Source organism: Chiloscyllium plagiosum, unplaced genomic scaffold (assembly GCF_037043375.1).
Source record: "Chiloscyllium plagiosum isolate Xiang-an unplaced genomic scaffold, Cpla_swu_hap1 HiC_scaffold_32, whole genome shotgun sequence".
NCBI classification, from domain to species: domain Eukaryota; kingdom Metazoa; phylum Chordata; class Chondrichthyes; order Orectolobiformes; family Hemiscylliidae; genus Chiloscyllium; species Chiloscyllium plagiosum.
The window spans coordinates 11,303,799-11,375,887 of record NW_028270170.1 but is presented as its reverse complement, the minus strand read 5'-3'; the positions used below and the strand labels follow the sequence as shown (position 1 = coordinate 11,375,887).

At 43.1% G+C, this 72,089-nt stretch overlaps 1 protein-coding gene across 2 annotated transcripts; it reads right to left on the bottom strand.

The window, feature by feature from the left end:
• Positions 1–20,062: 20,062 nt before the first annotated feature.
• Positions 20,063–48,942, bottom strand: LOC122539802 (gasdermin-A2-like). Of its 2 annotated transcripts, none has more exons than XM_087977783.1 (10): positions 48,922–48,942; positions 43,647–43,871; positions 36,582–36,768; positions 35,828–35,978; positions 29,585–29,693; positions 28,544–28,582; positions 27,614–27,750; positions 26,441–26,639; positions 24,733–24,806; positions 20,063–20,717 (listed from the first exon to the last, which is right to left on the bottom strand). In XM_087977783.1, exons 2-10 carry the CDS (start codon positions 43,858–43,860, stop codon positions 20,448–20,450), a joined length of 1,380 nt encoding a protein of 459 aa, XP_087833909.1. In that variant the 5' UTR covers positions 43,861–43,871; positions 48,922–48,942; the 3' UTR covers positions 20,063–20,447. The 2 variants fall into 2 exon arrangements, with proteins under 2 accessions (XP_087833909.1, XP_087833910.1); XM_087977784.1 differs by having other exon boundaries at positions 27,614–27,747.
• Between the last annotated feature and the right edge of the window lie 23,147 nt (positions 48,943–72,089).

The following is a 72,089-nucleotide window of genomic DNA, read 5'->3' as shown; positions in this document are numbered from 1 at the left end:
GCCCAGTTTGGGTTCTGCCGTGGCCACTCAGCTCCTGACTGCATTACAGCCTTAGTTCAAACAGGGACAAAAGAGCTGAATTCCAGAGGAGAGGTTAGAGTGACAGACCTTGACATCAAGGCTGCATTCAACCAAGTGTGATTAGATTAGATTAGATTAGATTACTTACAGTGTGGAAACAGGCCCTTCAGCCCAACAAGTCCACACCGACCCGCCGAAGCGCAACCCACCCATACCCCTACATTTACCCCTTATTACCTAACACTAAGGGCAATTTAGCATGGCCAATTCACCTAACCTGCACATCTTTGGACTGTGGGAAGAAACCGGAGCACCCGGAGGAAACCCACGCAGACACGGGGAGAACGTGCAAACTCCACACAGTCAGTCGCCTGAGTCGGGAATTGAACCCGGGTCTCTGGCGCTGTGAGGCAGCAGTGCTAACCACTGTGCCACCGTGCCGCCCACAAGGCCACCCACGGTGTGGCATCAAGGAATCCTAGCAAAACCGGAATCAATGGTATCGGGGGCAAATTCTCTGCTGGTTGGATTTATATCGAGCAAATAGAAAGACGGTTGTGATTTTTGAAGGTCAGTCATGTCAGCTCCAGGACATCTTGGCAGGAGTTCCTCAGGGTTGTGTCCTAGACCCAACCATCTTCAGCTGCTTCATCAATAACCTTCCCACCATCATAATGTCAGACGTGGGAATGTTCATTGAAGAGTGCGCGATGTTCAGCACAATTCATGATTTCTCAGATAGTAGAGCAATCCATGTTCAAACGTAATAAAATCTGGGCAATATTTAGGTTTGGGCTGACAAGTGGAGAGCAGCATTCATGCCACAAATTTCAGGCAATTAAAACTCCATAGGAGACAATCTGGACCACTACTCTTTGACATTCATTGGTATCTATCACTGAATCCTCCACATCAACATCCTGAGGGTTAGCATTGACCAGAAACTGAACTGGACCTGCCACATAAATACAATGGCTGCAAGAGCATCTCAGAGGCTAGGAATACTGTGGCACGTAACTCACTTCCTGATTCCCCAAAACCTGTTCACCATCTATAAAGCACTACCTTCAACAGCACTCAAGTAACTTGACACTATCCAGGGCAAAGCAGCCTGCTTGATTAGCACCACAAAATACATCCACTCCCTCCACCTGAACGCTCAGTAGCAGCAGTGTCTACTATTTATAAGATGCACTGCAGAAATTCACCAAAAATCCTCAGGCGGCACCATCCAAATGCAAAACTGCTTCCACTTAGAAGGACAAGAGCAGCAGATACATGGGAACACCACCACCCGCAAGTTCACCTCCAAGCCACACACCATGTTGACTTGGAAATATATTTGCTGTTCCTTCACTGCCACTGTGTCAAAATTCTGGAATTTCTATCCTAATGGCATTATGGTCTACCCGCAGCACACGGACAGCAACGGTTCAAGAAGGCAGCTCACAATCATCTTCTGAAGTGTAACCAAGAATGGGAAATAAATGCTGGCCCAGCCAGCAACATCTACATCCTACAAATGAATAAAATAAATAGGTCCCTCAACTCTACAGCCTTGTGTAAGAACTCCTAAAGACTGTGTGAAATGTCTGATTCAGAAAATAATTGATAGCATTTAAATAAATCCTGTCCCAGTTCATAAAGGTTGGCATCCCATCACTAAGTCACCTTTAGTTACACAAGCACAGCACAAGGCATGGACCCAGCTGACGCAGAGCCGGCTCCTAGGGTGAACAGAACCCCTGACTGTCCTGACCATATCTGTCAGCCAGGGCTCCCTGATTTGCCCAGTTTAACAGCCCCAGTCAGGCAGCTCATATTCTATGAGGCCCACTTCATTTTAATCACTGTGTCAGTGTTTGGAGCAAATGTTGTTCTCAGTTATTTATGAATAATATTATTGATAATTGTGAACGTTGTGGTATTAATGCTTGGCTCTATTATAGAGACCAATGTTGATGCTTTGGGCACTGGGTTCAAATCCTGCCATGGCAACTGATGGAATTTGAATTCAATGAAAATCTGGATTTAGGAGTCTAATGAGGATCATAAAATGTTGTCAGTCATTGGGAAAAACCAATCTGATTCACTAATTTCCTATCTGGTCTAGCCTCTGCATGACTCCAGATCTACACACACACACGCACACACTCTCATAGGCACTCCTATACACACATACACACGGACACACATACACACAGACGTGCACACAGACACCCACACACACCCTTACAGACACACACACTTCCACACTCACACATGCACCCCCTCACAGACTTAAGACACTCTGCACTCACTACACACACCCTTACAGACACTTTCTCACACTCACAACCCCCAACCCAGACAAACACACACACACAGACAAAGACCCACATGCACACATATATTTTGTGGGGTGAATTTATAGGGCTGCTAAGAAAAAAATGGAAATTAGTGGGCGGCACGGTGGCACAGTGGTTAGCACTGCTGCCTCACAGCGCCAGAGATCCGGGTTCAATTCCCGCCTCAGGCGACTGACTGTGTGGAGTTTGCACATTCTCCCCGTGTCTGCGTGGGTTTCCTCCGGGTGCTCCGGTTTCCTCCCACAGTGACAAAGATGTGCAGGGCCAGGTGAATTGGCCATACTAAATTGCCCGTAGTGTTAGGTAAGGGGTAAATGTAGGGGTATGGGTGGGTTTCGCTTCGGCGGGTCGGTGTGGACTTGTTGGGCCGAAGGGCCTGTTTCCACACTGCAATCTAATCTAATAGTTGATTGCCCCCTGACCAATGAGGGATTGGCAATAAATACTGGAATAGCCAGTGACATTAATCAGTTTTTAAAAATTGTAATAATTTAACTTACATTGTAAGGAAATGTTAGAAAACTTGCATTATACTATGCGTTTGGATGCTCAGATGTAAATGGCGATTGTGTATATAACATCATCATGAAGGGAAGTCAAGTTTGAGGGCGAGTCTACATGATCCAGATTGTAAATTGTCTGCACATTCACTACATGTTATTCCCTTGTGTAATCTCGCCCTTGGAGCTGATGGTTCCTGGTCACTATTTATCCCTCAACTGAGTTCTGAAACCTGGCATGGTCTGGGCACTTGGTGTTGGCTGGAATTAGTAAAAAGGACTGAAATTTGATTAATGTTTTAAAAAGCTTTTTATTCTTATATTGGACTTTGAGAAATTTAAGTACTTTTAAAAACTTCTGTATTCCTTTTCTAGACTTTCTTTTACCCTTTCAATTCTGTAACAAGCCTTTAAGTATCTGTACCTACTGGCAGGTATCCTGTACCTAAGATGGCACCAAAGTGGAAACATAGCAAACCCTTCACAGCACTCATTTGTGTGTAAGTGACAATAAAGCCAATTCTAAATTCTAATTGCTTCAGTCAAGCTTCAGACATATTTGTTTAATGGGATTGATCCATGTGCAAGAAGTTGTGATACATGATGATGTCACAGCGGCATCAGCTGAAGTCCAAAAAGAGACAAGGATCAGTCTGTACAAGAGAAAGATGTGCCAGCCTCGGGTATAGCATTTGGGACTTTGTTAGCTTAGTTGGCAAGGTGACACCAAAAGAATGGACTCAATTCCCCTTCTTCTTCTCAACCTCTCCCCTTCCATGAGGCATGGTGACCCTTAGGTTAAAACACCACCAGTCATCTGGGTGCCAGAGGAATGGAGGTTCGCTTGGTGCCAGAAGACTAGAGGTTGGCTAATGTGGTACCATTATTTAAGAAAGGTGGTAGGGACAAGCCAGGGAACTATAGGCTGGTGAGCCTGATGTCGGTAGTGGGCAAGTTGTTGGAGTGAATCCTAAGGGACAAGATTTACACATATTTCGAAAGGCAAGGACTGATTAGGGATAACTATGTGTATGGGATATCATGTCTCACAAACTTGATTGAGTTTTTGAAAAAGTAACAAAGAGGATTGACGAGGGCAGAGTGGTGAACATGATCTATATGGACTTCAGTAAGGCGGTCAACAAGGTTCCCCATGGAAGACTGATTGGCAAGGTTAGATCTCATGGAATACAGGGAGAAGTAGCCATTTGGATGCAGAACTGGTTCAAAGGTAGAAGACAGAGGTTGGTGGTGGAGGGTTGATTTCAGACTGGAGGCCTGTGACCTGTGGAGTGCCACAAGGATTAATGCTGGGTCCACTACTTTTCTTCATTTATATAAATGATTTGGATGTGAACATAGGAGGTATAGTTAGTAAGTTTACAGATGATACCAAAATTGGAGGTGTAGTGGACAGCGAAGCAGATTACCTCAGATTACAACAGGATCTTGATCAAATGGGCCAATGGGCTAAGGAGTGGCAGATGGAGCTTAATTTAGGTAAATGTGAGGTGCTGCATTTTGGGAAAGCAAATCTTAGCAGGACTTATACATTTAATGGTAAGGTCCTGGGGAGTCTTGCTGAAGAAAGAGACCTTGGAGTGCATGTTCATCGCTCCTTGAAAGTAGAATCGTAGGTAGATAGGATAGTGAAGAAGGCGTTTGGTATGCTTTCCTTTTTTGATCAGAGCATTGAGTATAGGAGTTGGGAGGTCATGTTGCGGCTGTACAGGACATTGGTTTGGCCAGTGTTGGAATATTACGTGCAATTCTGGTCTCCTTCCTATCGGAAAGATGTTATGAAACTTGAAGCGGTTCAGAAAAGATTTTCAAGGATGTTGCCGGGATTGGAGGATTTGAGCACGGGTGAATCTGAACAGGCTGGGGCTGTATTCCCTGGAGTGTCAAAGACTGACAGGTGACTCATAGAGGTTTATAAAAGTATGAGGGACATGGATAGGATAAATAGATAAAGGTGGCGGAGTCCAGAACTAGAGGGCATAGGTTTAGGGTGAGAGGGGAAGATATAAAGGAGACCTAAGGGGCAACTTTTTCACACAGAGCGTGATGCGTGTATGGAATGAGCTACCAGCAGAAGTGGTGGAGGCTGGTACAATTGCAATATTTAAAAGGCATCTGGATGGGTATATGAATGGGAAGGGTTTCGAAGGATATGGGCCAGGTGCTGGCAGGTGGGACTAGATTCGGTTGGAATATCTAGTCGGCATGGACGAGTTGGACCAAAGGGTCTGTTTCCGTGCTGTACATCTCTATGACTCTATGACTCTATCTCTCTCACTTCTGGTGAGACTATAGTGACTTTACCTTTATGGTTTTGATTTGATTTATTACTATCATACCTAGGTACAGTGAAAAGTTTTGTTTTGTGTGCAGTACAGGCAGATCATGTCATACCAGGGCATAACTGTAATAGAACAGAGTGAGGAACACAATGTTATGGCTGCAATGAAGGCGCACAAACAGCAAAATCAATATTGAACTTAAGATTTGAGAGATCATTCAGAAGTTTAATAACAACGGGGAAGAAGCACTTCAAAATCTGTTGGTACGTGTGTTTAAGGTTTCATAGTGTAAATGGAAGGACATTTGCGTGAACCCTCAAAAGTTACACTTAGATAGAGACAGGTCACAAGTTAGCCAGAGACAGTAAAATAGGATCTAAAATAGAAACAAAGCACAAAAGAAAAGTATTAAAGGGATAGGGAAGAAGGAAGGTGGTGATTTTACAGTGTTAGTTAGAAATAGCATGATGATATTAGGAAAAAGAGAGATACCTAACATTAATCTAGAAAGAGAATCTATGGATTAAGCTAAAGGACAAGAAGAGATCCCTAATGTTCATATGTTTATTTACCAGACCACTTACTAATGTCAGGGAACTGCAGTAAAAACATGCGTTCAAATCCATTAACTTAATAAAAGATACAGAACAATAATCATGAGAGATTTTAACTTGCCAAAATTAAGCATCAAGCAGAGGTAGTGAAATGGCACAATATTGTCCTTGTTGTGAATACAGAATTCATTTCTTAACCTGAAATCTATACATATAAACAATTTGAAATAGTAATGAAAATTGTGCTGGAATTGTATAAGAGAGTTGATTTGCCAACTAGAGTATTGGGAGCAGTTCAGGAATTTACATTACCAGAGGGATGATTGCATAGTACAGGGTACAAGGGAGACATACCCCAAAGTTCCCCAAACGAGAGAGTTTTAGCTATAAAAAGAGGTTGGACAGAATGGGGGGTTGCTTTCCTTGGAGCAGAGGAAACTGAGGGGGTCATGATTGAGGTGTATAACATTATGAGGGGCATAGACTGGGTAGGGAGTAATTTTTCCCTTCAGTGGAGGGATCAACGACCAGGGAGCACTTTGTTTTAATCATTTGTGGGATGAGAGTGCCACTGGCTAGGCTAGCATTTATTGACCATCCCAGATACTGTTAAGAGTCAATGCCATTGTAGTGGTCTGGACTCGCATGTAGGCCAGACCAGATAAGGAAGGGAGTTTCTTTCCCTGAAGGACATCAGTGAACCAGATGGGTTTTTTCCAAATAATCGACAATGGTTATCATTAGACTTTTAATTACAGATTTTTTTTTAACTGAATTTAAGTTCCACCATCTGCTATGGCATGGTTTGAGCCAGGTGTTCAGAATGTTAACTGTGTCCCTGAATTAACAGTCTAGCGATAATGTCACTAGACCATTGCCTCCCCGTTAGATTTAAGGGAAGGAGCTAGAGGCTTAGTGGGGATGTGAAGACAATTTTACACCCAGAGGGTGGTATGATTATGGAAGTTACTGCCTGTAAGAGTGGTAGAGGCAGAAACTCATAATATTTAGTAAATATTTCAATGTGCATTTGCAATACAAAGCTATAAGCAAAATGTTGGGAAATGCAATAGTTAGGTGGCTGTTTCTGACTGGTACAGACTTGATGAATTAAATCGTCTTTTTCTATACTGTAGACCTCTATGATTCCATAAATATCACTGACAGGTCTATAAATTCTCCAGGGCAGGTAACTAAAGTAGGCACCAGTATAGAGGTGATAAGATAACAAAGTTTCAAATAAAGATTGCAAAGGACGTAGATGAGACAAAGTAATGGGATTGGAAGGAAATAAACTGTCAGCGGCTGAACATCAAACAAAGAAAGGTAGATAGATTAGAAGAAGGATTTTGATTAAAAGATTGGACAGCAGTGGGAGTTATTTAAAAAGGTGCAGTACAGCAGAAATATATTCTGCTTTAAACAAAAGCCAACTGTCTCCCAATGAAACACCTCAGATAAGATAAAGCAATGAGAAATAAGAAATCAAATAAAAATGACACAAACTAATCAAAAAGTTAATGACAAACAGAGTGACAAAGTATCCATGAAAAGATTAAATGTAACAATTAGAAAAACAAAGAGAAAGTCCAACATTAAATAATCAAAAATTGTAAACAGTATTAGCTAAATACTTTGCAAATACTTAAGACAGAAATTCAAATTCAGGATAAGATCAGGCCTCTAAGGAATGCACTTACAGTCATAGTGCTGTGCAGCATGGAAACACACCAATTGGCCTAACTCATCCACGCCCACCAGTTAGGGTAGCATGGTGGCTCAGGGTGGCACGGTGGCTCAGTGGTTAGCACTGCTGCCTCACAGCGCCAGGGACCTGGGTTTGATTCCATCCTTGGGCACTGTCTGTGTGGAGTTTGTACATTCTCCCCATGTCTGCATAGATTTCTTCTGGATGCTCTGGTTTTCTCCCACAATCCAAAGATATGCAGGTTAGGTGAATTGGCCTTGCTAAATTTCCCATAGTGTTCAGGGATGTGTAGGCTAGGTGCATTGGATAGGGGAGTGAGTCTGGGTAGGTTACACTTTGGAGGGTCGGTGTGGACTTGTTGGGCCAATCGGCCTGTTTCCACACATTAGGGATTCTATTCTATTCTTATCCTACATAAATCTAGTCTCATTTGCCAGCATTTGGCCCTCTAAACCCTTCCTATTCATATACCCATCCAGACGCCTTTTAAATATTGTAATTGTACCAGACTCCACCACTTTCTCTGGCAGCTCATTCCATACATGCCCCACCCTCTGTATGAAAAATTTTCCCATTAGGTCCCTTTTAAATCTTTCCCCTCTCACCCTAAACCTATGCCCTCTAGTTTTGGACTCCCCCACCCCAGAGAAAAGATCTTGTCCATTCACTCTATGCATATCACTCATGATTTTATAAATCTCTATGAGGTCACCCCTCAGCCTTCAATGTTCCAGTGAAAACAACCCAAACCCATTCAGCCTCTCCCTATAGCTCAAAACCTCCAACCCTGGCAATATCCTTATAACTCTTTTCTGAACCCTTTCAAGTTTTAGACATCCTTCCTACAACAGGACAGAAGAATTGCATGCAGAATTTTCAAAATGGCACAACCAGTGTCCTGTACAACCGCAACATGACCTCCCAACTCAATGCATTGACCAATAAAGGCAAGCATACCAAACCCCTTCTTTACTATTCTGTCCACTTGCAACTCCACTTTCTAGGAACAATGAACCTGTACTCCAAGGTCTCTTTGTTCAGCAACACTCCCCAGGGGCATCACCTTTAAGTATATAAGTCCTGCCCTGGTTTACCTTTGCAAAATGCAGCACCTCACATTTATCTAAATTAAACTCCATCTGCCACTCCTCAGCCCATTGGCCCATCTGATCAAGATTCTGTTGTACTCTGAGGCAACCTTCCTTGCTGTCCACTACACCTCCAATCTGAAAACTTACTCACTATACCCTTTATGCTCACATCCAAATCACTTATATAAATATTGAAAAGCAGTGGACCCAGTACCAAACCTTGTGGCACTCCACTGGTCACAGGCCTCCAGCCTGAAAAGCAACCCTCCATCACTACCTTCTGTCTTCTATCTTTCGAGCCAGTTCAGGATCCAAATAGCTAGTACTCCCTGTATTCCATGTGACCTAATCTTGCTAACCAGTCTCCCATGAAGAACCTTGTCAAATGCCTTACTGAAATTGTATAGATCACTTGCACTGGTCTGTCCTCATCAATCCTCTTCATTACTTCTTCAAAAAACTCAATTAACTTAGTGAGATATGATTTCCCAGATGCAAAGCCATCTTCACTGTCCCTAATCAGTCCTGTCCCTCGGGATGCTCACCAATAACCTGCCCACTACTGATGTCAGGCTCACTGGTCTGTCATTCCCTGACTTTTTCTCACCATCTTGCTGAAATAGTGGCACCACATTACACCAACCTCCAGTCTTCCGGCATCTCACCCATGATTATCAATGATACAAATATCTCAGCATGGGGCTCAGCAATTACTTCCTAGCTTCCCACAGAGTTCTTGGTACACCTGTTCTGGTCCCAGAGATGTATCCACCCTTATGCATTTATGACGTACAGCACCTCCTCCTCTGTAATACGGACATTTTTCAAGATGTCACTATTTATTACTCCATGTTTTCTACCTTCCATATCCTTCCCCACATTAAACACTGATGCAACATACTCGTTTAGTACCTCCCCATCTCCTGTGGTTCCACACACTGGTGGCCTTGCTAATTTTTAAGAAGCCTTATTCTCTTCTGAGTTACTCTTTTATCCTTAACGTATTTATAGAAACCCTTTGAATTTTCCTTTACCATATTTGTCAAAGTTATCTCATGATTCCTCTTTTCCCTCCTGATTTCCCTCTTAAGTATACACCTACTGCCCTTATACTCTTCTAGGGATTCACTCGATCCCTGCTATCTATATCTGATATATTCTTCCTTCTTTTTCTTGACCAAAACTTCAGTTTCTCTCATCATCCAGCATTCCCTACATCTACAAGCCTTAGCCTTCACCCTATCAGGAGCATGCTGTCTCCAGATACTCAAAGCAAACAAGGTGATCAAGACATTAGCAAAGGAGAAAGTGAGGACTGCAGGTGCTGGAGATCAGAGCTTAAAAATGTGTTGCTGGAAAAGCGCAGCAGGTCAAGCAGCATCAAAGGAGCAGGAGAATCGACGTTTCAGGCATATGCCCTCCAGACACTAGCAAAGGCCATTTAAGAGTTCTTGATCTTTTGTTCAAATCATTGTATGGTATCTTTCTTCACTATCTGTGTTAGTCTGTCAGTCCTTCAAATCTTTCAGAACTTTGTACTCCTCCTTGGCCTCTTGTTCTTCCTTTGCATTCTTTCAACCCACTGCGTGTGTATAGTTTTCTGGGTCACAGTCTCTGGCAGTCAGTTCCCTAATTGGCCTTGTCTCCTTCTCCCAATTTAAGGCCCTCTTTTAACCTACAATTTGAGCTATATTAACATTTCTGTTCTTGGACGGATGTTTGCTGAATTATAGTTCTGTGAAATGCCTTGGTATGTTTTGTTATATATGGTGCCACATCAAGTTAAATCATTGTTGTCATATACCCATTCCCATTAAACCATGAAGCAAATATTAGCCAAAATTTATTCCTCAATGAGAAGACACACCGTCTGGTCATCATGTACACTTTGTGTGAGTTGGCTGTCTTAGAATCCATGCCCCTACATTACAGCAGTGATGACAATGCACAAGTATTTAATTAGTTGCACAGATCTTTGAAATGTCCCAATGATATCAAAGGCACAATGTGAATGTAAATTATTTCTTTTCCACCAGACTTTATTATAACAGGTTTCAGGTGGTACGACAAGATACAGTAACATATCCAGCTTCGCTTGCAGAGCGCTGACTGAAATATGTACCCTGCAGTTCTTCACTGATATAAGCAAGCACAAAACATGAAAAGCTCATTTTGCAAATAACAATGATGCTTCAAACTCCCAAAGAGAGAGAAAAGAGAATGTTCTGAAGAAAGGTCACACTGGAATGTTAACTCTATTTCTCTCTCAACAGATGACATGCTGGGTTTTGATTTCAGCATGTGCAGTATTTTGTCTTTATTCAAGAATAGAAACAGAACGCAGCTGTGAATTAGCCGGGAGCTAACTGGAAAGAGAAGGGGTAAATCTTCAAGGAATATGGCTGACTGATGTAAATCATTACATCTTTGGTCATCTAAAGCTTTGAGAACACTCAGAGCAGCAAAGATGGAACAGAACATATCTTCATTTTTGTGATTCATTTCACATGAGATTGAAGCGTTTTCTGTCTTTAGGTGAAATCCACATTCTTTCAGGGTTCTCTGAGTTATTTCAAACTCGCTCTCTGTGAACTGAAGGGCCAGGGTCTCAAGAGTCTCCTCAGCTGGGTTGATTTTACTTTCAAACACGGAACGTTTGAAAACTCTTTCCTCAATCTTTTTCAACTGAAAAACAAATTAGCACAAAATCTTGTGGTTAGTCATCTGTCTTCTTTTATTCTGTCTTCAACCTGTTTCTTTGAAAGAGGCTATCATGCTATTTTGTACTGATTAGATCAACCATAAAGTGCGTAAACTGCAGAACAATTAGAACTACAGTGTGGAAACAGGCCCTTCAGCCCAACAAGTCCACACTGACCATCTGAAGAGCAACCCACCCAGACCCATTCGCCTACATTATTTTCCTATATTTACTCCTGACTAATGCACCTAACCTACACATCTCTGAACACTATGGGCAACTTAAGCACAGCCAATTCACCTAGCCTGCACATCTTTGTATTGTGGGAGGAAACCGGAGCAAACCCACGCAGACACAGGGAGAATCTACATACACCACACTGACAGTCACCTGAGGGTGGAATTGAACTCAGGTCCTTGGTGCTGTGAGGCGGCAGTGCTTACCGCTGAACTACTGTGTCACCTCATTTTTAGTCAATTAATTATCTGTAAGAATAATAGGATGGTAATGGTAAGGGATTTTAACTTTCTGAGCATAGACTGGGACTGCCATAGTGTTAAGGGATGGGATGGAGAAGAATTTGTTAAGCGTGTACAGAAAATGTTTTTGTTCAGAACGTGGCTATACCTACTAGCAAAGGAGCAAAACTTCACCTATTCCTGGGAAATAAGGCAGGACAAGTGACTGAGGTATCAGTCGGGGAGTACATTTGGACCGATGATCATAAGTCTATTAGTTTTAAATAGTTTTAAAATTAGTTTTAAAATTGTTTTTGTGATGGGAAAGAAAATGGGGGATGTGGAGGCAGCAATTTGTAGAAGCTGTCAAATAATGAGATTGTGATCTATGATGGTGTAACAGTGACATCAGTTAAAGTCCAAAAAGAGACAAGATCAGTCTGTACAAGAGAGAGATATGCCAGCCTTATGGCATAGCATTAGAGACTTTGTTAGTTCAATTGGCAGAGTGACACCAAAAGCATGGACTCAATTCCCACATTTCACTAGAGAGGATGCAAGCCTGAATTAGAGAGTTTTAGCTATGAAAAGAGATTGGCTAGACTGTGGGGTTGTTTTCCTTAGAACATAGGAAACTGAGAGGGTCATGATTGAGGTGTATAACATTATGAGGGGCATAGACTGGGTAGGGAGTAACTTTTCCCCTCAGTGGAGGGATCAACGACCAGTGAGCACTTTGTTTTAATCATTTGTGGGATGAGAGGGCCACTGGCTAGGCCAGCATTTATTGCCCATCCCAGGTAGTGTTAAGAGTTCACGTTGTAGTGGTGTGGACTCACATGTAGGCCAGACCAGGTAAAGATGGGAGTTTCTTTCCCTGAAGGACTTTAGTGAACCAGATGGGTTTTTCCAAATAATCGACAATGGTTATCATTAGACTTTTAATTACAGATTTTTTTTTAACTGAATTCAAGTTCCACCATCTGCTATGGCATGGTTTGAGCCGGGTCCCCAGAATGTTAACTGTGTCCCTGTATAAACAGTCTAGCGATAATATCACTAGACCATTGCCTCTCCGTTAGATTCAAGGGAAGGAGCTCGAGGCTTAGTGGGGATGTGAAGACATTTTTTCATCCAGAGGGTGGTATGATTATGGAAGTCACTGCCTGTAAGAGTGATAGAGGCATAAACTCTCATAATATTTAGTAAATATTTCAATGTGCATTTGCAATACAATGCTGTAAGCGGAATGTTGGGAAATGCAATAGTTAGGTGGCTGTTTCTGACTGGTACAGACTTGATGGACTAAATCGTCTTTTTCTATACTGTAGACCTCTATGATTCTATAAATATCACTGACAGGTCTATAAATTCTCCAGGGCAGGTAACTAAAGTAGGCACCAGGATGGCCATTTCCTTCCCTAAAGGACATTAGTGAACCAGATGGGCTTTTCCAAACAATCGACAATGGATTTGTGGTTATCATTAGACTCTTAATTACAGACCTCTTTTTGCTGAATTCAAGTTCCACCATCCACCATGGCATGATTTGAACCCGGGTCACCAGAATATTACGTGTATCCCTGGGTAACAGTCTAGCAATAATATCACTAGATCTAATGTAAGCGGCTGGAGGCTTAATGAGAGATGCGAAGAAATATGATCACTCAGAGGGTGGTACGAATCTGGAAGTCATTGCCTGTAAGAGTGGTTGAGGCAGAAACGTCCTATTAATATTGAGGAAGTATTTAAATGTGCATTAGTGATACAAGGCTGTGGGCCAAGTGCTGGGTAGTATAATGGTTAGGTGGCCATTTCTGACTGGTGCAAACTTGATAGGCTTAATGGTCTTTTTCTGTATTGTAGACCTCTATGATACAATAAATATCACTGCTGTGTCTATAAATTCTCCAGGGTGGATAACTAAAGTAAGCACTGGGACATATAGGCGATAAGATAACAAAGTTTCATGTAATGATTGCAAAGGGCGTAAGTGAGACAAAGTCAAATCATAATAGGGCATGTAAACAAATTAAATGTAAACAAAGAAAGGTAGATAGATTAGAAAAAAGAAATTGACAAAATGATTGGACAGCAGTGAGTCATTTAAAAGGCACAGTTCTGCAGAAATATATTCTGCTTTAATAAAGAGCAAACTATCTTGCAATGAAACACCTCAGATAGGGAAAGCAATGAGAAATAATAAAGCAAATAAAAAAGCCACGAACTAATCAAAATGTCAATGTCAAAGAGGGTGATAAAACCGAGTAACAAAGTATCCATGAAAAGATTCAATTTAATAGTTGGAAAAATAAAGAGAAAGTTCAAAATTAAATCATCAGAAATCATAAGCAGAATTAAAGAAGAATTTTACAAATACTGAAGTAAGAAATTCAAATTGAGGATAGAATCGGGCCTCTATGGAATGCACTTAGAGTCATAGTGCTATACAGCCCCGACACAGTATTGTTGATCCAACTTGTCCGTGCTAACCAGATATCCTAAATTTATCTAGTCCCATTTGCCAGCATTTGGCCCATATTGCTCTAAAGCTTCCTATTTCTACACCCATTCTGAATCCTTTTAAATATCGTAATTGTACCAACCTCCATCACTTCCTCTGGCAGTTATTTCCACATATGCACCACCCTCTACATGACAAAGTTACCCCTTAGGTCCCTTTTAAATCTTTCCCATCTCACTTTAAACCAATGCCCTCTAGTTTTGGACTCCTCCACCCCAAGAAAAAGACCTTGTGTATTCACCCTATGCGTATCACTCTTGATTTTATAAACCTTTATAAGATCACCCCTCAGCCTCTGATGCTCCAGGGAAAACAACCCCAGCCTATTCAGCCTCTCCCAATAGCACAAACCCTCCCACCCTGGCAACCTGCTTGCAAATCTTTTATGAAGCCTTTCAAGTTTCATAACATCCTTCCTCTAGCAGAAGGACCAGAATTGCAGCAGTATTCCAAACATGGCCTAACCAATGTCCACAGCCACAACATGACCTCCTAACTCTGATACTCAATGCATTGACCAATAAAGGCAAGCATACCAGACTTGTTCTTCACTATCCTAGCCACCTCCGACTCCACTTTCAAGGAGCTATGAACCTGCACTCCAAGGTCTCTTTGTTCAGCAACACTCCCCAGGACCTCACCATTCCATGTATATCTCCTGCCCTGGTTTGCCTTCCAAAATGCAGCACCTCACATTTATCTGCCATTCCTTGGCTCATTGGCCCATCTGATCAAGATCCTACTGTACTCTGAGGTAACCTTCTTCACTGACAACTACACCAATTTTGGTGTCATCTGCAAACTTACTAACCATACTTCTTATGCTCACATCCAAATCATTTATATAAATGATGAAAAGTAGTGGACTCAGCACCGATCCTTGTGGCATTCTACTAGTCTGAAGTCCACATATATAACATCCACAGCCCTTCCCTCATCAATCAACTTTGTCACTTGCTCAAACAATTCTATTAAATTGGCATGACATGACCTTCCCTGCATGAAACCATGTTGTCTATCACTGATAAGCTCATTTTCTTCCAGATGTAAATAGATCCTATCCCTCAGTATATTCTCCAACAGCTTCCCTACCACTGATGTCAGGCTTACCGCTCTATAGAGTCATGGAGATGTACAGCATGGAAACAGACCCTTTGATCCAACTCATCCATGCCGACCAAATATCACAACCTAATCTAATCCAATTTGGCAGCACTTGGCCCATATCCCTCTAAACCCTTTCTATTCACATACCGATCCAGATGCCTTTTAAATGTTGCAATTGTACCAGCCTCCACCACTTGCTCTGGCAGCTCATTCCATACACACACTACCCTCTGCATGAAAAAGTTGCCCCTTAGGTCTCTTTTATATCTTTCCACTCTCACCCTAAACCTATGCCCTCAAGTTCTGGACTCCCCCACCCCAGGGAAAAGACTTTGTCTATTTATCCTATCCATTCCCCTCATGATTTTATAAACTTCTATAAGGTCACCCCTCAGCCTCCGACACTCCAGGGAAAACAGCCCCAGCCTATTCAGCCTCTCCCTGTAGCTCAAATCCTCCAACCCTGGAAACATCGTTATAAATCTTTTCTGAACCCTTTCAAGTTTCACAACATCCTTCCAATAGGAAGACCAGATTGCATGCAAAATTCCAAAAGTGGCCTAACCAATGTCCTTCACAGCCGCAACATGACCTCCCAACTCCCATATTCAATGCTCTGACCAATAAAGGAATGCATACCAAACGCCTTCTTCATGATCCTATCTATCTGCAACTCTACTCTATAATTACCTGGCTTATCCCTGCTACCCTTCTTAAACAAGGGGACAACATCAGCAATTCTCCTGTCCTCTGGGACCTCACCCGTGTTCAAGGATGCTGCAAAGATATCTGTTAAACCCCCAGCTATTTCCTCTCTCACTCCTCTCAGTAACTTGGGATAGATCCCATCCGGATTGGGGAATGTCCACCTTAATTCCTTTTAAAATACCCAACACTTCCTCCCTCTTTATGCTGACTTGACCTAGAGTAATCAAACTTCTATCCCTAACCTCCATAGCTATCAATGATACAAATATCTCAGCAAGGGGCCCAGCAATCACTTCCCTAGCTTCCCACAGAGTTCTCAATTACACCTGATCAGGTCCTGGGGATTTATCCACCTTTATACATTTTAAGATATGCAGCACCTCCTCCTCTGTAACATGGACCTTTTTCAAGATGTCATTATTTAGTCCCCCATATTCTCTACCTTCCATATCCTTCTCCATAGTAAACACTGAGGCAAAATATTTGTTTATTATCTCCCCCCTTCCTGAGCTTTTACAAAAGCAGCCTTGCTGATCTTTAAGGTGCCTTATTGTCTCTCTAGTTACTCTTTTGTCCTTAATATATTTGTAGAAACTCTTTGGATTCTCCTTAACTGTATTTGTCAAAGCTATCTCATGTCCTCCTGATTTCCCTCTAATGAATACTCCTACTGCCTTATACTCTTCTAGGGATCCACTCGATCCCTGCTGCCTGTACTTGACAAATGCTTCCTTCTTTCTTTTTTGACCAAGACCTCAATTTCTCTACTCATCCAGGATTCCCTACACTGACCAACTTTGCCCTTTACCCTAACAGAAATGTACTGTCTCTGGACTCTTGAATCCATCAAGGTAGTCAGTACATTAGTGAAGGCCATTTAAGAGTTCTTGATCCTTTGTTCAAATCACTGTATGGTCTCTTTCTTCACTATCTCTGTGAGTCTGCCAGCCCTTCAGATGCCTCAGAACTTTGTACTCCTCCAGCTCAGGGATCTTATTCCTCCTTAGCTTCCTTCAACCTGCAGTTATTGTCAACACCTTCAGTTTCCTGGACCTCAGCCTCTAGTGTTGCACTCCCTCATCAGCCTTGTCTCCTTCTCCCTATTTAAAGTCCTATTTAAACTTACCTGTCTTAACATTTCTGCCCTTGGACCAATGTTTGCTGAATTATAGTTCTGGTATGCCTTGGTATTAGTGATTTTTGAGAAGATTTGTAGCTCAGATTGATGATAAATCTGTAAGTTAGCTCGCTGAGCTGGAAGGTTTGCTTTCAGATGTTTCATCACCATGACTACGTAACATCATCAGTGAGAGTCTCCAGTGCAGCGTTGATGGTACGCCAAGATAAGTTAGATAAACTCACACAAAAATTCATTTTATACAACATTGATGCTTGGATAAAAAAAATCTTTCAGACTGTCCACTTACCAATATAGAAAAAACAGTCCTAGTCAGAAGGTTAAACTACAATTACAAAGATGCGAGACAAAAAGGATTATCTCACAGCATTTGAAGCCACATTAAAAAATAACAGTCTGTCAGAGGAAACATAACAGACCATAAGACAAGGTATTGCACCTACATTAGGCCAAAAAAAGGAAGAAACACACTTAATGCTCAAGAAAATAAAGCCTTAGAAAGACTTAAAAAAGACAAAAACATTGTAATAATTCCTGCAGACAAGGGACACATGACCATTATTTTAAACAAATCAGACTATCTTAAAAAGGCAAATGCTCCACTGTCAGATACTGACACATACCAGCAGGTGGCGATAGACCCGACCCTGCAACTACTAAACAGAATCTCACCCTATCTAACAGCACTTAAAAAATCAGGAGAATTAAACAGGACAGACTTCCAAAATATGAAACCAGATGGATCCAACACACCACGCTTCTATGGATTAACAAAAATACAGAAACCTGGGGCACCTTTCAGACCCATAGTCTCACAACCTGGTACACCAACATACAGATTAGCCAAGGAACTCTACCAAAAACTAAAACACCTAACTGAAGATTCACTCCACCCAAGAATTCCTGAACACCATCAAAGACACCAAGATAGAAGAGGATGAAATAATGGTCTCCTTTGACGCTACAGCCCGTTTCACATCAATTAACATTGACCTGACCAAAGAAACACTGGCATCACTACTAGGAAAACCAGTATCACAAACACCAGACAACACCAACTTTATCAGCAAAGGCAACATCCTCAAGCTAGTGGATCTGTGCCTCACCACTCACTTCACATTCAATAACAAAACCTACACACAAGTCAATGTAACACCCATGGGATCACTAACATCAGGGCCCATAGCGGAAGCAGTAATGCAGACACTTGAACAAGTTGCCCTCCCATTTATCCAATCCAAACTTCGGGTCACAAATGTAACAAATTAGAGGAAACATACAACATCATCAACAATATCCTGACAGGCATAAAATTCACAAAAGAGGAGAATGACAGCAGACTCCCATTCCTAGACGTGACAGTTGAACGTACAGTTAACGGAGAGCTTCAAACCAGCGTCCACAGAAAAACAACAAACATAGACCAAATAATTAACTTCAGAAGCAATTATCCCAACCCCCCCAAATGGAAGCGCATCAAGACATTATTTCAACGAGCTACATCACACTGCAGCACCCAAGAACTAAAAGCAGAAGAAAAATATCAATACAACGTTTTCAAGAAAAATGGGTACCGAATAAACATAATTTGCCAATTCCTCAGAAACAAACCCAAACAAGCAGACACAACACAACCAAAAACTATAGCCACATTACTTTACATCAAAGACATATCAGAAATTTGACTTCCAGACTACTCAGACCCCTTGGCATCATGGTAGCCCACAAACCTACCAACACACTTAAACAGCGACTAATGAACCTAAAGGATCCATTACGTACTACCAGCAAAATTAATGTATTTTACAAGATATCATGCAAGAACCCCAAAAAAACACTACATCGGACAAACAAGCAGGAAACTTGCCACCAGTATACATGAACACCAACTAGCCACCAAAAGACAAGCCCCACTATCACTAGTTTCCATACATACAGACAAAGGACACCATTTTGACTGGGTCAACAAGCACATCCTAGAACAGTGAAACAAGACATGCACAAGAATTCTCAGAGGCATAGCATTCTAACTGGAACTCCATCAATAAGCACATTGATTTAGACCCCATCTACCTTCCCTTGAACAAAAGAACTGGAAATGATATCACCCACCTTAAGAAACCAAGACCTATAAATAGAGAGGCGGGACATACCACCAGCGTTTCACTGGAGATTCTCACTGATGATGTTATGTAGTGATGGTGACGAAATGTCTGAAAACAAACCTTCCAGCTCAGTGAGCTAACTTACATAGTTATGCCTTGGTATGTTTTGTTACATTTGGTGCCACATAAAGGCAGATTGTTGTTGCCATGCTCACCTTCCCATTAACCATGAAAGAAACATTAGCCAATATTTATTTCCTTAATGGTCTGGTGGTTATCATATACCATTTGTGTGAATTCAATCATAGAATACCTATAGTGTGGAAACAGACCATTTGGCCCATCATGTACACACCAACTCCCTGACGAGCATCCCGTCCAGATTCAGCCCCCTATTATCCCTGTAACCCTGCATTTCCCACATCTAATCCATACATCCCTGGACCCTATGGACAATTTAGCATGCCAATCCACTTAACCTGCACATTTTAGCATTCAGAGGAAATCAACATAGACAGAGGAGATCAACATAGACAGAGGAGAATGTGCAAACCCCACACAGACAGTCACTCAAGGCTGGATTTGAACCCGGGTCCTTAATGCTGTGAGGTAGCAGTGCTGACCACTAAGCCACCATACTGCTGTCTTAGAGTTGGCTGTCTTAGAGTTGGCTGTCTGAGAAGCCATGTCCCTACATTAGATAGTGGTAACGATGCACAAGTATTTAATAAGTTTCATAGCTCTTTGAAATGTTCTAATATTGTCAAAGACACTCTGTGAATATAAAGTATTTTGTTTCCAACAAGCTTTATTAAAACAGGTTTCAGGTGGTACAGCAAAGTGCAGTAACATTCCCAACTTCCATCGCAGAGTGCTGTTTGAAATATGTACTTTACAGTTCTTCACAGACATAAGCAAGCGCAAAACATGAAAAGTTTCTTTTGCCATCAACAAATTCTTAAAGAGAGAGAAAAGAGAATGTTCTGAAGAAAGGTCGCACTGGACGTGAAACGTTAACTCTGTCTCTTGCAACAGACGATGTGTTGGATTCTGATTTCAGCTTGCGCAATATTTGTCCTTTATTCAAGGATAGAAACAGGACGCAGCCTTGGGTTAACAGGGAGATAACTGGAAGGAGAAGGGGTAAATCATCAAGGAATATGGCTGACCGATGTAAAGCATTACATCTTTACTCGGTCATCTAAAGCTTTGAGAACGCTCAGAGCAGCAAAGATGGAACAGAACATTTCTTCATTTCTGTCCTTCATTTCACATGAGATTGAAGCGTTTTCTCTCTTTAGGTGAAATCCAAATTCTTCCAGGATCCTCTGAGTTATTTCAAACTCGCTCTCTGTGAACTGAAGGGCCAGGGTCTCGAGAGTCTCCTCAGCTGGTTCGATTTGCATTTCAAGTATGGAACATTTGAAATCTCTCTCCTCAATCTTTTCCATCTGAAAAACAAATTAGAACAAAATCTTTCAGTTTATCTTCTTTTATTCTGTCTTCAACCTGTTCCATTAAAAAAGACTGTCATAGTATTTTGATCATATCAATCATACAGTATATAAACTGCACAGCAATTAACTAAAGACAAGGATTGGGTAACACGGCATATAACTTTCCTTCTCCTTAGAAGCTTAAAGGATTAAGAGTGGGATCTTGCAATGATCTATGCAAGTAATCAAATCTTTGTTAACTGCCATTCCTGCTGTGATAGTTTGCTCCTTCCCTGTTGTGCACTGTTGCAAGATAATTCTATAGGTGCCAATAGCTCTTGAGTGTCTCCCTTAAAAGCAGATTCTTCATAATTTGGATGTTATTGAGCTGGAAAGGGTGCAAAGAAGATATATAAGGATGTCACCAAGGCTGGAAGGTTTGAGTTATAAAGGAAAAATTGGATTGACCGAGACTTTATTTCCTGGAGCTTGCAGGCTGACATTATAGAGATTTATAAAATCTTGAGGGGCACAGATAAGGGGACTAGCCAAGGACTTTTCCACATGGCAGGGGAGTCCAAAATTAGAGGGCATCGGTTTAAGGTGAGAGGGGAAAGATTTAAAAGGGACTTGAGGGGCAACTTCTTCCCACAGAGGGTGTTGTGAAAATGGAACGAGCTGCCAAAAGAAGTCGTAGAGGCAGGTACAATTTCAACATTTAAAAGACATTTGGACAGGTACATAGATAAGAAAGTTAAAAATCACACAACACCAGGTTAGAGTCCAACAGGTTTAATTGGAAGCACACTAGCTTTCGGAGCGACACTCCTTCATCAGGTGGTAGTGGAGGGCTCAATCCTAACACATAGAATTTATAGCAAAAATTTACAGTGTGATGTAACTGAAATTATACATTGAAAAATTGATTGTCTGTTAAGCCTTACATCTGTTAGAATACCATGACAGTTTCACTTCTTTCATGTGTAAATGTGCTTCCAATTAAACCTGTTGGACTATAACCTGGTGTTGTGTGATTTTTAACTTTGTACACCCCAGTCCAACACCGGCATCTCCAAATCATAGATAAGAAAGGTCTATAAGGATATGGGCCAATCACAGTCAAATGGGACTAGTTCAGGAATCCTGGTCGGTATGAACGAGTTGGGCCGAAGGGTCAGTTTCCGTACTGTGTGACTCAATGACTCTAATTATCTGTGGAAGTCCTGACTGAATCTATATCACAAAATGTTCAAATGCATGCACACATGTGCACGCACCTGCATTTACCATCCAAGAGGTTTCAGCAATTCAGAACAAGAATTCTGATTGATTGAATTTCATTCTCTCTTGCTTGGGACACACACAAACCAAGTCTGAATGCTGTATCACAGTTTGTGAGATGTGGACAGTTGCAGCCTTTGCACAGGACCTGATACTGGAGTAGAGTGGTGCTGGAAAAGCACAGCAGTTCAGGCAGCATCTGAGGAGGAGGAAAATCCAGAACCTTACACTCAGAGTTGGGTGTTTCAGTTTCATGAAGAATGGAGAATAACATGGTAAAGCAACAAGCATTGCTCAGACAAAACAAAAAGTGGGTCTGGAAACCAGAAACAAAAACAGGAATTCCTGGGAAAACTCAGCATGTTAGGGAGCATCTGTGGAGAGAAAGTAAAATTGACATTTTGGATACAGTTCCCCTTCTTTAGAACTGATTGTAGCTAGGAAAAGGTTCGTATATCATGAAAATGGGGTGGGATGGGTTGTGGGGTAGCGGAAGGTGTACATGATATTTGGAAATGGAGTCCAGAGAGAGAGAAAAATACTTGGGCAGAGAAAGGCATGTCTAAAGGTCAGCCTGGGAGAATGAGTAGCTGCTAATGAGGACCATGAGGGCTGATGATGGGTTGTTGGTGGGAGCAGCTCGTGTGATGACAGGGCCCGGACTGTGGGGTTTGGGGTGAGGGCATGCGAGAAGGTGACAATCTCTAAAACTGGTGAACACGATACTGATTCGAGAAGGCTACAGGGTCCCCAAACAGAAAATGCCCAGATTGTACTGAGTTTCACTGGAGCAGTGCAGCAACCCTGAGCCAGAGATGTTGGCCAGGGAACACAGGGATGTGTTGAATTGGCAGAACTACTCCATCACAGAACACCTACATTCTGACTGCAGAAACTATCCTGAGCTTCGGGTTCCTTGCTACTTGCTAAGAGAAAAATATCCTCTTCATCTTTGTACTAAAGGAGAACTCCTCACTCTAAGCTAATGCATTCTGGTCCGATATCCATCTATGAGGGGAAACAAACTCTCTGCATCTACCTTGTCAAGCTGCCTAATAATTTTATATGTTTTAATAAGATGTCCTCTGATACTTCTAAATTCCAATGAGTACAGGCCCAACCTACTCAGCATCTCCTCATTAAAAAAGTACTTTGTTACCCAGAATGAATCAAGTGAACCTTTTCTGGCCTTTTCCAATACCAGCATCTCCTTCCTTAGATAAGGGAATCAAAGATATTCACAGTACTCCTGGTGTGGTCTGATTAGTACCTTGTGTAGCTTTTGCAAAACCTTACTTCTATGCACTAGTCACTTTGAAATAAAGGCTAATGGTCCATTTCCTTCCCTGTTAACTGCTGAACTTTATGCTAGCTTTTTGTAATTCATTCAAAAAGATACAGAACTCTCTCTTCATGCAGTCTTTCCCCATTTATATAATATTCATCACTCTTCCTGTCAAAGTGCATGACCTCATTTTTTCACATTTTATTCCATATAAGTCTTTGCCTGCTCACAATCTGTCTCTATCCTTCTGTAGACTCCTCTGTCATCCTCACAACTTGCCTTACGACCTATTATTGAGTCATCTTCAATCTTGGCTATAGTACTTTCGCTTTCCTTTTCCAAGTCATTAATATGTATTGTCAATAACTATAGTCCACCACTGGTTCTAGCGACACTCCACTCGTTACAGCCTTCCTGAAAATCCTTCCTTTACTCCGACTCTCTGCCTTCTATTAGTTAGCAAATTCTCTATCCATGCTAATATACTACCACTAACACCATGGGCTCTTGTCTTATTAAGCAGCTTTATGACTGGTATCTTATTGAACACCTTATGGAATTTCAGATATATTATACCTACTGGTTTCCTTTTATCTACCCTGCTTGTTATCTCATCATATGATCTTCAGGCATAACTTTCGCTTCATGAATCCATGCTGACTTTTATTACATCCTTTGTAATAGACTCTAACATTTCCCAATGACAGATGTTAAACTCCCTCATTTATAGTTACCTGCCTTTTGTCTCCCTTCTTTTTTTTTAATAAGAGTGTTACATTGCCAGTTTTCCAATTATCTGGGACTTTTCCTGAGCCAAAGGATTCTTGAAAGCTTACAACCAGTGCATCTGCTATCTATGCGGTATTTTCTTTAAAATCCTAGACTGAATCCAATCAAGCTGAGGAGACATGTTGGTCTTTATTCCCAATAGGTTCCCTAGTTATTCTTATTTTCATCCACCTTGGCCTTTGATGAATTATTATTCTTGGAATGCTGCATTGACTCTGAAGTCTGATTTAGTGTATTTAACAACTCTTCTATTGTTTCTGAGCTCTTCATTATTATTTCCTCAACTTCATTCTCTCAGGTGATATGTTCACTCTGACCCCATTTTTCCTTTTTATATATTTCCAGAAGGTCTTGCTGTCTCATTCTATGTTACTTGATAGTTTGCCTCATACTTTCCCCCTTTTGATTTTTGGTTGATCTTACCATTCCTCAAATATCAAAAGTATATCTTTGTTATCAGTTGTGAACTATTTTCTAAACATCTGCCATTGTTCCTCAACTGTCTTTTTTGCTTAACTCCTTTTTAGACCTTGTAATTAACTTCATCCCTGATGTTTGGGTCCCCAGAACATTTCTGGCCCTGGTGAACTTGCAGAAATCAAATTCATTTGTGTCTCTCAGTTCTTTCCTTGCACATTCACCTGAGATGAAATAACACAAAAGTGTATTTCTTACCAGCTTTAGTTGTCTTGATGTAATCTTCATCTCAACACAAGTAGCCAGTAGGGGTAAAGTGTCAGGATTCAGTTCTGAAAGGAAACAGAATAATTCAGAGCACCTTACCATGATGGATCCATTGCATTGCACATTGAAGATCTTTAATAAAGTAAATTGATCAAAAGCACTTCAGAGAATTGATGGATGAACAGCAAATTAGCACATGCCATAGAAAAGGCAGAAGAGTTTTACTTGAGGTTAAGTTGCAGTTAGTTTATGCTGTTTTAATCCTATTTGTTTTCATAGAGCTGAGGGGGAGTTTGTGTATCATTCAAGATCAGTTTGATAGTGGTCGCTGCATTTTGTGTGTGCTAGCTAGCTGATATCCTTGCTCGGCTCCTGTATAATTGGCTAAATATCCTATTTCAGGAAGAATTTCACATAAATGTGGATATATGTATGTGTCTCTCTTTCTGTTTCTATGATTAAGCATTTAAAAGTTTAGGGATCAAGTTGGGGTAAGATTACTGCTCTCTGCTTATTTAAAATGGGGTCAGATAATTAGAAAAAGTTTAAAGAAGCGCTCAGCATATTCTAAACCATTTTCTATTCCTGATCTGGAGGGGAATCAAGGGTTATGGGGAAAGAGTAAGAAAGAGTTTAGCCATGATCCTAATGAATGGTGGGACAGGGTGGAGGGGCCGAACAGCCTACTTCAATTCCTGTTTATTAGGATTCTTAAGGTTAAACCAGATTTGATACTGTCCTGGATTTTGGCTCCATGACATATCAAACTGATCATTGTTAGTCATTGTCCTGCATCACATCTTGTCTCAGTTCACTCCAGAGACAGTTCAAACTGGACAGTCTGAGACTGTCAGTACAAACTAGCAATGCTTTCATGCCAAAGCAAAGTATTAATGCACAATGAGAGTCCATAGATATTTAATGCTGTAACCAGGTTATAATGGCATCGTTCATTCAATAATAACAACTAGGCCAGTGAGAATAGATTCTTAAACAGAAATCAACATACTGATGTTCACACCAGGATTCTGCAGTCTGTCCTGTATGCTTCTACTTCCCCTGAATTACCAACATGGTCAATGGTTGATGTTGAATTCAAACACTATCCCTCTCAGCTTTCAACAAGAGAACTTAATTACAAGTCTCCATTTAAATACTCATGATATATGCTGGTTAGCTTGAAATGTTAGGTTATGGCACAGATTGCAGTATTATCCAGCAGCATTAACAATCCCTCAACTGGATCTAATAATTTTTCTTTTAGTCATTCATGAAACCTGGCTGTTTCTGGCTGAGCCAGAATTTATTGTCCATCCTTATCAGCCCTTCAAAAGGTGGTGGGGAGCTGCCTTCTTGACTTGCTGCAGTCCATATGCTATAGGTTGACCCACAATGCCCTTATGGAGGGAACTCCATGATTTTGACCCAACGACAGTGAAGGAATGAGTAATATGTTTCCAATCACAATGATGAATGACCCAGAGATGAAATGGTTACTATCAGCTATTTAGGAGTAATGAATACAATGTGCATTTATGAAATGCATATTAGAAGAAGGAGAGATCATCTAAAGTTGGTCAAAGAGGTAGTTCCTAGCAAAGTCTAACAGAAAGAGAGGGAGGAGGAGAGGTTTAGAGAGGGAATGCCAGACGACCTAGACAGCTGAATAGATAAGGCAGTACGTGTCAAAGCAATATACCATTGAGTGACTGGATGAAAATGTTTACAGTCTTTATGACTTCATTCTGATGGGGTGTCAAGGTGAGGGGCTGTCCCGGTGGATCAACCTTCCGAATTCCCAACAGATCCAACAGTTTCTCCACACAGGCTCTATTCTCGTCTTCCATCAGCTCCAGGACTTGGAGGTCGGGCTGGAAACCTTCACATATCTGGTCAAGCTGAAAATGTTGAGACATGGACGAGGTAACATCAGAAATAGTACACAGTGACAAGGGACAGTATGTCAGGAATTGGCATGCTTTCCAAATTCAGACTTGAAATGCTGGCATCCTGCATTCTCTAATGAGATACTGTATTGACTGATGCAGAATCAAACTTCCCCAGTTTTGCTAACTATTGTGATTTCGTCCTACTGCGGTCATCCCTAATGAACAATGACCTCCTTTGTCAGAATATTAAAGGTATGTGTGTAAAATTAATTTGACAGTGGAACTGACAAAAATCCCACATGCTGGAATTGATCAGAATTTGTCATTAATCTCAGGCAATGAGCCCTGAGAATGTTCCGAGAGATAGATGAGAATGGAAAATCTTGTAGGGACAATAGGAGAATCTTCCAAAACTGTGGTTGAAACACAAAACTAAGGACAGAGTGGAGGAAGCATTACTCTATTAGGTATTAAATTTACACAGTAGTGAACCTGTAACTAGCAGTTACACAGCTCATCAACACTGGCACAGACAGAAACTGAGATCCTTCGGTATTGCATCTGATCTCACAAGAAGAAAAGCCCAGAAATAAATTACTGTCATCTGCTTTGTTTCAAAATCACACTGTAAGGAATTAAATGGGTCAAATGGGAGACAGGGATGATTACGAAAGCCAATTACTATTTCGGTGAAGGAACCTACTGGCTTTTTAAACACAATCCAGAGCTTTCTCAGCTTAGTGACCACGAGTAGTTTAGGATGTTGACAGGAATGGGAGTAGAATTCAGGTCTTGGCCAGAATTGGGTATGAGGAGTGAATGGTGTAGGTTTTGAATAAATGGAGTGTAATTGTCTAAACTGGGTGATCACAATTTACCGCAACGAATCTCTTGTCATGATCAACCTAAAGAAGGGAAGTGATAACCCACAGAAATGTGGTTTGCCAGCACCATTAGTAAATTTAGAATTGAGAAGTACGAACCATTGTCTCAAGAACAGGAAGGTTATCGTTGTTACCAAGAAGTTGAAGGAATGTGTTGAGGAATAGTTGGCTCACGTCCTTCGACAGTTTGGTCAGTTCTGTGAGGGGAATCTCAAGTTTCCGGTAACACGAGGCTGCTAAAAGGGAAAAGAAATTACGATTGATATTTCAAAAGACAAATTGTTCATAAAATCCAAATAATACTCCAGTGACATCCTTTCCTATTCACCCAAAGGAAAAAAGTAATTTTTGGTTTTGCAGGTATCACAAGTTATGAATTGAGGCTTTGAATAATAATAATAACATGATTGAAAGAGCAAAGATTAGATGTAATGAGTAATGCTCTGCTCCTGGATGGGCATTTACTCACTTTCCTTAATTCTGATTCATCCCAAAATATAGAATGGCTGCACACATCATTCATCTGAGTGAAAGTGTTCACATTGCATGGGAGCATATCGATTTCAGAGCAACTTTCTGAGAATTGTTTGGAGAATTGTTTGGAAATGTGACCTTTAAAATGTGATAGGCAAACAAGAATCTACTTGGTGGGAGAGGGGGAATTCCAGTGTGACTCTCGGGGAAATTGGAGTCCCATAGAAGCAATGGAAACTCCACCCAATGTGCATTGGACACAGCATTTTTATTGTATTATAGAGTTAATTATTTATGGTAAAACATTTATACGGTGAAGCAAAATTATATAATAACACTGCTAAAAGTTTTGGTTAAAAATGCCACTTTCTGAAAAAGCGAACATGAAGATTGCATTACAAGGTAAAGGAAATCAGTAAATGCTACATTACCTTCACTGGCCACCATCTTTCTCATTTGTTATTGAACAATTCCTTGACATCAAGATATTGTTTTGATATGTGACATATTTACAATCACAAAACTGAAGCATTAAGAAATAGAAAACAAGTTTACCTAACAAGCATCTCAAAGGCGCATACGTGGGAACTAAACCTGAAAGAACAAAGAAAAACAAGTTTCGGATTTTTAAAACTTGTTAATTGGGTAACTGGTGATTTACAGAAGGATTGGCAGAAAATAGGCACATGGCCAATTTAGTTCTCCACTTTTCTTGTTATCCTACACTGGATAGCCAGAAAAGAAGATAAAAGTGACAATTATCTTTACATACTCACAATACTAACTTATACATTTTTTTGAGAAGTACTTGTCAGGCTGTATTGGTAAGCCTAGCATTTATTGCCCATCCCATGACACCCAAAGAAATTGGTGGTGAGCTTTCTTGTTGAACTATTTCATTTTGTTGTCTGGAAGGTGCTCTCACAATGAAGGTGGATAAGGAGTTGCAGGACAGCTGGAATATATCCAAATCAAGACCGTATGTGACTTGGAGGTGATGTTCCTTCCTGCTGTCCTTGTCCTTGGCAGAGGATGTAGTGTTTAGAGTTACTGCTGAAGAAACCAGGATGAGTTGCAGATAGTGTATGCAGGAGCTAGGGTCCACAATTGGTGGAAGAAGTGCATGTATGAGGTGATGGACAAGATGCCAATCCCTCCTGGAGGGTGTTGAAGCTCATGTGGAACATTGGAGGTGCACCAAGTTAGACAGGCGGAGGGTATTCCATATCACCTTTTACTTGTCTTGTCAATAGTTGATAAACTTTAGTAGAATGAAGAGGTGCACAGAATAACCCAGTTGTTTGGCTTGTCTGAATTGATCTAACATTCATCTCAATGTTGTCTTACTGGAGGTTTTAGAAGACTTATTTTAAAAGAGTGACAAATACAAAATGTAGTGATGGAGGGAGAATCAATTTCAGAAAATCTTCTAAATGTGGCTAGATATAATCCCCAAGTTGACACGTTTATAGAATATTGAATACACATCGATGGGACAAATGGCTGAAGAATGTTTAATTAGCCATTGATAAGGCAATTTACTGTTGGAAAAGTCTATACCCAGCTCTCTGTTTTCCTTTCTCCCCTTTTACATACCCACTGTGTCATCCTCTGTTATCCTCAGTTTTGAGACTTTGAATGCAATGGTAGTTCCAGCGCAGAAGGATAAATTCTGTTTCAAAAATGCATCAACGTTTCCTTTAGCCTAACGCAAGAAGGAAAATGGTAATACTTAATATTGCAAATTAATCATTGTGAGTTCCCAGGAAAATCAATATTATTAGACAGGGTTTAGGAAAGACTTACTAAAATGTAACCAGGAATAAGCAGCTTTGTTTATCCGGCAAACTAGAGAAACTGGGATTGTTATAATGAATCATTCCGAAATGAAACATAAAGGGGAGTTGTTGCTACAGTGTGGAATGCAGCATTCCAGCAGGAACAGCAGCCAGATAAAGAACTGGCAGAACCAATCACTGGGAAAAATATCAGAGAAAATCGGTCATCTTAGTGATGCACTGCTTTTCACAACTAACAATAATAATGGACATAAACCGTCAAAGAACAGAGCAAAAAAGACTTAACTCGATGGTTAAAGTTGTGTTAGATCGAGAATTAACAAACTTTGAGCCATTTCTCTAGAGAAACCCAATTATAGACGTTCAGGAATGAACAAGTTAACAGAAAACTGTCAGCCTCTTTCCAGCTAACTTCAATTTCAGAGGCTCAGCACAAATGATGAGTAAATTTTCTTTGTCATTCATAGCCCAAGTTCTCTCTAACCCAGATTTCCACAGGTACTCACAATTTCTTGCAATTTATGTCAAGTGGGACATCAATCAAATTTGATACATTGGTAGTTTTAAGGTTGTGTTACTTTATAGCTTCTTAATCCCACTGCCATCTTAAGAGGGCTCTTGTAATGGGTTCCTACATCTGAGCCAGAAGACGTGGGTTCAAGACCTGCTTCAGAAGTGTGTAGCAACATCCCTGAACAGGTCAGTGAGAAAATATTCTTGACTGCTGTGCCTTGCCCTACTCTTTGGCGATGTTATTTCAGCACCTTTTCTCAGTCCAAAAATGTTATTGAGTGAGCAGTGAAATGTTGAAATTTATTTTTGGCCTGTTGCTCTTTGTTTTTTGGGTTTTGCCAGATTGTACTGTGCATTCAGAGGACGTGGGCATCACTGTCAAGATCAGAATTCATTGTCCTTCCCTAATCACTGACTGGTTTGTTAGGCCATCTTAGAAGGGCTTTTGCCTGAAGCGTCGATTTCGAAGGTCCTTGGATGCTGCCTGAACTGCTGTGCTCTTCCAGCACCACTAATCCAGAATCTGGTTTCCAGCATCTGCAATCATTGTTTTTACCATCTTAGAGGACAATTAAAAGTCAATGACACTGCTATGGATCTACAGCAATCTACAGCTGTGGTTTACTAAGGAAGTTGAAAGACCTAAAGACAGAGCAAAGGAGAGCCAGGAGGCATCATGAGAAGTCATTGGCAGATAGGGTCAAGGAAAACCCTAAGGCTTGCTATAGGTATATCAGGAATAAAAGAATGATTAGAGTAAGATTAGGGCTGAAAATGTGTTGCTGGAAAAAGCACAGCAGGTCAGGCAGCATCCAGGGAGCAGGAGAATCGACGTTTCGGGCATGAGCCCTTCATCAGGAATGTCGTTCCTTCCTGAAGAAGGGCTCATGCCCAAAACATCGATTCTCCTGCTCCCTGGATGCTGCCTGACCTGCTGCGCTTTTCCAGCAAAACATTTTCAGCTCTGATCTCTAGCATCTGCAGTCCTCACTTTCTCCTAGAGTAAGATTAGGGTCAAGCAAGGATAGTAGTGGGAAGTTGTGCGCAGAGTCTGAGGAGATATGGGAAGCACTAAATGTGTATTTCTCAGCAGTATTCACATGGGAAAAAGACAATATTGTCAAGGAGAATACTGAGATAGAGGCTGCTAGACTAGATGGGATTGAGGTTTAGAAGGAAGAGGTGTTAACAATTCTGGAGAGTGTGAAAATAGATATGTCCCCTGGACTGGGTGGGATTTAGCCTAGGATGCTCTGGGAAGCAAGGGAGGAGATTGTAGAGCCTTTGGCTTTATCTTTATATCGTCATTGTCTACAGAAATAGATTAGATTAGATTACTTACAGTGTGGAAACAGGCCCTTCGGCCCAACAAGTCCACACTGATCCTCCGAAGAGCAACCTAGCCAGACCCATTCCCTTACATTTACTCCTTCACCTAACACTATGGGCAATTTAGCATGGCCAATTCACCTAACCTACACATTTTTGGACTGTGGGAGAAAACCGGAGCAACCGGAGGAAACCTACGCAGACATGGGGAGAATGTGGAAACTCCGCACAGAGAGTTGCCTGAGATGGGAATTGAACCTGGATCTCTGGCGCTGTGAGGTAGCAGTGGTAACCACTGAGCCACCGTACCACCCGAATAGTGCCAGAAGAATGGAGAAAGGGAGTAGAGACAACCCTGGTAATTGTTGACTAGTGAGCCTTACTTTGGTTATGGGTAAATGTTTGGAAAAGTTAATAAGAGATAGGATTTATAATCATCTGGAAACAAATAAGTTGATTAGAGATTGGCAACATGGTTTTGTGAAGGGTAGGTCGTGCCTCACAAACCTTATTGAGTTCTTTGAGAAGGTGACCAAACAGGTCGAGGAGGGTAAAGCAGTTGATATGGTGTATATGGATTTCAGTGAGGCATTTGATAAGGTTCCCTATAGTAGACTATTGCACAAAATACGGAGGCATGGGATTGAGGGTGATTTAGCAGTTTGGATCAGACATTGGCTAGCTGAAAGAAGACAGAAGGTGGTGGCTGATGGGAAATGTTCATTCTGGAGTTCAGTTACTGGTGATATACCACAAGAATCTGTTTTGGGGCCACTGCTGTTTGTCATTTTTATAAATGACCTGGATGAGGGTGGAGAAGGATGGGTTAGTAAGCGATGACACTAAGGTCGGTGGAGTTGTGGACAGTGCCAAAGGATGTTGTAGGTTACAGAGCGACATAGATAATCTGCAGAGCTGGGCTGAGAGGTGGCAAATGGAGTTTAATGTGGAAAAGTGGAAGGTGATTCACTTTGGAAGGACTAACAGGAATAAAGAGTACTGGACTAATGGTAAGATTCTTAGTTAAAAATCACACAACACCAGGTTACAGTCCAACAGATTTAATTGGAAGCACACTCGCTTTCGGAGCGATGCTCCTTCATCAGGTGATAGTGGAGGGCTCGATTGTAACACAGAATTTATAGCAAAACTTTGCAGTGTGATGTAACTGAAATTATACATTGAAAAATTGATTGTCTGTTAAGCCTTTCATCTGTTAGAATACAGTGATAGTTTCACTTCTTTCATGTGTAAATCACAAAACCTTTTTTTAAAAGTTGCATTCTCTGGTTAGCTGTTAACAATGGTGATAGCTAGACAATATGTTGAAGGTGTTAGCCCCCTGTGTTCTCTGTCTATGACCTGATGTTTAGATTGATTCTAATCTAAAATGTGAGATAACAGAGTTTTACATAAATTTATGCAGTTTTTGGGCTCAGAGTTCTACATGAATGTATGCAGTTTTTGAGCAAAGTGCAATGTAACTCTGCAAGTACAAATTCCCCCCCTCAAAATATATGTGTGCATGTGGGTCTTTGTCTGTCTGTGTGTGTGTCTGTCTGGGGTGGGGGTTGTGAGTGTGAGAAAGTGTGTGTATGTGTGTGTGTGTAGTGAGTGCAGAGTGTCTTGAGTCTGTGAGAGGGTGCATGTGTGAGTGTGGGAGTGTGTGTGTCTGTAAGAGTGTGTGTGGGTGTCTGTGTGCGCGTCTGTGTATACCTGTGTCCGTGTGTATGTGAGAGTGTGTGTGTGTAGGAATATCTGTGTGTGTGTATAGTGCAATGGTGATCACCTGTAATGTGACATGAACCCAAGGTCCTGGTTGAGGCCCTCCCTATGGGTACCGAACTTAGCTATCAGCCTCTGCTCGGCCACTTTCCTCTGCTGCCTGTCCCGAAGTCCACCTTGGAGGATGGTCACCTGAAGGTCCGAGGCTGAATGTCCTGGACCACTGAAGTGTTCCCCAACTGGGAATGAACCCTCCTGTCTGTTGATTGTTGTGCATTGCCCATTCATCCATTGTCGTAGCCTTTGCTCGGTTTCCCCAATGTACCATGCCTCGGGCATCCTTGCCTGCAACGTATAAGTTAGACAACATTGGCTGAGTCACATGAGTACCTGCCATGTACAAGGTGGGAGGTGTTCCCACGTGTAATAGTGATATCTATGTCCACAATCTGACATGTCTTGCAGCGTCCACCGTGACAGGGTTGTATGGAGTTGTCCTGAGAGCCGGGCAGTTTGCTACGAACAATGATCTGTTTGAGGTTTGGCGGTTGTTTAAAGGCAAGTAGTGGCCTCCATGGATACCGAGCAAAGGCCACAACAACGGATGAATGGGCTAACACCTTCAACATATTGTCTAGCTATCACCATTGTTAACAGCTAACCAGAGAATGCAACTTTAAAAAAAAGGTTTTGTGATTTACACATGAAAGAAGTGAAACTATCACTGTATTCTAACAGATGAAAGGCTTAACAGACAATCAATTTTTCAATGTATAATTTCAGTTACATCACACTGCAAAGTTTTGCTATAAATTCTGTGTTACGATCGAGCCCTCCACTATCACCTGATGAAGAAGCGTCGCTCCGAAAGCGAGTGTGCTTCCAATTAAACCTGTTGGACTGTAACCTGATGTTGTGTGATTTTTAACTTTGTACACCCCAGTCCAACACTGGCATCTCCAAATCATGGGTATGATTCTTGGTAGTGTAGATGAATAGAGAGATCTCAGTATCCATGTACATAGATCCCTCAAAGTTGCCACCCAGGTTGATAGGGTTGTTAAGAAAGCATAACGTTTGCTATCTTTTATTGGTAGAAGGGATTGAGTTTCAGAACCGTGAGGTTACACTGCAGCCATACAATACTCTAGTGTGGCCGCACTTGGAGTATTGTGTACAATGCTGGTCACTGCATTATAGAAGGGATGTAGTTGTTTTGGAAAGAGTTCTCAGGAGGTTTACTGGGATGATGCCTGGTATGGAGGAAAGGTCTTATGAGGAAAGGCTGAGGAATTGAGGCTGTTTTCATTAGTGAGAAGAAAATTGAGGGGTAACTTAATTGAGACATCTAAGATAATAAGAGGGTTAGATAGGGTGGACAGTGAGAGCATTTTTCCTCAGATGGTGATGGCTAACACGAGGGGACATACCTTTAAATTGTGAGGTGGTACATATAGGAATTGAATTAAATTGAATGGATTTGAATTTATTGTCATGCATACTAAGGCACAGTGGAAAGCTTTGTCTTGCGAGCAATTAAGGCAGATCACAGAGTTAAGTAGCATAGATTAGTAAATAATAGATTAACAGCGGCAAAAACAAAAACACAGGTACAGGTGAATGTTAAGAGTTTGTGAGTCCATTCAATATTCTAACAACAGTAGGGTAGAAACTGTTACGAAACTGGCTGGAGCGTGTGTTCAAGCTGCTGTACCTTCTCCCCAATGGTGTAAGTTGTAGAAAAACATTGCCAGGGTAGTATGGATCTTTGAGAATGCTGGCGGCCTTTCCTTGGCAGCGGGACTGGTAGATGGATTCTATAGATGAGAGGTTGGCTTTGTGATTGTCCGGGCCGAGTTCACCGCTCTCTGTAACCGTCTCCGATCTTGAATGGTACAGTTGCCATGCCAGGTAGTGATGAACGGGATGGATGTCAGAGTTAGTTTCTTTACTCAGAGTTGTAGGGGGCATATAATGGCCTGCTTGGAACAGTCGTAGACTGACCAACTTTAAAGGGCATTTAAATGGTCATTAGATAGATATATGGATGAGAATGGAATAGCATAGGTTGGATGGGCTTCAGATTGGTTCCACAAGTCAGTGCAACATCGAGGGCCGAAGGGCCTGTACTGCGCTGTAATGTTCTATGTTTAATATTCTACAGTCACACACAAGCCAAATCAGCCAGGTACAGCAGGTAATTGTTCCTAAAAAACCTTTGGGAATCAAATACATTTTTATAGAAATCATGTGACAACCTAATCTTGCACAAGCTTATTTTCCTTCAGTTTTGAATGAACAGAAGATAAATTCCTCAACTGCAATGATAAGATTTGTACTCATGGCTTCAGATCACGTTATCCTAATGTTCAACAATAATGAATTCAAAATTACAACCACATTATGTTCATATATGAACTAACATTGCAAACATATTAGTTATGACTATGTGATAAGGTTAAATGATACTCGCCTTCATTATCTTAGTTGGGACTTCCACTCCTGCATGTGCCTTGAAAAGGCTATTTAGGTCACATGGTCTATCTGTTTCCACCACCTCTAATATGATATAAAAAATATTGTTACGCAGTTGTTTCACAAAATGGTGTCCTCTGTCAATCTTCCTGAAAAGATAGAAGGAAAACAAAGGAGGATTTATATACTTCAGAAAAGATACATTCATAAAGGAGATGATTTTACTTAACCTTAGAAAACCCATGAAAACCATGACAGTTATGTTAACATTGCCAGGTATGTTACAACATGCTGAAACAGGTTGATTAAAAATATCTACTATGAACACTTTATGGAAAATAACAGGAAAATTTGTACCTATATGAAATGCTCAGAACAATATTGCAGTATGGCCCCTTATAAAGATTCAGAAACGCAAAGGCTACTTTGATATAAATCAACAAATTAAGGTTAAGGTTAAAGTTTAAGGTTATTACAATAATAGTCAGCATAACAGAAACATAGTTTACAAAGTGAAACACATTCCAATAATGATGACAAGACTTCCTGATATTGGTGAAATTAATGGATATAGATTGATGGCAAATTCAAAACTAAATCCATTATTTGAGTCTGTAAAAGGCTGTCATTGCACATTGCTCTGTGATAGCCAGCAGAGTTTGAAGTTGAGACAAACTGGAAAAATTCCCCATTACAAAACCCTCTTTGTTTCCATGTGCCAGTTACTTCATTTGGGTTTGAGATAAAAGTACCTGTCCTTAGTAGCCTCAAGCAGCATCATTTCAGAGATTACTCGCTTCTTCATTTCCACAGTAGATATGATCTCAGCCACGCCACCTGATGCATGCATTCCTGCATCGACAGTACACACACTGGCATCCACACCGCCAGAAATGGACATGCTAGCTCCATAGTTGCAAAACTTTGAGCTTTGCAATCCTAGAAAAAAAAATCAAGCATGAATATTCTGTCTCTCTGTATCTCTCTCTCTATCTCATTCCCCCGATATTGTGCACTTATGGATGTTCACATAATGGTTATCTGGGAATGTCTCTTTTGATATTGACCCCACTCTCCCGCATACTCTGAGCAAATGTCTAGGCTATCAACAACAAAATGGATGAACTCAGATCCAGACATACCTGCCAGAGGGAGTTGAGAGACTGTCGTGTGCTCTGCTTCATGGAGAGTTGGCTCACCCCTGCCATTCCCAAGTTGATGGGTTCTCCATATATCACATGGATTGTACAGGGTCTTTGGACAAGGCAAAAGGTGGTGGGGTATGTTTCCTGATCAATACTTGATGGTATGCGTATGTAACAACCCTGGCAAGCCATTGCTCCCTGGACCAACAATATCTTACAGTAAAATGCTGTCCCTACTACCTACCGTGAGAGTTCACCTCCACCATCCTGACAGCAGCTTACATACCACCCTATGTGGATGCAAAGAATGCCCTAGACATGAGTTACACCATCACAAACACTTCAGAGATGAAATTTCCCAAGGCCCTATTCATTGTGGCTGGCAACTTCACTCCCGGTTGAAGTCCACTCCCAGTTGAAGACCAGGCATGCAGCATTCAAGTCAGATGATCCAGACCAAAATAGGAAATCCAGATATGACCTCTGCAAAGCCATTGGAGATGGCAAGAAACAGCACCAAACCAAGGTGGAGATCCCGACCTACCAAACAGACCCATGACCTGTGGCAAGGCCTAAACAACATCACATTTTTACATTACATTACATTACATTACAGTGTGGAAACAGGCCCTTCGGCCCAACAAGTCCACACCGACCCGCCGAAGCGAAACCCACCCATACCCCTACATTTACCCCTTACCTAACACTACGGGCAATTTAGCATGGCCAATTCACCTGACCCTGCACATCTTTTGGACTGTGGGAGGAAACCGGAGCACCCGGAGGAAACCCACGCAGACACGGGGAGAACGTGCAAACTCCACACAGTCAGTCGCCTGAGGCGGGAATTGAACCCGGGTCTCAGGCGCTGTGAGGCAGCAGTGCTAACCAATGTGCCACCGTTCCGCCCATCACGGGATACAAAATGGAGCAGAGCATGACAGTGGACAAAGATTATTCCCTCCCTGGCGTGCTCAATGCTTTCTGTGCTCAGTTTGAGCAGAATGCCAGTGGCGAGGCGATGCCTGCCCCAACAGCCCCCAGACACACCTTCCCCTTTGGTCAGTGATGCATATGTCATCACAGTGATGCATATGTAGGAGGAAGAGGTTGAAGATATTGGTGAATACCTTCACCAGTTGGTCCACACAGGATCTGAGTGCTCCGCTGGGGACACTGTCCGGGCCCATCGCTTTCATTGGGTTGAATCCCCTAATCTTGTCTTGTGCATGCCCTGTGCAATGTAACCTGTATGCCTCTGTCTACGTCGTTTCATCTGTACATCCTTGCTTGCTCTGACCTTCTTATTCTGCTTGTAAACAAAGTTTTTCACCGTACTTCAGTACATGTGACAATAAATTAATCAATCAATTCTACATGAAGATGGCCCTGAGTGAAGGATTGAGGAACCCCAGCAACTGTCCTGCAGCACAGAGTTAAACACCCTCAGGAGGACAGAGACAGATGGTGCACATTTAATGGAAACAAATTCAATGAAGAATTTTGACTTCATACTGCTGTGTAAAACTCAGCTCACCACCCATTACCTGATTTTTATCTCCATTTAATGAATAGAAATGGAACTGGAAGGGATGACATGCATTTTATTGTGTTTTCTACACTGTTGTCTAAAATCAAAATGACTTTTGGCATGTTCAATAAATCCATGTAAACTCTAATGAATAACAAAACAAACTAAATATGGGATAAGTACTTCTATTGGCACTGTCACTGATTGTATTGATTAGTAATGATATTGTCTTGGATGCTCAGTGATGAGAAATGAAAAGGAATTCTCTTCATATTTAGATCTCGTCAAATTTCACTACAGCAGCAGATCGGAGGAAACACTGAGAGTGTTGTCATAGATTCATGAAATGGTTAGAATCAGAAAAAGGAAGAAAGAAGCTATTTGGCCCATTTTGTTCATGCCGACTCAAAGACACCCAGATGCCCTTTCTAATCCCATTGTCCTGCACACGGCCAGTAGCAGATGCAGGTCCACGGACTTTTTGAAAGAATTTAGGATCTCTGCCTCAACCTCCAAAAGTGAATTCCAGACACCCATCATCCTCAGCAAAAACAAATTCCTCACATTCCCCTCTAATCCTCTGCCACTTAGTTTGAATTGATAACCCCTGGTTTTTGAACTCTCTACCAAGGGAAACAGGTTCTTCCTGTCTACTTTATCTCTCCCCCGCACACTCTGTATACCTCAATCATGTCACCCCTCAGCCTCCTCTGTTCCGAGGAAAACAATCAACTAGGAGAAAGTGGATGAAGAAGGGCTTATGCCCGAAACATCGATTCTCCTGCTCCTTTGATGCTGCCTGACATGCTGCGCTTTTCCAGCAACACATTTTTCAGCTCCGAGGAAACAATCCCAACCTCCCAAATCTCTCCTCATACCGACAGTTCTCTAGCCCTGGTCACATTCTAACAAATGTTTAGATTAGATTAGATTCTCTACAGTGTGGAAACAGGCCCTTCGGCCCAACAAGTCCACATCGCCCCTCCAAAGAGAAGCCCACTCCCCTCCTCTATATTTACCACTGACTAACGCACCTAACACTGTGGGCAATTTAGCATGGCCAATTCACCTGACCTGCACATCTTTGGATTGTGGGAGGAAACCGGAGCACCCGAAGGAAACCCGCATAGACACAGGGAGAATGTACAAACTCCACACAGACAGGTGGGAATTGAACCAAGGACCCTGATGCTGTGCGGCAGCAGTACTAACCACTGAGCCACCGTGCCACCCATTTGCTTCACTCTCTCCAAAGCAATTACATCCTTCCTGTAATGTTATAACCAGAACTGCATAATATTCCAGTTGTGGTCTCACTGGTGTCCTGTCCTGATTCATCATTATATTATTATTTTTGTATTGTATGCCTCTTCCAATAAGGGATAGTATTCTATATGCCTTCTTTACAACTTAATCCACTTGTCCTGCTACCTTTAGGGAGCTGTGCACTTGCATGTCAAGATCTCTCACTTTATCTACCCCCTCACTATATTCCTGTTTACAGAGGAACCTCAATTATCCAAATATCGATTATCCAAATATCAATTATCCGAATATCGGATTATCCGAAGGAGATCCTGAGGTCCCAATAGAAACATTATGTCAAAGAGCTGTTTCAACCCTGATCGTGTCTTTTGTTTACAGGTACAAAGATTAAAAATGAACTCGGCTCACTGAAATGCTGCCGAGAACAGTCCTGGACAGTCCAGGCACCGTCTCCAAATTACTGACCTCCCGCCCTCTCTCTCTCTCTCTTCACCCACACTTTCCCTGGAGTTCTAGACAGAGGTGTACCCTGAACCCCCCTTCGGCAGATAATCTCTCCAACATTGTCGTGTACAGGGCAAAGGTGGAACCTGTCAAAATGTGTGTGTGTGCGTGTGCGCTATTTGGAGACTTACCCCACAAAGGCAGCAGCAGTCTGATTGTTGATGTCCAGTCCGGCTGCCCCAGTTGGGGGTGGGATGGGGGGGTTGGCCAGGGTGGGGGGTGCGGATGGGGGTTGGATGGTGGGTGGGGGTGGACGGGGGGGCGGGGTTGGGGGCGGACAGGGTTGAACATGGTTGGGGCCATGGGTGGATGGCATTGGGGGGTGGGCGGAGTGTGGGCGGACAGGTTTGGAGGGTGAGGTGAGAGCGGACGGGGTTTGTGGGGAGCGGGGTGAGAGCTGACGAAGTTTGAGGGGGCGGGGTGGGAGCAGATGGGATTGGGGGTTTGTGGTGGGCAGGGGGCAGAGGCTTGTGCGCAGTGTGCTGCTGCCTAGTCTCCTGAACGGGGAGCAGAGTCTGAGATCCAGAGGAAATCAATTAACCGAATAATCAATTATCCGAACAAAATAGTGCCCTCCTATCTTGTTCGGATAATCGAGGTTCCTCTGTATTGTGTATTCCCATTTACTGTTTTGATCTTGGTAAATGCATTACCTCACACTTACCAGAACTGAACTCCAAATGCCATTCTCTACCCACTCCACCCATCCAACTATATCAATTTGGAGATTATCCTCTACACTCTCCACTACATAGCAATTTTTTGTGCCATCTACAAATTTCCCAATTCTCTACGTTCAAGTCTAAATCATTAATGTATAAAACATACAGCAGGGGTCCCAACACCACTTGAAACAGCTTTCATTCCATTGGCCATTATGCTTTGTTTCCTGTCACTGGCAATTAAGGAATATTCTATTCTATTCCAAGCCGACTTTGGATCCAATTCAATGCATTACCCTATATCCAATGGGCTTTTACATTTTTGGACTAGTCTGCTATATGGGGCCTTGTCAAATATCTCACTAAAGTCCAATAGATAACATTCACTGCACAACCCTCAATGATCATCCTTGTCACTTCCTCAAAGAATTCAATCAAATTTGTAAGGCATGACCTCCCCTTAACAAAGCCATGCACTGGCATTGTTGCTTTACCATTTTTATACAATAGATCCAAGTTTGCATTCCTCTGACCTTTAGCTGTGTCTAGTGAAGATTTGAAAATAATCCTCAGAGCATTTGCTATTCCCTCCCCAACCACCTTCAATATCCATGGGAACAATCCATATGATTGTTCCCATGTGATCCATTCCTGAAGAAGAGCTTATGCCCGAAACGTTGATTCTCCTGTTCCTTGGATGCTGCCTGACCTGCTGCGCTTTTCCAGCAACACATTTTCAGCAACAATCCATGTGGTCCTGGCAACTTATCCACTGTGAGGAATCCAGTAGTGGAGGTGGGTACAAGTGCAACATCTAAAAGGCATCTGGATGGGTATATGAATAGGAAGGGTTTAGAGGGATATGAGCCAGATGCTGTCAAATGGGACTAGATCAGATTGGGATGTCTGGTCGGCATGGAGAAATAGGGCCTGTTTCTGTGCTGTATGACTCTATGACTTCCTCTCTTGTTATGATTATTTTGTCCAATATTTCACACTGCTCCTCTTGCATTACTGTATCCACATCATCCTTTTCCTTTGAAAATACAGAGAGAAAACACAATTTAAAATTATTCCTATATCTTCTATATCTTCATACGTTTCCTTCTTCATCCCTGATAGGTCCCATTTTTTTCCTTAACTATCCTTTTGCTCTTTATCTACTGATAAAACATCTTTTGATTTTCCTTTATCTTGCTTTGTAATATATTTTCACTTCCTCTCTTTGATTTCCTTATTTCTTTTCTAACTTGATCCCTGTACTTTCTACTCTTCCAGAGTAAGTGAAGTGTTGTATTGAGTTTGTGTGCACAGAAGGCCATTAGACCCTGTGCCATCTTTCCCGCTGTGGCCCTACATCTCAACTTCTTCAGTCTTCTGTTTCAAGACATTGATAGTTTGATGGAGTGATATAAATTCTTCACAAAACAAAATTCTTGAATTCACATCACTGGCTCATTTTTCTCTCACATTTGTGTGTCTGTGTTACCAGTCCCCTCGTCAGGGGTTTTGGTGAAAGAGCTATTTCGCAGCATCGTGATGATAACTCGGAACAGTGATACTGCAACACTAGTTAAATGGCTTATCCCAAATTGAATGGTAAAGATAGAGAGCCTTGATTCCAATGTGTTCATTTGTAGAATGTGCTAATGTAGGCATCACTGGCTAGGTTAGCGTTTAGTGCCCAGAAGGCAGTTAAGAATCACGAGAAACCTAACTCTAATTCTAAAGGGCATAAGTGAATTGAATGGGCTTTTACAACAATCAGCGGTTACATGGTCATCACTAAGCTAACTATGTTTTAATTCCAAATTTTAAACCAAAACTAGAGGGTATTAATTTAAGTTGAGAGGGGGAAGATTTAAAAGGATGTAAGGGGCAACTTTTTCACGCAGGAGGGTGGTGTGTATATGGAATGAGCTGCCAGAGGAGGTGGAGGAGGCTGGTACATTTACTACATTTAAAAGTCATCTGGATGGACACATGAATATAAAGGGTTTAGAGGGATATGGGCCATGTGCTGGCAAATGGGGCTGGATTAATTTCGGAGATCTGGTCTGTATGGATGAGTGGAACTGAATGGTCTCTTTCCATACTATACAATTCTATGACTCTATCACTCTAAATTCCACCATTTACCATCCACAGTGATGAGATTTGAAGCATGTTCTGTGAACATTAACTTGAAGTTGTTGATTACTGGTCCAATGACATCACCAGCTCCCTTTATGATGGAGAGCCCAACATTCTGCAACACAGTTCTACTGGGGACAAGCTAGAGTTCTCTGAGAAAGTAAAACTGAAATAAACAGTAAAATATTACAGTAAGGCACCAATGTAAAAACACAGCTTTGCTTGATCAAATTAACCAGCATACAGAAGGGGTAATCAGACTTTAAAAAAACAGCTTATGTAGATGGTAACTGGAAAACATATAAAAGAGGGAAGAAATAGCATTGTGAAACCAGTAAACTGGGAACTACTATCCAGCTTGTGACCCTAGGTCAGGAACCTAGAGAACAGAAGTGATCTTCAGATCAGAGCCTGACCATCCCTTTATACTGCTAATATTCTATACAAGGAGTCAGGCATGTCCATTTGTGAACCTAATAAATAGTGAGATTTAATTCATATTTCTTTAGAGTATCTATCTAATTACTGCTGTTTCACTTTGTGCAGAGAAATACGAGTCAAAAGCAAATCAGTTACCAATGTCTAAGTCTTTGCCATCCTTTATTATGTCAGCCAGTGTGATGGATGTCGGGATGTATTTATCTTTTGTGAAAAATAAAGTTCTCTTCTTTCTCTTGATGATGTACAGGGGCTTGAAGTCATCGGAAAAATAGGGACTTACGGCAGGAATCAATGTGCTACCATAAGGGTCAATTTCTTTCACGATTTTCTGAGTTACTTTGTGAAACATGACGTAAAGATCTACAAACATAAAATATGAATTGATTTATAATTATACATTGAAACTGAAACAATAAACTGGGTTAGAATGACATCGTTGTGAGAGCATTAGATATCAGTGCAGATGTTGGCCATTCGGTACATTGAGTTTGTTCCACAGTTCAATGAAATCATGACTGATCCAATAAATCTCAAATGCACTTTCCTGTTTTTCCCCAAAACCCTTGGTTCCCTTAAATTAATAAAAAATATTAATATTAACTTATTAATTTAATATTAGCATCCCAACCTCTACATGTCTCTGCAGTAAAGAACTCCACAGATTCACAACTCTTTGAGAGAAGAAATTCTCTTCATAAAGATCCCTTATACCTTCTTGTCCAGGACTCTCCTACAAGGGAAAACAACCTTTCCACATTTACTCTGTCAAGTTCCCTAAGAATCTTATATATTTCAATAAGCACGGACCTATGCAACATTTATGGTGTACCTCAATAGACACATAAATGGGAGGTGAACAGACAGATAGAAACCACATATGGGCAATAAGTAGTGAGTCTAAATAAGGAATAGGAATTGGTGCAAGCTTTGGGGAGGGAGGGGGGAAGAGGTGCGGGAGGGGGCGAAGGGACTGTTACTGTGCTGTATTGTAAAATCCAAAATTTTTACATCCATTGACTCTCTTTTAAAAAATTCTGATAAGTGTGTCAGACTGTAACAATTACATTCACAGAAATCACAACAGTGTGGAAACAGGCCATTTGGCCCAACAAGTACATACCAATCCTCCAAACAGTGTCCCACCCAGACCCATTCACTCTACATTTACCCCTGACTAATGCACCTAACCTACACATACTTGAACGCCATGGGCAATTTAGCATGGCCGATTCACCTAACCTGCACATCTTTGGATTGTGGGAGGAAACCGGAGCACCCGGAGGAAACCCACACAGACAGGGAGAATGTGCAAACTCCATACAGACAGTTGTCCAAGGGTGGAATCGAACCCAGGTACCTGTTGTGTGAGGCAGCAGTGCTAACCACTGAGCAACTGCCTAATCTATTCATTCTTATTCCTTAATTTATACAATCATGAGTGGCAACTGTTTGTCTTGCTAGAGCATGGATCTGTGCCTGGGAAGTCTTGCTTCAGTCTTTGTTGGTAGAGCAGCATCTGCTGTGGCTGCAGAGGCCCACACGAGATTGGCAGTCTTGGCTGCAGTGACTACACTTGACAGCGCTGTCCTCCGGTGTTGTCTTGGTGTTGTTTGATCGGTGGGTGCGCTTGTCTTCAGCAGCAAGCGGGAGAAAGTGAGGACTGCAGATGCTGAAGGTCAGAGCTGAAAAATGTGTTGCTGGAAAAGCGCAGCAGGTCAGGCAGCATCAAAGGAGCAGGAGAATCGACGTTTCAGGCATAAGCCCTTCTTCAGCAGCAAGCCTCAGCTTCTGCTCTCCTCTTGTTAGACCTCTGTGTAATACCAGCCTCCAGCGAGAGCGATCGCTTGCAATGTCTTCCCGCCTCTCGACATTCATGCCCAGTGACTTCATGTCTCTCTTGCAGACATGTTTGAAACAAAGATAAGACCACCCTTATACTCTCTGAGGCCAGTTCCCTATACAGCACGTCTTTTGGGATCCTCCCGTCAGACATGTGGTGTACTTGGCCCAGCCAGTGGAGACAGTGTTGTTGGAGCAGGATGAAGAGGCTGGGTGTCTGGGTGTGGACCAGGCCCAGCCAGCGGAGACGGTGTTGTTGGAGCAGAATGAGGAATCTGGTGGTGACCTGGTCAGTCCACTTGATGTCCAAGATGCGTCTCAGGCTATGAAGGTGGAAGGCGTTGCAATGTCGCTTTTGTCTGGAGCAGAGTCTCCAGGTCTTGCTGCCGTAAAGCAGCATGTTGAGAACGCAAGCCCTGTAGACTGCAACCTTGGTGTGCGTCATCAGCTTTCTGTTCTCCCAGACTTTTTTTGTCAGCCTAGCTAATGATGAAGCTGCTCGTCTGATCCATCTATTGATCGCAGAGTTTTGGGAGAGATTGTCCATGATGATGGAGCTAAGGTATGTAAACTCATGGACTACATCCAGCTTGTAGATGTTGATGGTAACATCAACACCATTTCGACTGGGACAACACATCTATCCTGGGACAGGCTAAGCAAATTCCTGAAGAAGGGCTTATGCCCGAAACGTCGATTCTCCTGTTCCTTGGATGCTGCCTGACCTGCTGCGCTTTTCCAGCAACACATCTATTCTGGGACAGGCTAAGCAAAGACATGCCAGAGAATTCCTAGAGGCCTGGCACTCCAACCACAACGCCATAAACAAACACATAGATCTAGATATCATCTATCAACCCCTCAGAAAATGAACAGGAAATGACATCACCACAAACCCCAGGAACCCCATCCAGGACAAACATATAAATAGAAAGCAGGAGACAACAGCTTCGCTTCACTTGGAGGTCACCACTGATGATGTTATCTAGCCAGGTAATGAAACGTCTGGATATCAAACCTACAGCTCAGCGAACAAACCAACACCCTACAGTGACATAGAGTCGTTGCTCTGTGCATTTCTCTTGCAGCTGTCGAAGGGAGAAGATCATGTCGATTGTGAAGCATCCTGACCTGAAGCCACACTGAGACTCAGGATATACCCTTGCGGCAATTTTCTGCAGTCTGCTCAGGACCATGCAGGTGAAAACCTTACCAATGATGCTCAGCAAAGAGATTCCCCTGCAGTTGTTATGGTCACTTCTGTCCCCTTTGATTTTATCTAGGGTGACAAAGTTGCAGTCTCTCTGTCTTGCAGCACTATTCCCTCTTTCCAGCACTGGCACTGTCGTTCATGCAGGTAGTTTAGCAGTACGCCCTTTGCGCACCTGATGGCCTCTGATGGAATACAATTCGAACCCAGTAGGCAGGTTGTCAATTTGCTTTATTCAGCTCTTCGGCAATCACCAATGCATCCAGTTCCTCCATGACTGGCAGGCATTCCACTGCGTCCAGCACGCTGTCCGAGATGCTGTTTTCTCTGGAGTAGAGTTTGGAGTAATACTCCAGCCATCTCTCCATCTGCTTGACTTTGTCTTTGATGGTCTCGCCTGTTATGGTTTTCGGTGGGGCTGTCTTGCTCTCGGTTGGACCAATGGTTTTCCTGATCCCCTCGTACACTCCATGGATGTTGTTTGTGTCAAATAATGACTGAATGCTTTTGCGTACTTGTCGCCAGTAACAATTTGTGCAGCACCTGGCTGTACTCTGGCCCTTGCCTCTTGATGTCCTTAGCGCTTGCAGGGTTGCTTGGGTAGGGTTGCATTTGTGCTCTAGCAGTGCAACACGCTTTACCTTGATGACAGCCATGAGCTTACTTGAGCTTGCTTCAAACCAGTCCTGTCTTGCCCTGTTTCTTCCCAAAGGCCTTGAGTGCGGTGCTGTAGGTAGTGTCCCTGACAGAGTCCCATCTCTGCTGAGCATCTCCTACCGATTCCCCAACCAGCCCCACCAGTAAAAACACATCCTCTCTCACCAGCCCACCAACTAAAAATATCCCCCTCCATCACCCCCCAGTAAACCCCCTACCTGTCAGCCACGCTCCCATAACATACACCCCTCACCCCCGTCCTGTGTCGGTACGGTGGGTGGGAGGTGGGGGGGGGGGGGGGGTGGAAATGTCAGTTCGCCTCCTGCCTCGGGGAGCTGCGGATCCTGAGCCACCGGCCCAAATGCAAGAGTGAGCTGTGCTGGCCCTTCTGCCCATCCAGTTCCTGCTATCACGGCATCCACCAGTAGGGGAGGACAGGCACAACCAGCCCCCCCACCACCTTTCACACATATTTACATAATAGGGTGCTGTGATAAAACACTCAAAATGAGAGTGGTGCTGGAAATGCACAAGCACTTCAATAGGAATGCTGTGAAATAACAGCAGAGGGGAAATTATTCCACATTAGTGACCCCTCCCCACTGCCTAGTGAGACAGCCCAGGACCATGGCACTCACTCACCCCTTTGATTTTATCCAGTATGCAGTCAGGAGTTTGTGCTGGGAAGTTGGGGTAAATCATGTAAAAACATAAAGAAAAAGTGTGTTTATAGATTTTCCTCAAGTCCCACTATGAATGGGAATCGATTGTGAGGACAGAGCTGGGATGGGGGAGGGAGAATGGTGAAAGAGGGGGGTGTGAGTGGGGGTTGCATACCAATGGGGGGACTCTCTTGTGATGTAGGGGTAGTGTCCCCACCACTGAGGCGGGAGGTCCCGGTTCAAACTGCACATGTTCATTCTCTGAACAAACTGATTAGAAAACAATATCTACAATGGCAGATTGCCCCGTGTTCAGTGATTTAATCAGGAGCTGGGACTGGTGGGGGGGGGGGGGGGTGGGGGGAGTTTTTCTGGGGGGGGAGGAGGAGTTGCCTGGAGCTGGGAAGGTCCTGTTTCACTCCCTCCCTCCCGGTGACAGGATCCATCCCCCGCGGGGACCCCAAAGGAAATTCCATCGGGAGGCAGCTCAGGGGGGCTCCGGGATCGGGATTGGGATCAACTTTCACAAACTTCCCAACTTTCACAAACTTTAAAGACCCGTTCCTGACTGGAGCCGGGGGAGGGGGGTTCGGGTGGATCTCCCGGCGGTGGGCGGGACCAGATCCCTGGGATCCAGAGGCAAGATCCAGGGAAAGTGACCCCCCACTCAGAGGAGGGGCTGTACCTCCCCCCGGGGGGGTGGGGGAGGGAGACTGGGGGAAAGTCTGCGACCCCAGGGTGGTGGGGGGTGAGGGGGGCGGGGAGGGAGACTGGGGGAAAGTCTGCAACCCCAGGGTGGTGGGGGGTGAGGGGGGCGGGGAGGGAGACTGGGGGAAAGTCTGCAACCCCAGGGTGGTGGGGGGTGAGGGGGGGGGGGGGGGAGAGGGAGACTGGGGGAATGTCTGCAACCCCAGGGTGGTTGGGGTGAGGGGGGGGGGGGGTGAGTGTTGTTGGGTGTTGTTGGGTTGTTGTTGGGGGTAAGGGAGAGGGCTCCCTGGATGAACACCCACCTCCTCATAACCGCAGCCGCAGTGAGTCTTACCTTTGGGTCCAGTCCTTCTGTCTCCCTCCCTCTGCCTCACGCTGGCTCTATTTAAAGGTTCTTTCACCCACCCTCCTCCCAGAGAGTCCCACCCCCTCAACCCCCACCGCCTTGAGATACAAGACGTTATCCAATTCCTGTCTGAAATGTGAAAGATGGGGTGGGCGTTTCTCTGCGTTACAGATATGACTACAACTCAAAAGTGCCTAAATAATGTTTTCTTTAATTTCAAAAATACACTTTGACTTTGACTCTCACCGAAAAACCCAAGACCTCTTTTACACATGCAATGCTAATAAATACATATGTTGGGTAAAGTGGCTAAACACCTTTAAGATGTCCTGGAGCTCAGCAAGTCTGGCAGCATTAGTGAAGAGTAATCGAAGTAGTTTTGAGTCCAAAGACTCTCCTTCAAAACACTGGACTCCAAACGTCAACTCTGTTTTCCTTCCACAGTTGCTACCAGGCCTGCTGAGTTTTTCCAGCAATTTCTGTTTTTGTTTCAGCTTCTGCAGTTTTTTTTGGTATTAGAATGCTTTGGTATCTCCTGATACTATGAAACAATTTAAATACAAATTTCCCTTTTCACTTCAAACGTGTCCGGGAGCAGGGTTGGTCGCTGAGTTTCGTTTTCTTACTCCTTTGACCATGTCCTTCCTACAGTGTTTAGACACCAATGTGAAACTTTCAGTGCAGGGCAACATTTGGGCTTTCTGCTGCATTCAGTCCAGTCTGAAAATAGCAGAGTTCAGAAGTAATTTCAATTTTATTTCTTAGAAATATAGAATATCAGGGCAGGCCATTCGGCCTTTGAAGCTTGCTCTGCTATTCAATATGATTATGCCTGATCAAGCAGATTAGTGCTCTGTTCCTGATTTCTTCCCATATCAGAGTCATAGTGCGAAAGAGCTATACACCAAAAAAGCAGATCCTCCAGTTCACGCTGACTACAAGCCGAAACTAAACATGTCCCAACTGCCTGCATTTGGCTCATACCCTTCCAAACATTTCTTATTCCTGTACTTACCCAAATGTCTTTAAAATTTTGTAACAATCCTTTTGTCATTTACATAAATGATTTGGATGCGAGCATAAGAGGTACAGTTAGTAAGTTTGCAGATGACACCAAAATTGGAGGTGTCGTGGACGGCAAAAAGGGTTACCTCAGATTACAACAGGATCTGGACCAGATGGGCCAATGGGTTGAGATGTGACAGATGGAGTTTAATTCAGATAAATGAGAGTTGCTGCATTTTGGGAAAGCAAATCTTAGCAGGACTTATACACTTAATGGTAATGTCCTAGGGAGTGTTGCTGAACAAAGAGACCTTGGAGTGCATGTTCATCGCACCTTGAAAGTAGAATCGTAGGTAGATAGGATAGTGAAGGCGGCGTTTGGTATGCTTTCCTTTATTGGTCAGAGTATTGAGTACAGGAGTTGGGAGGTCATGTTGCGGCTGTACAAGACATTGGTTAGGCCACTGTTGGAATATTGTGTCAATTCTGGTCTCCTTCCTATCGGAAAGATGTGAAACTTGAAGGGGTTCAGAAAAGATTTACAAGAATGTTGCCAGGGTTGGAGGATCTGAGCTACAGGGAGAGGCTGAACAGGCTGGGGCTGTTTTCCCTGGAGGTCGGAGGCTGAGGGGTGACCTTATAGAGGTTTACAAAATTATGAGGAGCATGGATTGGGTAAATAAACAAAGTCTTTTCCGTGGGGTCGGGGAGTCCAGAACTGGAGGGCATAGGTTTAGGGTGAGAGGGGAAAGATATAAAAGAGACTTAAGGGGCAACTTTTTCACGCAGAGAGTGATACGTGTATGGAATGAGCTGCCAGAGGATGTGGTGGAGACTGGTACAATTGCAACATTTAAGAGGCATTTGGATAGGTATATGAATATGAAGGGTTTGGAAGGATATGCGCTGGGTGCTGGCAGGTGGGACTAGATTGGGTTGGGATATCTGATCGGCATGAACAGGTTGGACCAAAGGGTTTGTTTCCATGCTGTACATCTCTATGACTCTCCATCCTCTCCTTAAAACTCAAACCCTCCATTCCTGTCAACATTTTGGTAAATCGGTTCTGAACCCCTTCCAGCTTAATGGCATCCTCCCTTTACCAGGGTGAACAGAACTGGACACAGTATTATAGAAGAGGGCTCACAATGACCTGCACAACTTCAACATGATGTCCCAACTGTTATACTCAGAGATCTGAGCAATGACGGCAAGTGTGCTAAGCATCTTCTTAATCACCCTGTGTGCATGTGGCACAAACTTCAAAAAAGTATGTACACAAACCCCCTAGGTCTCTGTTCAACTAAACTATCCAGGACTCTGCATGACAAACATATCTATCTCCTTCTTGAAAATATTACAATTTTGGCTTCACCACTCTCTGGATGAAGGAATTCTCCTTTCTCAGTACTAAATGGACTACCCAATATCCTTAGCATAATTCTGGACTCCACAGCTTTAGACCACATCCTTTCTGCATTTACTCCATCGTGTCCTGTGAGAATTTTATAGGTTTCTATGGGATCATCCTTCTTCTAAACCTCATGAATACATTCCCAACCGATCCAGCCTCTCTTCATACATCAGAAATCAGTCCTGATTAAGTATTAAATATTCCCACGTCCTGCATGTCATCATTTCTGGGTTTCTACAATGCAACACCCTCACTTATTCCCTGCCAACGTTAGGGTTCAGAATGCAGGCAAAGATGCACCACCAGTCCATGGTCTCTGACCTGAGGAATGAAACAAACACAGAATTCTGGAGAAACTCAACAGATCTGGCAGCATCTGTGGAGAGAGAAGCAGAGTTAATGTTTTGAGTCCAGTGAACCTTTTACAGAAGACTGAGGAATGGATGTCTGAATTGGATACATAATTTTTGGAGGAGAATGCTGGTGATTATTTTAAAAAATCAGCTGATTTGGATGAGTCATAACCCACCTTCTGCACATTAGCTCCCTCTTTATTGAATTCACATTCCACCACCTTCCATGTGGAATTTGATCCCCTGTCATGACCCAGAGCGCCTCTGGATTATCAGACCAGTAATAATTCCATTACCTTCACCCAGCTCCCAAATTATTTCTATTGGACTTGTTTGGACATCACCATTGTAGGCTGAATCTCAAACAATGACAAGACAGAATACAGGAAAGACACAGAGTGCTTGGTGGCATCAAGTAAAGATTTTTATAGATACACCATAGAAAGCGTTCTATCCTGATGCTTCACGGCTTGGTATGATAACTGCTTTATACAGGACTGTAAGAAACTACAGAGATTCATGAACACAGCCCAGTCCATCACACAAGCCAGCCTTCCATCCAATGGCTCCATCCACACATCTCGTCACCTCTTCTTCCACCATGTTCTGTTGGGCAGAAGATATGAAAACTTACATACATGCACCAACAGATACAAGAACAGCTTTTTCCTCGCTGTGATTAGAATTCACAATGGACTTCTAAAATTTGAAATTTAATGTTGATCTCGGTCTTGGTGCACCGTCACTGCAGCTGTAACATTGTATCTCTTGCTCTGTTCTATTATCTTATTAATGCACTTTATATGTTATGATCTGCCTGTACTGCACACAAAACAGAAGTTTCAATTGTACCTAGGTCCATGTGCTGAAAATATGTTGCTGGAAAAACGCAGGTCAGGCAGCATCCAGGGAACAGGAGAATCGACGTTTCGGGCATAAGCCCTTCTTCAGGCTTATGCCCGAAACGTCGATTCTCCTGTTCCCTGAATGCTGCCTGACCTGCTGCGCTTTTCCAGCAACACATTTTCAGCTCTGATCTCCAGCATCTGCAGACCTCACTTTCTCCCCTAGGTCCACGTGACAATAATAAATCAAATCCAAACACACCTCTGTGGCAGGTAGGGATTTGTATCCGGACCTTCTGACCTAGAGACAGGGACAATATCAATAAACAACAGGACTCTCTTGAAATAGCTTTCTTTTTGTCTTAGATTCCAGTTCACACACCCAGTGGGCTCACATTACACCATTTGTTTCAAGGCATGATATTTGTGGTCATGTGGTACAAGTGACCGGTCCATTTGGCATGGCGTTATTTGAGAACTCATCTGAGCAAGCTGATTAAAATTATATATGAAGGACTTGGTGCTGTATCTTCAACTGGGGTGGGGGGGGTCACTAGGAGATGATATTCAGCTTTGCCTGGAGTTGTGTAATGCTGAAACTGGGAACTTTGAAGACAGTGTATTCTTACCAAGAAAAAGTTCTAAAAGAAGAAGAAACACACTTGGGCGGAAGCAGCCTTGAGGAAACTCGAGTGAAACAAAAACTTTCACAACAGGAATCATCTCAAAGCAAAACTGCCCCTTCCCTGGATGCTGTCTGAGAGAACATTGCATTTGACACTTTGGCTCAGTTCATGGCAATTTGTAAATGAGAAGATGATTCTATTTTCATTTTACACTAGTGTTTCTGACAGAAAATGCTACAAACACACACACGCGCAAATTAGTCAAACCTAGCAGCAGATTACAGAAAAATATTGCTTTCCGGCTGAGGTGAGATGAGGGGTGACCAAATGTCAAAGGTGATGAATAATGACAGTGCCAAAAGTTAATGAGGAGACGATTGAGGTGGGGAAGGTCAGAGCGCAATGAGCAGTGCTGGTAGAAGCCATGGACCATACAGGAACAGAATCTCTCCAGGGAGTGGGAAAACAACCAATGAAAGCAAGCGGAAACACCAGGATATGGACCTTTCATTATTTGTATCTGTAGTGATTGGAACCAGGTGGGTCTTGTTGAATATGAGATCCTTGATTCTGTTGTTAACTTGGACCAATCAGGATCACCTAGCTGACCAAAACAAACAGGAAATAGGTGGGAGGGGTGGGGGTTTGCTGGGTCTGTATTGTCTGCACTTTTGTATGTAACGGTATTGTCTAATGTACAAATGTCATTGTCACTGTCTTGTCATATGTGGAACTGGGATTTGAGGTTTGTCCTCCTCTCCCTGTAAAATGGTTGAATGGTAGGGTTCGGGGCCTAGCTTTGCTGCTCCTCTCCCTTGTAAAACTGCTATCTTTTGTGTACAGCTGTCAATGTTTTTTGTAAACTGTTTTGTAATTTGTTTAATAAAATAAAAAAAACAAACAGGAAATAGGTGGGAGGGGTGGGGGTTTGCTGGGTCTGTATTGTCTGCACTTTTGTATGTAACGGTATTGTCTAATGTACAAATGTCATTGTCACTGTCTTGTCATATGTGGAACTGGGATTTGAGGTTTGTCCTCCTCTCCCTGTAAATGGTTGAACAGTAGGGTTCGGGGCCTAGCTTTGCTGCTCCTCTCCCTTGTAAAATTGCTGTCTTTTGTGTACAGCTGTCAATGTTTTTTGTAAACTGGTTTGTAATTTGTTTAATAAAATAATATAAACAGGAAAAAAAAATATAAACAGGAAAAAAAAAACAAACAGGAAATAGGTGGGAGGGGTGGGGGTTTGCTGGGTCTGTATTGTCTGCACTTTTGTATGTAACGGTATTGTCTAATGTACAAATGTCATTGTCACTGTCTTGTCATATGTCGAACTGGGATTTGAGGTTTGTCCTCCTCTCCCTGTAAATTGGTTGAACGGTAGGGTTCGGGGCCTAGCTTTGCTGCTCCTCTCCCTTGTAAAATTGCTGTCTTGTGTGTACAGCTGTCAATGTTTTTTTTTGTAAACTGTTTTGTAATTTGTTTAATAAAATAAAAATATAAACAGGAAAAAAAAAACAAACAGGAAATTTCGTCCTGACTGCTGTCACCCCGGGCGGGCTGTCCTAGAGGTGGTTGAAAGGTGTGTCAGGGCGGACCGAGAACCGGAAGGTGGGTAGGGGCGGGCTGCCTTAGAGTGGTCGGAAGGTGGGAGGGGCGGGGGCTTGTTGGGTCTGTATTGTCTGCACTTTTGCATGTAACGGTATTGTCTAATGTACAAATGTCATTGTCACTGTCTTGTCATATGTCGAACTGGGATTTGAGGTTTGTCCTCCTCTCCCTGTAAATTGGTTGAACGGTAGGGTTCAGGGCCTAGCTTTGCTGCTCCTCTCCCTTGTAAAATTGCTGTCTTTTGTGTACAGCTGTCAATGATTTTTTTGTAAACTGTTTTGTAATTTGTTTAATAATAAAAAAAACAAACAGGAAATTTCGTCCTGACTGCTGTCACCCCGGGCGGGCTGTCCTAGAGGTGGTTGAAAGGTGTGTCAGGGCGGACCGAGAACCGGAAGGTGGGTTGGGGCGGGCTGCCTTAGAGTGGTCGGAAGGTGGGAGAGGTGGGAGGGGCGGGGGCTTGCTGGGTCTGTATTGTCTAATGTACAAATGTCATTGTCACTGTCTGGTCATATGTGGAACTGGGATTTGAGGTTTGTCCTCATCTCCCTGTAAAATGGTTGAACAGTAGGGGTTTGGGGCCTAGCTTTACTGCTCCTCTCTCTTGTAACATTGCTGTCTCTTGTGTACAGCTGTAAATGTTAACTTTTTTTTTGTAAACTGTTTTGTAATTTGTTTAATAAAATAAAAAAAACAAACAGGGAATTTGGCCACTCGGGTATTTCTTTTCTTCCTAGTGGTGGAAATTTGAATAAAGATTCATGCACCTTGAGTCTTTCACGTTTTTTTTGTGTGCGTGTGTGCAGGTGTGAGACAATGTCTGGCACCCTGCTTACTCTGAGAGCTGCCTCTTGAGGGAGCTGGATCAGTGTGTGCGCGCGTGCAAAGACTCTCCTCCTTGAAGGTGTCTGAGAGGAAGGGGAGTGTCCCTGGACCAGCTGCCCCACATCCAGAGAGCTCTGGGAAGGAAGAAAGACGAAGAGGAGGAGGAGGAGGAGAAGGAGGAGGCGGCAGAGGCAGAAGGAGTTGAGAGCTTTGAGTCCTGGGCCTCACCCAGGTCAAGGGAGTGTTGCTGCTGACCTGGGGCCCACTCCCACTGCTGGTCTCTGGGACCCCACCCGGACCTGCCTCAACTGGTACTGCTTGGGGCCTGCCTCACTGCTGCTGCCTGGGACTCGCCTTGAGCCTCTCGCAGGACCTCCACCACTGCTAGTGCTACTGGAGGCCCACCTCCGCTGCTGCCTGGGATTAAATTTTGGGGCTGCCGAGGACTTGCCTTGGGAACCCTCCCCAACAGGTCTGCCCCCACCGCTGCGACCAAGGGCCTGCCTCCACTGCTGCTGTTGCCTGAGGCCTGCCTCCACCACTGCTGCCTGGGACTCGCCTGGGGCCCCTCCCCACAACCTCCACCACTACTGCTGCCTGGGACTCAATTTTGGGGCTACCTGGGACTTGCTTTGGGGACCCTCCCCAACAGGTCTGCCCCCCACCGCTGCGAACAAGGGCCTACCTGGGACTCGCCTGAGGCCTGCCTCCACCGCTGCTGTTGCCGGAGGCCGGTATCCACCGTCGCTGCCTGGGACTCGGCTTGGGTGACTCGCCTTAGGCACATCCGCAGGACTTCCGTCACTGCTGCTGCCAGAGGCCCACCTCCACCGTTGCTGCTTGAGGCCCACTAACATCCAGCAGCAGAGTATGGCGAGCCCGAAGGTCGCGGGGCCCAGCCGCATCTACGCCGGGGTAGCCGCTGCCCTGGGCTCGGCTGTCCCAATCCCGGCCGCAACCGCAACCCCCTTCAGGCACCTGACTAAACGCCTGGGGGTAAGGGCCTATCCGCACCCCAACATGTACATCGAGGCCTGCAGTAAGGCCATGGCTAGTGTGGTCGGCCCACTGCCCATCGTCGCTGCGGCCCGGATGTATGGGAAGGCCGTTTTTTTCCTAAAGACCGAGCAGGCGGTCCACCTGGCCATGGAGAGGGGGCTTATTGTGGGCGGGACACATCTGCCCGTCGACCCTCTGGAGGTTACGGCCCAGAGGGTCGTGATCTCCAACGTCCCGCCCTTCATTGCCAGTGAGCTCCTTCTCCCCCACCTCGCCACCCTGGGGGAAATCCGGTCGGGTGTCCAACCGCTCCTGCTCGGTCTGAAGGACCCTGTCCTCCGACACATATACTCCTTCCGATGCCAGGTGTTCATTTGCCTGGCCCGGGAGGTCACCGAGGACTCTTTCACCCTCCTCCACGAGGGCGTGGCCTACCGCACCTTCTGGACTGCGTGCGGTGCCACCTGTGCTGCGAGGTGGGGCACATTAGAAAAAACTGCCCCACCCAGAAGGCTGCCCAGCCCACGCCAACGGCAGATGGTGGTGCCGCCGCACCCACACCCCCTCCCCCAAAGTCAACACTGCAAGCCCCGGCACCGGAGCCTTCCAAAGCTCCACCCTCTGGCAGGGAGGGAGGTGAGCGTCCGGCCGGCCAGAAGGCGCTCAAGAAGACGCGACACGTCAGGCCCGCCCACGGGGAGACCACCCTATCCCACGACCTGCCCCGCCCCGGCACGACTGCCCCTGCGGCCGTGCCAGCGTCGCCCCGGCACGGGAACCCTGACTCCCAAACCCGTATCTGATCCTGGCCCCACTGACCCCACACCCAACCCCCACCCCGATAGAGAAATCCCTGGGGCTTCAACGACTGCCCCTGCGACATATGGCCTGGGGGCCTTCGAGCCCTGGCACTAACCTGGGGGGAACTACCGCTGCCCTCCTGCAGTAACCGTGTCTCTGGGCCCCGGTGAGGGAACTGGGCCCCTGCCCTGCCCGCCATCACCTGATAAACCAAGGGCGGGGCAGGAAGTGACATGGCTGCCCCCCACCCTGGCCACGCCCCCTGCCTTCCCCCAGCCAATAGTGTTCCAGGAAAGGCTGGGGAGAGGGACCTTGGGCCCCATGACCACCAAGGCGGGCGGGGAGGAGAAGGCCCATAAATTCCCCAGTGTCTCTTGTGGCTTTCACTGTGTCTCACACCTGCACGCACACAACTTAGGCGCTGGGGAGAAAATAAGCACTACCGCAGTTAGGTGGTGGTGTGAGGGTTTTAAAAAATATATAACCTGGAGGTCAGAGTCTCCTCTGTTGAGGATGAAGAAAGAAAAGAAGAAAAAAATGAACAGGGAATTAAATTTATTTTCTGAGAAAAATGCCTAATTACATGTTCATGATAAAACCATGTACAAAATGTGGTAATGATGTTCAAATCATGATGCTGGAATTGTAATCCGAAGTATCTCTATGGTATCTGAATTAAAATAATGTTTAAAAAATATAAACAGGGAATTCAGAATCTTCTCAGTTCAGAGATTGATTCTGCACTGGCTGGCCACAGCCAGTGTGCTTTACACAAGGTAATAACAGGTGACTTGGTAACAGGATACCAGCTTCTATGCAGTTATTTCAGCATCATACAGCACAGTACAGACCCTTTATTCAAACCAGTCCATGCTGGCAATAATCCCAAACTAAACTAGTCCTACCTCCCTGCTCCTGCCCCATATCTCTCCAAACCCTTCCTATTCATGTATCTATTAGATCAGATTCCCTACAGCGTGGAAACAGGCCCTTTGGCCCAACCAATCCTCACTGACCCTTGGAAAAGTAACCCACCCAGACCCATTTCCCTCTGACCAATCCTCCTAACACTACAGGCAATTTAACATCACCAATCCACCTGACCTACACATCTTTGGATTGTGGGAGGAAACCTGCGTAGACATGGAGAGAATGTGCAAACTCCACACCTGGGTTCTTGGTACTATGAGACTGCAGTGCTAACCACTGAGCCACCATACTGCTCTATCCAAATGTTGTAATTGTGTCCACATCTACCGCTTCTTCAGGAAGTTCATTCCACATGTGAACCACCCACTGTGTAAAGAAATTGCCCCCATGTCATGTTTTAAATCTTTCTCCTCTCACCTTAAAAATATGCCCCCTAATCTTGAAATCCCCCAACCTCGGGAAAAGACAGCTACCATTAACCCTATCTGTACACCTCATGATTTTATAAACCTCTGTAATGTCATCTTTCAACTTCCTATGCTCTAATGAAAAATGTCCCAGACTATCCAGCCTTTCTTTATAACTCAAACCATCCATACCCAGCAACATCCTGATAAATCTCTTCTGAACCTTCTCCAGCTTAATAATATCCTTCCAACAATTGGGCAACCAGAATTGGACAGGGTATTCCAGAAGAGATTTCACCAATGTCCTGTACAACCTCAACATGACTTCCCAACTCCTATACTCAAAGGACTGAGCAATGAAGGCAAGCCGATAAATGCTTTTTTTAATCAATCTGTCTTTATGAGACACATAATTATACACCTAATCTGCTAGATTTCTCTGTTCTAGAACACTATCCAAGGCCCTACCATTAATTGTATACTCTTGTTGGTTGTACCAAAATATAATACCTCACTTTTATCCAGGTTGAGTTCCATCTGGCATTTTTCAGCCCATTTACCCATTTGATCAAGAGCCCTTTGTAATCTTAGAAAACCTTCTTCACTGTCTATTGTGCCACCAACTTTGGTGCCATCTACAAATTTACTAACCATGCTTTCTGTTAGGGCTGCCTATCACTGAGCAGCACAAAATGGATGATGGCTGCCCATGGCTACTGCAGCAGAAGATGGCTGAAAGTAGTGAGAGAGTTTAGGGCACAAATAGAGGAATAATAGCTTTGTAAACTCAAGATTAGCTGCAGTTAGACGCATAAGGCATAGATAAGAACGTTTCACACTCACCTTTGAATTATTTAATCAATCTGTTCACAACTTGTTAACTAAAGAATTCTGAAATTAGGTGTATCCACATTGTTGTAGCTGATATTATAACAATTAGGAAACAAAACAGTTTTTCTTATGTTTCCTGCAATGAGGCTAATAAGAAATTTGAAAGGTCCTTCAGTGATTGGCAAGTATCCAATTAATTGGCAGTTAATTTTTCAATTCTGATCTCCAGCATCGGCAGTCCTCACTTTCTCCTAGTTAACATGGTGTAGCTGGTAAATGCTTGGAAAGGAACTAACTTGAATACAGTGTATACATTGAAATTGCTGAGTGTGGCAGGACTTCCTTCAGGTTAAGGACAAAACAGTCCAGTTACAAAGAAACAACTCAGTGCTGCTGACTGTGTAGTCTTAGAGATGTACAGCTTGGAAACACATCTTTCCACCCAACTCGTCTGTGCTGACCAGATATACTAACCTAATCTCGTCCCGTTTGCCAGCACTTGGCCCATATCCTTCTAAACCCTTCCTATTCATATACCTCATCCAGGTGCTTTTTAAATACTGTAATTGTATCAACCTCCACCACTTCCTCTGGCAGCTCATTCCAAACACCCCCCCCCCCCCCCCCCGCATGAAACAGTTGCCCCTTAGGTCTCTTCTATATCTTTCCCCTCTCACCCTGAACCTAAGTCCTCTAGTTCTGTACTCCCCCACACCAGGGAAAAGACCTTGTCTATTGATCCTCTCCATGCCCCTCATGATTTTATAAACCTCACAGAGGAGTGACCTATAGAGGGGTTACCAATAATAAACAAAGTGGGGGGTTTTGCTTTGAGTTTATGCTGCATCCAATCAGCTACTTAGAAACATTTTATGCACCTTTTTGCTATGCTATAACTATTGCGTAAATCACAATAAAGATCGCCTGAACCTACCACCAGACCTGGACTCTCATTGGAAACTATGAATCTAATAATTTGGCATTGTCGAACAGGATCGCTGAAGGAACCCAGAGCCCTCCATAGACGACAGACCCATCCTAGCACCCATAGAAGAAAAGTTGGAGTCTGAAAATAAGGAACTTAAGAAACAACGGTGTAAAGAACGGGAAAACCAGCCAGACACCCAGGGGAAATATAACTGATCAATTGGCCAAGGACCAATGGAGCGCACGAAGGAGGGAGGCCAGTTTAGACACAGATTCAGACCCCTCTGGTAACTCTGAAGAAGGGACCGAACTAAAGCTGGTTCCCCTGAAAAGTCAAATGATGATGGAGGCACTACCACCACTTATGCTTATAAATGATATTACTACCATATGCCTGAGGGATCCATTGCCTGATTTTTAGCAGACAGAAATAAGACGTCACTTGACCAAATGTTAAAAGCTAATTGGAACCATACAAAGCCATCTCGCTCACAAAGACAGTGGTAAAAAGAAATGAGAAATAAAGAAGATTGAGCCTTAAAAAATGAACTTTCGGTTAGCACTTTGAGCTCATGTAGAACTCAGAGAGAAGGTCTTTGATTAGCAGTTATATATATCACCGCTGAGATTTGTGGAGGTAAACTCCCTGATTGTGACTGTGTGTTATATAACTGCTGGGTCTGGATGGTGGAACTATTGGACGTCTTGTTCTCTTTATCAGCAAGGAATAAACAAAAATCTAAAAACTAAGATAGGAAGCAAGTTATAAAATGTTCATAAATGAGTGGGAGAGAGAAAGAGAGAGAGAACAGCTTTTGGTACTGCGTCCCCTAAATTAAATGATAACTCTTTGTGGTCTGGAACGAATGCACCTTTGTTCATTGATTGTTCAATGTTGTCTCGAGTAATGTTTGTGTTTTTATTCCCTGGAGGTTGGGATCTGCAAATGCTTTGAATTTAGTTTGCATTTTGGGAATATATGGTGATTTGAAAGTATGGTGACTGCCTGTTTCAGTGTGGAACATATTTGGTTGATATAATGTCCTTTAAAGGAACTATCAGTGGTTGTATAAGGCAAAAATTTGCGACGGAATATTGATTTAAAAAATTGTTTTTTAAAGCTTGGGAAAACTTTACCTCTTGGAATTGGCTAACTTTTATTAAAGTTAGCTGAATTAGTAAAAACTAAGTCAAAAGATACAACTTATGCACTTGGATTCTCATTCAAAACTATGAGATCTAACACCTTTTATACTCTCATCCAAATCATTTATATCAATGACAAAGAAAAGAGGACCTATACTGTGGAAACTAGAAATCTGAAAAAAAACAAAGAGCTGGAGAAACGGAGAATTCAGCTTTAAGAAGCCATGCCAGAGTGCAATGGTAGTGTCCCTGCCTCTGAGCTAGGAGGCCCGTGTTCAGGCCACACCTGGTCCAGAGGTTTATCATAACATCAGAGGGAAATGGATCTGGATGGGTTACTCTTCGGAGGGTCGTTGTGGAGTTGTTGGACCAAATGGTCTGTTTCCACACTCTAGGGAATCTAATCTCGTCTAGTCTAATCTAATCTCTGAATAGGTTGATTAGAAAATATCCTGTTGGACTCGAAATGTTAATTCTTAAGTTGCAGTTTGATTCAAGATTTTAGCATTGGAAAATGTTCTTCAACCTGTTTAAAACAGGCTGATTGTCTTTCTGATGGCAGTATTCTCTCCAGTACTGAGTCATTTTGGAGTTGGATTCTATCCCCTCAGCATCTCTTTGTAATCAGAGTGCAGCACTATTACAGTCGATTGTCAATTGTAACTGTGTACACTCGTGGCAATGCATCACTTCAGCTCAAATGGGACTTCAGCATGAGTCGGGGGGGGGGATGTGGGTGACCAACAGAAAGTGCTGGAGAAACTCAGCAGGTCTGACAGCATCTGAACAGAGAAAGCAGAGTTAATATTTTTGTTCAAGTGACCCTTCCTCAGAATGGTTTCTCTCCACAGATGTTGCCCAGACCTGCTGAGTTTCCCCAGCAATATGACATTTTTATTTCAGATCTTCAGCATCCGCAGTCCGACTTAATGAGTAGGAGCTGGGGTATAGCTCACTGGTAGAGCATTTAACTCTAAGGTTATGCAGTGCCTGCGTTCAAATCTAGATGCCCCCTTTCAAGTTGTATCTTACCCCACGGTATGTGTAGCTGGAATCGACTATAACCAGTTTATTTCAAGCTGGAGGCTGTTCAAATGACTATTGAGTTAGAACATAGCACAGGAACAGGGTCTTTAGCCCACCATGACACTACCATTGCACTCTGGCGTAGCTTCTTAAAACTGAGTTCTCCGTTTCTCTAGCTCTTTGTTTTCATTTCAGATTTCTAATTTCTGCAGTATAGGTCCTCTTTTCTTTGTGATACCATTCTAACTTAATTCCACCTGCCTGTCTTCCTTTCCTTGCCAGTTCATGTGTCTGTCCAAATGTCTCTTAACTGTTGCTGTTGTACCAGTTTCTACCACTTCCCCTGGCAATGCATTCCATTGATCTCTCTGTCTATAAATTGTGTGCCCGTGTGCTTCTCTTTCACTTCACCTGATGAAGAGGCAATGCTCCGAAAGCTTGTGTCTTCAAATAAACCTGTCGGACTATAACCTGGTGTCAGCTGACTTCTGATCTCAAAACAACCCAACACTATTATTGGAAAAACCCTGCAGTCAACTGCTGGTCGAGTAAATTCCAGTTCTAAACATCCTTGTTGAAGACACAAATTCAAGAAGAGCACAGAATTTGAACCAGAGCTTTCTTGAACTGTAGACAAAAGCTCCACTACACAGTATACCAGCTGCGCACGTGTCATGGTCCCTTTTGAGTTGAAGTGGCACATTGCAACAATTCCATGTCTGACACTTAGTTGTAATTGTGGTGCTGTTGGAGAAACTAGTAAATTGAATACAACTCCAAAATGACCCAATGCTAGAGAGAGTACTATCTGCTGCTAGACCGTCAACCTGATATAAACTGGTTGTTCAGTAGATTCCAGTTCTACATATTATGGATTAAAATGCAACTTGAATCAGGGTCCTCTTGATCTATAGATGGATGCTCTATGACTGAACAGTACCTCCTCACTCTTGAAACTGTCCCTTTTGAGATTAAACGATGCATTGCAACAAGTACGTAGCATAACTATTGCGCTCCTGACATTCGGTTGCAATTGTGCTGCACCTGGACCAGAACAAATTGGTGCTGAGGGAATGCTGTCAAGTGACCCCAGGCCCAAAATTGGATATCCACAGCCATAGAAATTAGGCCTGACAGAGAATTGCCAAATAAAACTAAACAGTGACCAGCAGCTATCGGCTACAGCCAACAGTGGAACCCAAGTTCAAAGAGGTCATAAAGGTTCAAGTAGAAAGAGTTACAACCAGCCTGAGCATTATGTACTGGAGAAGTGTCAGTCAGATATTCTGGCATCTTGACTGCCTGAGTATTCACTTTGCACCTTTCACCATGGCAACAGTGAAAGATTTTGACGTTATCCTGTTAGATAATTTGAACCAAGCTCATGACCCTGTTGGCCAAAGGCCACTGAATATTCTGGAAGGTCAAGTGTGAGGGGTATAAGAACACACACCTGGATGCCACCCCCTAAGTGATGACTCAGCAAAGACTCATGACAGAAAACCATGCAGCAACCCAAGAAGGTCCACGAGAAGATCTGCTCTGGTCTGCAAGACCCACCTTCATGGAAGAGAGGTAGCCCTAAGTCACAGAGAGGAAGGTGCTTCCAATAGCCCAGCTCAAACATGTGGATTGGTGCAGGTAATATACTTCCTCAGACAGATGGAGGTGGATAGAGTGTAAGTAAAATGGGAAATGTTCCCATGGTGTTTTTAAGGGAATATTTTGTCTTAAAAATCAAGTTGTACTGCAAACTAAATTCTGAGCCTCTTTGAGGAGAGTGCTTGAGTAAAGTGTTGTTTAATCCACAAACTGGTTGAAGTTTCTAAAGTACAATCTAATAGGTCATCAGCCTAATGCAAATGGACTGTGGAGTAGATTCCAGGTGCAAGCATGTCAGGTTAAGGTGAACTGGGGAACCTAGATTTTAATCAGAGATTGCATAATCTGTTGACAGATGCTCTACCATTGAGCCACAATCCCCTCAGCTCTGCCACTGTCACTTTTGAACTTAATTGGTGCATAGTACCATATCTACACTGTTAAAGTTATGTTTTTGAGATTTCAACTGTAACCCCGGGCTGCACTCAGAGTCAAAAGGTGAGGTTCTGAGAGAATTGAAAACTCTCCAAAATGATTCAATAGTGTCACCTGAAAGATTGACAGCCGTATGTAAACTGGAGGTGGATTAGATTCCAGTTGCAATCTAAAAGGGAAAAAGCCTACAATAGAACCAAGAACCTTATGATTAGTCATCAAATGCTCTACCACAAAGCAGTGCAGTTCCCTTTTGAGCTTAAGTGATGTATTACAATAATTGTGTTTCTGACATTCAGGTGTAGTTGTGCTGCACTCGGTGTAAAAGGAGGTATAGAGAGAAAGAATACTATTCCAGAATGCAACAATACAAAGAGAGTACTGCCATCTGGAAGACTCCAACTTGGCATAAGCTTTTTGTGGAGCAGTTCCTGATTGCACATATCTTGATTTAAGACAAAACTTGAGAACAGGCACAAGGATTTGGAAAGGGGACCTATTGACCCACAGTCAAATGTGTTTCCACTGAGCTATACCCCCTTAACTGATGGGGCAGCCTCTTTTGAGTTTACGCGATGCATTGCAACAAGTATGCAACAAGACAGTTGTATTTCTGACAATCAGCCATGTTCATGCTACACTTGGAGTAAAAAGAAGAGATGCTGAGGGAATTGAATACCACACCAGAATGACCCAACTCCTGAAGAATCTTTACCTCTGAAACACTCCTGCTTGATTTAAATGAAGAATTGCTTGACCTGTAATCAAATGTGCTAACACTGAGCTAACACCAAAATAATTCAACACTGCCATCTGGGGGAATAGATCCCAATTGCACACATAGCAGGAGCAAATTACCCTGTACTGCAGATGCTGGAACCTGAAATGAAAACAAAAAATGCTGGAGATCACAGTGAAACACCTCATCTTCAAACTAGGCTGTTTACAATTTTCTGGGCTCAATATTGAGCTCAAAAGTTTCAAATTACGGTGCCTCAGTGGGCAGCACTGCTGCCTCACAGTGCTAGGGACCCAGGTTCAATTCCCACCTTGAGTGACTGTGTGGAGTTTACACCTTCTCACTGTGTCTGTGCGGGCGTGCCCCGGTTTCCTCCCACAATCTAAAGGTGTGCCGGGTAGATGAATTAGCCATTGTGTTAGGTACATTAGTCAGGGATAAATGGAGGTGGATGGGTTGTTCTTTGGAGGGTTGTTGGGCTGAAGGGCCTGTTTCCATACTGTAGGGAATCTAATCAATCCTTCCTTTTCTTTTAGCTTTGCCTGTTACATTCTCTGTCACCCTTTCTCCTCTCCCTCCACTCCAGTGATACTGTCTGCTGTTTCCAATCTGGCAGTTAGACGCACCATTGTTCTGCTGGGCTCACATTCTGATCACTTAATCTGAACTATCAACATTCTATCTCCCCCATCACTCCAATGACCTCCTCCCCTCCCCCCCCCCCACCACTACTGCATAAATGCGGCCCCCTCCACACTTGATTTCAGCTCTGATGAAGGGTCATTTAGACTCAAAACATTAGCTTGCTCTCTCTCCATGGATGCTGCCTGACCCACTGTGATCTCCAACATTTTTCGTGTTCTGCCCAGTTGCACACTTCTTGGCATGGTGGCTCAGCGGTCAGCACTGCTGCCTCACAGTGCCATGGACCTTAGTTTGATTCCAACCTTGGGTGACTGTCTGTGTTGAGTTTACACATTCCCCTTATATCAATGGGAATTTCCTCTGAGTGTTCTGATTTACTCCCACAGTCCAAAGATGTGCAAGCTAGGTGAATTAGGCAAAGGAATTACAGAGTTACAGGGATAGGGGATTCTGGGTAGAATGCTTCTCTTTGGAAAGGTTGGTGTAGACTTGATGGGCCAATTGACCTGCTTCCACACTATAGGGTTTCTACAATCTTGAGTTATGTTGCAAGGAACCACCAGGATTTGAATTAATAGCCTCTTACTCTTCTGCAATGGCCCCTTTTTGAACTTAAGTAGTGAATTCTAACATTCAGCTGTAATTGTGCTGCACTTGGAGTGAAAAGGAGAGGTGCTGAGGGAATTGAATGCAACTTTTAAGGTCACTCAGGAGGGTTTACACTTGTGTGGCAGGGAAGCAGAGCAATAGGTCAGCGTGTGGAATGATTGAGGAGAAGGTAGAGTTTTAATCAAGTAAGTCCAGTGGGAAGAACAGGTGGGGCCAGGCTCATGAACATGGCAGGACTGGTGGTCTGATGTGCATTTATTTCAATGTAAGGAACATACCAGGTAAGGCAGATGAGTTTAGAGCCTGGATTACTACATGGAACTATGATGTTGTAGCCATTATAGGAACATGGTTGAGAGAAGGACAGGACGGGGCAGCTCAATAGTCCAGGGATTAGATGTTTTAGGCATGATAGAGAGGGATGTAGAAATGGTGAGGCAGCTGCATGACTGATTAAGGCGAATGTCACAGCTGCTTTAACTTGAAGGGCTCGTCCATTGAGGCTACGCATGTAGACCTCAGGACTGAAAAAGGCACAATCACTTTGATAGGGCAATATTATAGACCTCTCAATAACCAGCATGAGCTAGAGAATGTCAGCAGATTGTGGAAAGATGTAACAGCAACAATGTTTTTGCAGTGGGAGATTTTAACTTCCCAGTATTGAACTGTACTTCCTCAGTGCCAGAGCTTACAAGAGTCAGGATTTGTTAGGTGCATCTGCACGGCTTCTTGAAATAATATGTAGATATTCCAACCAGGGAAGGGTTCAAGCTAGATTGTATATTGGGAATGAGCCTGTCTGGGTGATTGGAGTTTCAGTGGGGCCGCAGTTTGGAAACAGTGATCTTACTTCTGTATCTTTTAATATAGTTATTGTTAAATGTAGGACATGTCTTCAGGTGAAAGTGCTAAATTTAGGAAATTACAGCAATTAGCAGGAACTAGAGAAACTAGATAGAATAGAATCGAATAGAATAGAATATGTTGAGGGCAGCTGAGGGTGAATCCAATTTTGACATGTGGGAGTCTTTTAAAGGCCAATTAATCAGAGTTCGACACCAACATGTTCCTGTGAAGATGAAAGATAAGATGGCAAGATTCGGGAACCCTGAATGACAAGAGATGTTGAAATTTAGTCAAAAAGGAAAAGGAAGCATATGTAAGGTTTAGGAAACTGAATTCAAACAAGACCCTTGAGGAATATAAAAGAAGCGGGAAAGAATTAAACAAGGAATTTGGAGATCTAAAGGCGACCATGAAATATCTTTCATAAGGAGGATCAAGGAGAATTCCAAAACATTTTATGTGTATATTAAGAGCAAGAAGTCAGCGAGGGAAAGGATAGGACCTTTCAAGGACAAAGGAGGGAGTTTATGCATGGAGCTAGAGGACGTGGGTGACGTCCTTAATGAGTACTTTGCAGCACTATTTGCCAAGAAGAAGGACATGGATGATGGTGAGATTAGGGAGGGATATGTTAATATTCCAGGCCATGTTGAAGAAGGAGTAAGTATTAGCTGTCTTCAGAAAATTAAGTTTGATACATCCCCAGGGCCTGATGTGATACATCCCAGGCGACTGAAAGAGGGAAGGGAGGACACAGCTGAGGCCTTGACAAAGACCTTTGTATTTTCTCTAGCTACAGGGGAATTCCCATAAGACTGGAGAATAGCTAATGTTGTTCCTTTGTTTAAGGAGGACAACAGGGATCTTCCAGGGAATTGTAGGCTGGTGAATTTTACATCAGTGGTAGGGAACTTATTGGAGAAGATTCACAAGACAGGATTTATTTACATTTGGAAAAGAATGAACTTATTAGGGATAGTCAGCAATGTTTTGTGTGGGAGAGGACTTGGCTCACAAATTTGATTGAGTTTCTTGAGGAAGTGACGAAGGTGATTGATGAAGGTCGGGGAGTGGATATGGTTTACATGGGGTTTATAAAGCATTTGATAATGTCGCCTATTGTAGGGTGGTCCAGAAGATTAAATTACATGGGATTTACAATGAGTTGGTAAGTTGGATGCAAACTTGGCTTGGTCAGACATGACAGAGGGTAGTTGTGAAGGGAAGGTGTGATAAGTACCTTTACAGATGATATGAAAATTGGTGGAGTTGTGGATAGTGAGGAAGATTGTCAAAGGATTTTTGCAGGATATAATACCCTCATCTCTGGGCCAGAAGATTTGGATTCAAATCCCTACCTGGCACAACAGTGTGTTTTTGATTTGATTTATGGGGCGGCATGGTGGCTCAGTGGTTAGCACTGCTGCCTCACAGTGCCAGGGACCCGGGCAGCTGTCCGTGTTGAGTTTGCACATTCTCCCCGTGTCTGCGTGGGTTTCCTCTGGGTGCTCCGGTTTCCTCCTACAATCCAAAGATGTGTAGGTCAGGTGAATTGGCTGTGCTAAATAGCCCATAGTATTAGGTGCATTAGTCAGGGATAAACATAGTGTTGGGGAATGGGTCTGGGTGGGTTACTCTTCGGAGGGTCGATGTGGACTTGTTGGGCCAAAGGGCCTGTTTTCATACTGTAGGGAATTGAATCTATTATTGTCACATGGACCTATGTACAGTGAAAAGTTTTGTTTTGCGTGCAGTACAGGCAGATCATACCATATAAAGTGCATTTGGGTAATAGTGTAGAGTGAACAATGTAATGTTACAGTTGCAGTGACGGTGCACAAAGAACAAGATCAAAATTAAATTTCAAATTTGAGATGTACATTCTGAAGTCTAATAACAATGGGGAAGAAGCTGTTCTTGTATCTGTTGGTACATGTATTTTGGTTTTCATATCTTCTGCCCGACAGAAGATGGTGAAGGTAATGGAATTATTACTGGTCTGATAATCTGAGTCATGACAGGGGATCAAATTCCACATGGAAGGAGGTGGAATGTGAATTCAATAAAAAGGGAGCTAATGTGCAGAAGGTGGGTTATGATTCATCCAAATCAGCTGATTTAAAAGCAAAAATTCACCAGCATTCTCCTCCAAAAATTATGAATCCAATTCAGACATCCATTCCTCAGTCTTCTGTAAAAGGTTCACTGGACTCAAAACATTAACTCTGCTTCTCTCTCCACAGATGCTGCCAGATCTGTTGAGTTTCTCCAGAATTCTCTGTGTTTGTTTCATTTCTCAGGTCAGAGACCATGGACTGGTGGTGCATCTTTGCCTGCATTCTGTACCCTAATGTTGGCAGGGAATAAGTGAGGGTGTTGAATTGTAGAAACCCAGAAATGATGATGTGCAGGATGTGTAAATATTGAATATTTAATACTTAATCAGGACTGATTCCTGATGTATGAAGAGATACTGGATCAGTTGGGGCTTTATTCATAAGGTCTATAAGATAGAGGGAAGTTCTCATAGAACCCCATAAAAGTCTCACAGGACGAGATGCGATAAATGTAGAAAGGACATGCCCACTAACCAGGGAGTCTAGAACTGGGGTGAATTGTCTAAGGATATTGGGTAGTCCCTTCGGTACTGAGAAAGGAGAATTTCTTCATCCAGAGATTGGCGAGCCTGTATAATCCTCTGGCATAGAAAGTGGTTGAAGCCGATCATTCAATGTTTTCAAGAAGGAGATAGATGTCGTTGTCATGTAGAGTCCTGGATAGTTTAATTGAAACGAGAGACCGAGGGGTTCAGGTACATAATTCTTTGATGTTTATGTCACATGCAGACTTGATTAAGAAGGTATTTCGCACACTTGCCATCATTGCTCAGATCTCTGAGTAAGTTGGGACATCATGTTAAGATTGCACAGGACATTGGTAAAGCCTCTTCTGGAGTACTGCATCCAGTTCTGTTCACCCTGGGATAGGAAGGATATCATTCAGCTGGAGAGGGTTCATAAAAGATTTACCAGAATGTTGCTGGGAATGGAGGGGTTGAGTTATAAGGAGAGACTGGGTAGGCTAAAACTTTTTCACTGGAGTGTAGGAGATTGAGAGGTGACCTTATAGAGGTTTATAAAATCATAAGCGGTATTGACAAGGTGAATAGCAAGTATCTTTTCACTAGGGTGGGGAATTTCAAGACTGGGGGCATTTTTTAAGTTGAGAGGAGAAAGATTTCAAAAAGACATGAGGGGCAACTTTTTTAGACAGAGAGTGTGTGGAATGAACTTCCAGAGTAAGTGGTGGATGCAAGTATAGTTACAACATTTAAAAGACATTTGGACTTGTTCATGAATAAGAAATGTTTGGATGGGTGTGAGCCAAATGCAGGCAGGTGGGACTAGTTTAACTTGGGATTATGGTCAGCATGGACTGGTTGGACTGAAGGATCTGTTTCTGTGGTGTATAGTTCTTTGACTCTATGACACAATGATATGGGAAGAAAGCTGGAACAGGGCATTGCATTGGATGATCAGCCATGATCATATTGAATAGCAGAGCAAGCTTGAAAGGCTGAATGGCCTGCCCTGATATTCTATATTTCCAGGAGATAAATTTGAAATTACTTCTGAACTCTGCTATTTTCAGACTGGACTGAATGCAGCAGAAAGCCCAAATGTTACCCTGCACTGAAAGCTTCACATTGATGTCTAAAGACTGTAGGGAACAAATGGTCGAAGGAGTAAGGAAACAAAACTCAGCCACCAAACTCCTCCTTGACAAGTTTGAAGTGAAAAATGTAAACTTGCATTTAGGGAGCGCATTTCCCAATATCTGGAGATGCCAAAGCATTTTACTATAAACAACGGCAGATGGTGAAAACAAACAGAAATTGCTGGACAAACGCAACAGGCCTGGCAGCAAATGTGGAGGGAAAGCAGAGTTGACGTTTAGAGTCCAGTGTTCTGAAGGAGGGTCACTGGACACAAAACTACTTCTGCTTTATCTTTACTGATGCTGCCAGACTTGCTGAGCTCCAGGGCATTTTAAGAGTTATTTAGCCACTTTACCCAACATATGTACCTATGATGTGGAGGAGCTGGTGTTGGACTGGGGTGGACAAAGTTAATATAAATCACACAATACCAGGTTATCGTCCAACAAGTTGATTTGGAAACGCTGCTTCCAAATAAATCTCTTGGCCTATAACCAGTTATTGTGTGATTTTTGATTGTATCTCTTAGCACTGTATCTTTAGATTTTTGGAGAGAGTCAAAGTCCAAAGTTTTGTTTATTTACTTGATATGCAACAGTACAGAACCCAATTGCTTCTGTGATAATGTATTTATATAAGAAGATTTTTTTGAATAAAATGTATTTTTGAAATTAAAGAAAACATTATTTAGGCACTTTTGAGTTGTAGTCACATCTGTAATGCAGAGAAACGCCCACCCCATCTTTCACATTTCAGACAGGAATGGGATAACTTCTTGTATCTCAAGGCGGTGGGGGTTGAGGGGGTGGGACTCTC

Bases quoted from the DNA above. Each gene is read 5' to 3' on its own strand.
- LOC122539802 (XM_087977783.1), bottom strand. From the start codon at position 43,860: ATGTTTCACAAAGTAACTCAGAAAATCGTGAAAGAAATTGACCCTTAT. The intron at 36,769-43,646 runs GTAACTGATTTG...TTTTTTTTCTAG, and splicing joins TGGCAAAGACTTAGACATTG to GATTGCAAAGCTCAAAGTTT. The intron at 29,694-35,827 runs GCGAGTATCATT...TTCTTGCGTTAG, and splicing joins TCCCAACTAAGATAATGAAG to GCTAAAGGAAACGTTGATGC.